Genomic DNA, 72,089 nt, shown 5'->3' with positions numbered 1-72,089 from the left:
TAATGTCCGTCTATGACTTCGATCGCTTCTCTAAACATGACGTCATCGGAGAGATTAAAACACCCATGAACACCCTTGACCTGGCAAAGCCAATTGAGGAGTGGAGAGACCTGGACAGCGCAGATCAAGAAGAGGTAAGATACGCTGCTGTTTAGGTCCACTACTTCCACTTGGAGAGATGCATGTTTTACCAGATTGTTGAAGCCCAAAATCGAAAAGCCTATCATTTATAGTTTTACAAAAAAGGGACGCTCCTTGTGATGAATCTATAGAAAGTAATCACCTGAATCTGCAGCACCCCTCTCTCTTTGCGGAGCTTTATACTGCGTTTAGGGCCTTATTTTGCTTTTTGGCCCACAACTTTGCTGTTTTGGTTCACTCTTACAGCTTTTTTTTCATTTCAGCCACACCCAGCAGCTGTTTTCAAGCTCTAAAAACACACTGTGTACACTTCCTGTTCAGCACCAGACAGACAGTGACTAGCTGGTGAACATAATCAATTATTTAACAGCTAATTGGGAGCCAGATTTTCCCCAGGAGTTGATCAAAAGAGAGCTGAAAGAGAGCTGAATATGACTTACACTCACCAGATGGCCATCAACGAGACGGCAAATAAATGATAATGTTGCCCTGCAAGGGCTAGATGTGTAACTAGTGACACTCTAATAGCAGCCGATAGAAGTCTTCGAATTCTCTTTGCAAACTGTAAAAGACGTTTTAAACACACTGAAATACATTTCTTCAGACTCTCAGCCAAAAGTGCTTTATTTTTCATATAGAGCAGCCTGAACCGCTAACTCAGCTGATGACGTAATATGAAAATAACCTCAGGCACGAGGAGGCCACTTTGTCTGTTTACCAATGAGATTCAGGGGGCTGAAGGACACACTTTTTGTTTTTCTAATCAACTGCAACGGCTTCCTCTGTGGCCACGCAGCCTGTGATGTGTTTTCACCATTACGCTGCACCAGAATATGAAAAAGGTTTTAATCAACGAAACCTCCCCAGAGCCACCTTAAGATGAAACAATCACTCAGTTGCTCGCGGTCTCGGGTACATTTATTAACTTTGAAAAAAGGCCAGCGAGATGTACTTAAGAATGCTGGTAATTTCTGCTGATAAGACAAAAAAGTAATGGCAGCGGGAATTATTTGTATTGACAATGTCTCTTTAAATAGGGATTCCAAAGATATAGTTTGTGTATTTGTGCAAAGAAAATACATCAATTCTGCGTCAAACCTCCTTTAACTGTCTCTCCCCATCCCTCCTCCTCCTCCTCCTCCTCCTCCTCCTCCTCCTCCTCACAGCCGGAGAAGCTGGGGGATATTTGCATCTCTCTGCGTTACGTCCCGACTGCTGGCAAACTCACCATCTGTATCCTGGAGGCCAAGAACCTGAAGAAAATGGACGTGGGAGGACTGTCAGGTATACGCACGGAGCCGAGCATCAGATGTTGCATTTCTTTATCGCGCTATCGCACTCGACACGGTTTCAGCGTGCACAGTGTGACAATAATGCATGAGATCAATGTGACATTTGGATGCTTGCAGCGGGACTGCAGTGAACACAGGAACGTGCCTGCGAGCGCAGCCATTAGGTCGGTCCCGCTCTGCTCACGTGCTGACGCTGCAGTGCTCGCCATGCACCAGCTCTCGCTCTCCCGCTTTGGCTTCAGCATTGGCCCCATCTGTTGGTGCACAGCAGCACTGCAACCAAGACGTGCACGCGCTATATATATATATATATATAGGCTGGTTCTTCCATCAGCTTTATCACGATTTCTATGCCTTCTTTTTTCTTTTCTTTTTTTCAGATCCCTACGTGAAAATTAACCTGCTGCAGAATGGAAAGAAGCTGAAGAAGAAGAAGACGACAGTGAAGAAGAACACTTTGAATCCGTACTACAACGAGTCCTTTAGCTTTGAGATTCCTCTTGAGCAAATGCAGGTGAGGACACGGACTATCTTGATAACATCATTTAGGAGGTAGCAGGGGCGGAAAGATTACCGCGGAGTCACACAGGGAAAAAAGTGCATCAGTATCAAGCAATGTGTCATCAGGCAATTCATTATATGGACAAGGTTATAGCCAGAAGCCAGTTTAGCTTAGCTTAGCTTAGCATAAAGTCTTGAACCAGTTTAAACTCCAGGAAGTCTCTGCTACCGTCCATCTAGCACACAACCATGCTATTTTTACACTTGGTGGTTTTTGTATACATGAAACAAACAATATTCAACGTTGATCTTCTCATCTAACGCTTAGCAAGAAACCACTAAAGCACATTTTGCTTGAACTTTATCTAATAATTGTCACTCGTTCATGTCCATGCATACAGTATATGTATGCTGTGGCACGCAGAAACAATTTAATCTTCAATATTTATGAAGATAGAAGTAAAACTGAACACTTTCAAGTCCCCACCACCCAACCAGAGCCCCTGTGCTGAAACCAGTCTCCACACTGGGATCGCTGCTTGCCCAAAACACTGGGCATGCATCAACTGAAATAAATACTTCTATAAGTATTAGAGTCAAACCTTTTCCCCGTGTATTCATTGTGGTGTTCTGAACCCTGTTGTGATGCTTTCTCTCCCAGAAAATCCTAGCTGTGATCACAGTGCTGGATTATGACAAGATTGGCAAGAACGATGCCATTGGGAAGATCTTGGTGGGAAGCAAGAGCGCGGGGGCCGGACTGAAACACTGGTCCGACATGCTGGCCAACCCCCGTCGCCCCATCGCCCAGTGGCATCCACTGCAGCCAGAGGAGGAGGTGGATGCCGCCCTCGCAGCGCTGAATGCCAAGAAGTAAACCCCCCCCCCCCGAACACATCGTCCCCACCTCCACCTTTACCCACCCATGCATTTCCCACCATGTCCCCAGGTCCCACATATCAGTGTATATTCCAGAAGAACACCCCAACTGTACATCTGCTCCCCCTCCGAAACCCCCTCCTCCTTCCTCTCCTCCCCACCCACCACCACCCTCCTCCTCCTCCTCTTCTCCTGCCGCCACCTTTCAAAAAGATCCATCGACATCACTGAACATGATGTGAAATATATAGTTTAAAAAAAAAAAAAAAGAAGCATCATGTTATATGAAATCATGTCATTGAAAAAAGAAGACAAGTTACAGGATGGACAGATACTCCGTTGATTTCCTTTAGATCTATTTTTGTATTGGGGTTGTGGTTCCATTAATAAGAATACAGAGTAGACTACGAAGACCAGTAAGAGTGCTATATGGGAATCTGGTGATAGAGGGGATAAAACATACATTCACTCATATTGTACTTCTCACCCCTTCCCTTTAGTGACACAGTTTGCTTAGAATAGTGCTTAATAATAAAATGCTTTATACTGCCATATGATAGAGAAATAACACAAGCAGGTCCATTCCTTAGGTGTATTGTGCACCGTGTTCCACACCTGCCAGTCGTCATCCTAGATGATTCTGTTAGTTTGAAGTACATTCCTAGAGTTGGGTAGCAAGTAGGGATAGGCACATGTCCAGTTACCCACAAACACACTGCCTTTTTGATTAGTTAACCTTCCGTCCATCGTCTCAGGAAAACTGAGAGGAAACTGAAACTCCATGCCTTTTTTTCTAAACGGGTTCTTATTATTCAAATACTCCACATGATGAAAAAGGAAAAAGTTGGATTTCAAAAAAAGCTTGAGCGCTTTTCTTTGTTTTTTTCCCGGTAACATAAGGCTCGCGACTGGTGTTAGTTGATCCATGAAATGGTACGTTAGGGAATGGGGGGAGGGAGGGTGGAATTTTGTTTAAAAAAAAAGAAAAAGAAGGGGGGTAATTGCGTATTTTTTTGAGAGTGCAAAAAGGCGGCGTCTGTCATTTGAACAACAAAAAGCGAGGAAATATCAGAGCGGTTACAACAGAGACTGATTCCAACCACCAATGACATGATATCTACAAGGTGTCGATTACTGCCTGCAGTCTACCACCTCCCCTCCCAACGCCTCTGATTCTGTATCTCACTTGTTGTGCTACTGCCATTAGTCATGGACTTGATACAAGGGTTTTACTCCAAAGGAATCCCTATAACCGTCTTACAGTCATAAAGGAGACAAGCCTTCAAAGTAACAAAATAAGCAATTTTCAACTACCAGGGACGCCTTCCAGTTAGCGGTGTTGTTCTCTTCATTTCTTTATTTGTTCTATCTCTCGCTCCTTTTATTTATTCAGTTGTGTTTTATTTAACTTCAAATACGTTAAATCCTCCAGCACTTTAAATCCAAAATGTTATGTTTAAGTACCCTCAGAAACCAGAGCTTTAAGTGTTTATGTTATTTATAACTGCTGGTTTTAAGAAGAAGACAAAAAAGAGCAGGGGTGTGCATTATGTAAGCATTTTTGTTGTTTTTGTTGTTGCTTTGTTTTGGCTCAGCTTCTTGTGTGTGTGTGTGTGTGTGTGTGTGTGTGTGTGTGTGTGTGTGTGTGTGTGTGTGTGTGTGTGTGTGTGTGTGTGTGTGTGTGTGCGTGTGTGTTTTGATTGTTTGAATATTACGATTCTCACTTGATTGCAAGGATATGGTCTGGAAGAAGGCGCTGATCCGTGTGTATGTTATACACAGCTTACCAAACTGTTGAATTTAATTGCACTACTGGGTATTATTCTGTTCTGTGGTGATTTGACACTGTTCTTCAATCCGTGTAGATTTCTTTTTTATTAATTATTAAATGTTGTGAGATTGAATTGTTCTGTGGCACGCCAGAAAGCTCTCCTCGTATAAACGGACTCCTAAAAGTAAAGAGACACATTACGATCTAATGCTCCCCGTCTCCTTCACAGAATGCGATTGGCTCAATGAATTGGTAAATTATGATTCTGTTGAAGAGGAATTACGAGGTCGGCCTTTGACTTCTGACAAAATGCAAACTGTTGTTGGACCCAAAGCTCATCAACCCTGAATAAATTGGCTTGGACCCAGGTTCACCTGCTTTAAATCAGCGCCGTCCGTGAGCTCCAACAGCAACAACTACCCATTGACTGTGGGCAAGAAAATGCTAAGTCAATGTAAATCACATGTAGACAGTACTACCATGTTTTGGGAATTTAATGAATGTTGGCTATTGTATCTTTCTCTGTTGGAAATTGTGAATTTTTATTTTTTTAATGACCAACATAGACCATGTTCAGATTTTTATTCTCACATAATCATTTTTTTCCTCGGTTGATGAAGCAGCACTAAAGAAAAGGCAACATGGAAGCAATCAAGCAACCCATTGGTGTGTAGTTTTGCTTATATAAATAGTTCATACACGTTGATACTGCATGTTTATACAAAATACTGTACATAGGAGCATGTTTTAGAGACAAAGCAAAAATATCTCGTGTACGTAAATGGGTGTCATTTGTCATTTTAATAACACAAACAAAGGGAAAAAAAGACGCACTGTATATTTTCTAAATGAAACAAATGTGTATTTATTTTCCATGAGGGTCATTGGAGAGAATGTCATACAAATATTAGAGTATTATTACTAATAAGAACCTTTCCACGCCTGAAAATCTTAAGCAAGTGTGTCGTCCAGTACTGTGTGTGAGTTCATGTAGGATGAAAATGTAGCCGCATGCTTGCTATATACTTCCTTGTGATCAAACTTTTTATTTGATGCCATTTATCTGCCATGTTGTTTCAGCACTTATCTGAAGGCCAATGTTCGACTTATTTCGGGAATTTTATTGCTATTGCTTTTTTTCCTTTCTTTTTTTTTAAACAGAAATTTTCTTTTTTTTTATGTTTGGGATGTGGGGGGTCTCCAAGTCTATAATATGACTTTTTTCTAACACATTTAGCACAGTGTTATTCTGGAATAATTTGTTAGAAGAAGATTGACGATTTCTGCGATCTGTAGGTGGGTTGTAGGAGTTGTTATTTGTGCCAGTAGGGAAGTCTGTTGGATCATATCATTGTATGAAATGAATTTCCAGAGGCCAAAATATGAATAATCCCATTCCAGTGGACACAAATATGACTTGGATTCCCTTCTCCTCTCTTTCTTTACTTGGAAGTTTTGATTTTTCACTTCTACAGTATTTAAATGACCTGAAACCCTTCACGGCTGTGTCTCTTTTACTGTGTTTATTATACAATACGTGTACGTGTATACAAGACAAATGAATAAGATAAAACTAAAGCCATAAAACTCAAGCACTAATGCTGAGTAGCTAGTTTATTTATGAAGAAAAAAAAAAATCTTGACATGTCTTCATTTTCCTTGGCCAGTGTTTCTCTTTTACATTCCGTTCAGAGGTATTTGTTCATCAAGAGGGCAAAATCCACTTTTCTGTATATGTGAGCTTTGAGAACAGTTGTGAGTTTAATAGAGTGAGTGTGTCTTTTTCTACTTTCAAAGCTGTTGACGTCCTTGTTTCATAGAGGTAGCTGAGTTTATAGTATTGTGATTAGTAACGTATATACCTTGTTTTGATAGTATAAATAATAAATATAAAATCACTCTAGGTTCTCAATAATACTGCTAAAGTTAAAGTATATATATATATATATATATATATAGAGAGAGAGAGAGCGAGAGAGAGAGAAAGAGTGTGTTCTTTTCTTGGGCTGAGTGCAATTTATGAACCAAACTGGGTCCCTATTCAAGTTTCTCTTCTGGTTTAACAGCAGACTGTACTAGTACATGTACAAGTACATGTACAATCAATAACACGCTGCTGGGGATCACGCTGACGGTTTTTTGTTGGTTTGTTTAGCATATTGCTCAAGCAACAAAACAATGTCGTTAGAGATCCAACAATCGTATTGCAAAAAAAGAGAGAGAAACTTTAAACAGTGGCACCCAGGTTTTAGGCCTAAATCCCTCCCATAGAACTATGCATAGATTTATGATTTTCACTAACACATGATTTTCACTAACAAATGGCAGAAAAGTATATACAAATATAGAAACACATATAATGTTATATGAACTACTCCTTTAAGTTGCTGAATCGTCTCTGAAGTAAACGTCCGCCTGCCATCTATTAATCCTGGCAACAATCTTCAATGTGATGTGCAGCGCTGCACATCGTCTAAAGCAATATTATAGTTATTCACTGTCCCATTATTCTTACTGATTGTGACCAAAATGATGCACTGAGAACAATTCAAATACAAGGTTTCAGTGTGTTTCACATAAATACTGCCAGTACCTGCTCACAGCTGCCTGCGTTCGTCAACGCTGTTTGAATCTCCAAAGCCAAAATAACAATTCCCGCGGAGGCAAACGGAACACATCAGACGACGAGGCAAACGTGATTGCAGGTCAATTTATAGCACATTTTAGATGTTTTTCCTTTTACTGCTCGGGTCACTGCAGTCACATGACATCCAAGTTCTATGGGGGACAGAGACTGGGAGCTGTGTGTGCGTGTGTTTGTGGGATAAATAGATGTATAAAGTGTAGGCCCTTTAGGAGACGTGGTGCAAATAACCCAGCACTAGAATTAATAAATACAAGATACAGTACAGGTCTGCATGCACGGGCCCATTACTCATTCCTAAATGTACATCTCTGTGTGTAAGACCGTAATACTCAAACAATCTTAGTTCTACTTCAAAAATGGGGGTTGTTCTGCTTTGTTCCTAGCTGTGTTGATGTACAATACCTTTATGCACAACTGCAGCTGAAACTGTGCAGACACAGTTTTAGAGCACCGTTCACAGAACTAGCTGTTTTTTTTTCTTCTTCTTTTTTGTTTGTCTATTTAACAAACGCTGGGATTTAAAAAGGGAAAACATCCAAAGTTCAGTAGATCATCCACCAACCTGTCGAAATGTGTTGAGACGCCACTTTGAAACATGTTGTCTTGTCTCCTCTATTACTCGCTGTATTTCTTCTTTGTATTCTTGTGCATACGTGTGATCACTCCTCCTGTCTTTCTTTGTTTCCGTGATGTATACTTCTAATGTAGAATGTAGGACTGTGTTTGAATCGACGCCAGAATCACATTTGCTTTTTTTGTTCGCGTCTTTGTCCTGTTTATGTGTAACCAGCTATGTACCATCAGCATCCTTATGCTGAATAGGAAGCAGAGGCTCGTCGATTTCTCCACTGAATCTGCTTTCGCTGAGCGTAAAGACTGCCGGCCTTCATGTTTACATGGATATACCGTATACTGCCAAACATGCAGGACCGTACCAAACTCCCCTCTTGAGCGCTTAGTCCTCCCCCTCTCATCCCTGATGCAACTGTATTCTCTAAGACTCTTTTTCTGCTTTTTTTTTGTTCCTCCTCCCCTCTTTCTCTTCTTCATCATCTTTTAAAGAGTCGGAGGACAGTCAGGTTGTGTCCTCTAGCTGTGTTTCTTCGTGTCTAGTGTCGTGGTGCGCGTGTTCATGTCAGTACTTGTGCCTACTGTGGATCGCATGCTTTAGCCCTTGACTGGACACAAACGTTGCTCACAAACTCCTCTTGACCCTTATGTGGACAAACGTTGGGGATCCTTATAAAGTTATCAAGGGAACCAAATAACTTATTACAAATTTATCATATGTGTTACCAGTTCTGTAAAAAAACAAATAGGAAATAAAGGCCTTTTAATTACCATGATTTGTTTGTGTTCAATACGCAAAGTGTTTCTTAATGATATCTCTGCCTCCGATGCACAAAACATTAATGTCACACTGAGAAACATCTCCGCTCCTTTACAGTTTATTAAGCAAAGTGAGTAAACCGACGTGCGCACATTAAGCTATCATCATCAACACATTACAAACATGTTCAATACAAGATGCTGCATACTTCAATATATCTACAGCATGTGTTGGAAATTGCTGTGCCTCATTTGGAGTTTGGAGTAAATTACTGGATGTGAAAGATAACATTGCTGTTCCCTGGTTGGACTTCTAAACCTTCACGTTGTTCAAGGAATACACCAAACACCGGGGACTCCGACCATCAACTCAAGAGAAGACAGTTGCCAACGTTGTTTAAGTCTCATTCATCCCTAGTAGCAACGCTACAGCTAAAGGAAGCTAACACAAGCGAAGTCTGGCAGTTTTATACATTAAATATGATCAATAAAACACTTTTTTTTAGAATAAAGTGAAGGTGAATCCATGAAGAACCACTATACGGCAGCAGCCTTGTTCATGGTTTTATTTGTACTTCTCATTAAGTAGACTGACTAGTTAACATTTTACATTTTTCAAACATTTGTTGGAGGAAGAATACTTTTACTAACATGCAACACGATGCAGTAATTATGGGCTCAATGAAAAGAGGACCAAAACAAAAAATGTATTGCGGGGCTGTAGTATTGGATTTCTTTAGATGTAACCAGGTATACTTGCAGTAATGAACTGCATACTCTTTGCAACTGCATTTGGGCAATAATTCATTTAATTGAATCTATCGTGATAATATCAAAAACAAAACAACTTAAAATCTATGTTATCTACACACCACAAGTAATGCAAAGTGCTGGCAACAGTTTATTCATCAGAACCTTGGATTGTGCTTGATATTTATTCATTATTAAATCACACAATATTGTGGAGGCTAAAATGTCAGCAGTGGTTTACAGCGCCTCTGCCAGTGGAAGATTTTGGCATTTGCGTTTTTTTCATCACCAAACAGAAAGATGGCCAAGAAGACGACCCCCAAAACAATGTGCTGTATTCCTTTGAAAATTTAGTAAACAAAGTATAAAGATTAGAACGAAGAAATGCATAAATAAATAAATATATCTCTATTACAGAAGAAAGGACACGTTCGGTCACATACACTCAACCAGCCCTTCTGCTGTTTTGAAGCTTATGCAAAATCCTCTACGAAGGACATCACTACTGAAACCACACAAAGAACTGATGACGTAAATTATGTTATCATGGAAACTAAAACCAGTAAAGAAAGACGTAACAGTTGGTCGGCTGACAGTATCAAATACAATAGGGACATTATCATAAAAGCTCATTTTTTTTGACTGAAATGTAAAAAAAAACAACTATCAATCCAGTTGGAAAGGGTTTGCTAGAGGGAAGTTTTGGGTCAACAGTTTACAGTTTACATTTTTGAAATTCTAATTTAAGAAGCGTTGTGAGGTGAGCAGGTGCAGGTGAGTAACAGACCTGAGAAAGTTGTCAATCAAGGCAAAAACACACCAAAATATGCATCTTATTAAGCCCTAATATCTTTAACATAGTGTAAACATGTTCTAAAAGATTCACTTTATATAACATCTTAGATAAAAATGTTATACAACATTTTTTTTTAGGCTGGTGCAAATCTTACAGCAATTCTGTTGCTGCTCAGATGCCTTGGTGGATCCATATAAATATGCAGTTTTTTGCTTCTGGGACTGGAGCACCTGTTTGATTGGGCCTCATATTACCTTTGTGCTCATCTATTCTGATTGAAATCATAACGATCATACCTCCATTAATTAATGAATTAAGACAACATTAAAATATTGTTTTGCAGTGGACGATGTGGCAACAAACGTGATGTCTCAATGTGATGTGTGGTTATAAAATTATGCAAACCTCCTGGTTTAGTTTGAACTCTGCCTTGACAGGTTATTCAAACAGTACAACTGGTCCCTATTTGGTTAATGTGAAAACAACTAATCACGCAGTAACAACTGTTGTAACTGCACCATCACATCCATTTGACTGAAACTCTTTCACACTCCCTCTTGGGAGCTTCCCAAGTCCCAAAAGAAATTTATTTCTGCAAAGCAGCCGTCGTTCGTAACTCAGAGAGAAGTCACAACTTGGGACAGCGTGGACGATTTCACTGCCGTCAGGGTCGGAGCGTCCACAGACACAGAACAGGAGCTTCAGACATCTTTTCATTTGGACAGTTTGCTGATGACTCGGATGAGAGCCCCGTTCTCATCCTTCAGCCTCTGGTTGTCTGACTTGAGCTCTGTTAAGACCTGGGGCAGCAGAAGGAAACACATTATATGAGAACATGATAGCATCACATCAATATATGTTCAATGGTGTTTGGATACAATGACATAATATATACAATCACCACAAACTGGACTAAAAGTGGTCTTTCAGTAAATAAGATTATGCTTTACGGTACTTATTCATGCAAGTGAAGAGTGACTGTGACGATGTGTTCCGCATGTGAGAAGTGAAAAAAAGACCAACGCCGAAGAGAGAGAAACAGAGAGGGTCAATTTCTAAATCTAGGTCATGTCTCTCATGAGGAGCGATAACTAAAAATACCCCCCCCCTCTTTGCCAAAGTATTTCCCCTCCACTGGAGACAAACAACAACCCTCTGCTCTCGAACTGTGACATACTACTGAAAACTGGTGAATGAGCTAACTCCCATTGCAACATGCTCAGGACCTGTTGCTAATCACATGCTTAGAGACCCTTTTCTTTTTGTAATTTAGCTGTTTTTCGTCAAACTGACTATAAATCCCATCGTGACGGTAATGCCCCGCTCTCATATTTTTGGGAAACACGAACCGAGACGCACCCAGTGGCTCAGGACTCATTTTGAATGCTAATGATCTGACGAGAATTGAGGAAAATGGCTATTTCCTTGGCAAACAACTTTGCATTGATTACACAGCACATTACACACTTGACAGTTGCAAGATCAATAGCCACTGTAAACATGTTTATTTGTCATGGTTTTGACTGTTGCTGTCGACGTTGAATTTAGAAGAGCAAAGAAATTAAAAACTCTGTTCGTGTCACGTGAAGCCCCATGCAACATGGATGTAACTAAAAACTACACTTCAAAGGAGGCTTATGTGAAATGTTTGTTTTTTTTGGGAGGGGGAGGGTCAGCAGGATTGGCCTCTGATGGCCATAACAGAGATTGGGTTAAAAGAGTGCAAAGGAAGATACATTGCAGTGAGGGGGTGAGGACCTGCCTGAGAGGAACACAGCAGAGGACGAGGCACCAGAAGGAGAGAGGAGTGTAGAAGTTATGTGTCTGAGAAGTGAAGAGGAGGAGGGAGGGGCGGGAGGAGAAAGGAGGACATGATGATGTCAGAGGATCAGAGGTCCTCTGTCTCCGGCATGGAGGCCGTCTCAGAGAGGCGGGAGAGGACACGCAGCATGGCTCTGTTCTCAGCCAGGAGACACTCGTTCACCCTCCGCAAGGTCTGGACCTGAGCCAGAGCGGGGAAAGCCTGCACAGAGGAGGACAGAGATACAGAGAGGGGCAGACAGAGAAAGCATGCAGGGAGGGGCAGGCCATGTGCAAAGAGGAGGACTCATACTGAGGCTGTGCACATATCCACTCACCCACACAGACACAGGGAAAGAACAACAGATCTGACGGACTCATCAGCTAAACTTATATAAAACGAATGTGTACACAACAGGAGAAGAAAAAGAAAAAGCTGTAACAAGCAAAGGAAGCCAGTTCTCTTTGGGCTTGAGCTCATCAAACCTGGGCTGTATGCGGAGAATGGTGAGTGGTCGAAGCGTTATAGCTTTTTAGAGGATAGGGATTAAAAATGCATAAAAAAGAAATTAAGATAATTTTAATTCCACTATTTCAAACGGAGCACCAGAGCCTTGCCAGTGTCGAGTCAAAGGGAAAGAAATGATTCATTTCCCCTTCTTCTCTTCTTGGCCTGACTTTTTGAGGTGAACCTCAATGTGGTTCAACAGAAACATCTGTGGTTTGACGCGATTCCTGAGGGCAAACCACATAAAACACACACACACACACACACACACACACACACACACACACACACACACACACACACACACGGCACTTGTAGTGTTTCAGGCTGCACAACACAAGTGTGTAAACGTGAATATGTCCAAGGTTGAGGTTTCAGGAGGACATCCAGCTGCTTCTTACAGCATCAAAACACATTCATGAAAGAAATCTGAAGCTATAACCTGTGTTTGGAACGCAACAGTTCATGCATGTAATGTTCTCTTGGTATCGGAACAAGAAGGTGCAGTTTCTGGAGAGGTGCCCTTGGCGAGAGAGAGGAGAAGGACAGAGGGAGGCGAGAACGCCTAATGTTTGAATGAGTTCATTACACTCTCTTAAAATGTAGCTGGTTAATATTAAATTAGATCTTTCCAGTTCTGCAGATAATTCAACACAGTTAATATTAATTAACTGTCAGAGGAATAATTCAGCTTTCTGTATGAAATGTGAGACCCGAGAAAGTAATCAGACACGAGTGAAGATACCATTTCAAAAGGGAAAACAAGGACACCTGAAGAGGTTTAATCCAACCTGTGCCTCTCTACTGGATATGAAGCCGCATGCCGACGTGCACCATCTATAGGGAAGGAGTGTAATAGCTTTTGCAATGTTGACACTTCTGTCACCTGCAGCAAGTGTTACAACTGCAGTCATATTAATACCTAAACAGCAGCAGTTGTAACACTCACACAAGGTGCATGTGTTAAAATCGCAGCAGCCGTTACTGGAAGACAACACTGTCGTTTCTGGATCTGCAAATGTTGGTTCTATCTCTCCTTTCCGGTAGGCGGCACAGGTTGGCACTAATCTGGCAAAGACTGAGCAGCAACTTGCTAAACGTGAACAAGTGACTTTGTGAGTGAGTGAGTGACAAACTAACGACTATAAAAAAAGCGAATGCGTGCCTGTGCCCTCCGTGTGCATCGCGTGATGTAGCTGTGCGTCCACACGTGTAAACATGCCCAGAGTCTCTGACGGAGCAGAATCATGTGAGGTGACAGGCAAAGTGTCAATCACTTCTCCGCGTTATAGCGACCACTCACCATCCCCCCCTTCCCTGAGACAACCTGCTCTCAGGGCTGGTACCCACAGCGGAACCGCAGCGGGGCGTCCTGCTGAGGGAACCACGACAACGAGGGGGTCAAACATTAGCTGTCGACAAACCACGCTGCTGTAAGTGGTCTATTTATAACGTCCCCTGTCACTGCCTGCATATTATACGCTCTCAGACCTGAACCGGGATTTTTATCTGTTGAGAAAGATAGCACTGCCATTACAATCAAATTGTTATCCCATTGTGTCATTTGTGATTGCTCGCATAAACTATACACACACTCACACGTACACACACACACACACACAGTGCAGGCCATGTCTACTCAAGTCTGAAATCTCTCTGCTGCTCGACCCATTCTTGCTTTGTGAAGCAGAATACGCACAGCGCAGTGCAGGAATGTCTCACAAAAGCAGGTCTTTTGCTCTTGGACAGGGTTTGGTATTCAGCTAGAACTAGGTCACAATGTTCACCCCAACAGTGGGATAAGTGGAGCAGGGGAGCAGCAGCACTGGCTCCTCCTTAGCCTGGCAGGAAGTGGCCCAGCAGAACACTGTGGGTAATGAGCCCAAAGCATTAACCTTCCCTCTCCTTGACTTCAAACCCACCTGGCTAACAACAACCCCGGAGTGAGAATGTGTTGGCTATATATGTGTGTTTTGCTCTGTGAAAACACTGTAGGCGTGCTTGATTTAGCATGGGTAACAGGGGCTTGGCTGGAGGTGTGTACCTTCAAGTACTGTTAGTGTTATTGCAGCGTTAGGGGTAAAAAAATATATCTGAGATAAATGACGCCCGACTTGTATAAGAGAGAAAATATGCTATTTAAACCCAGGGTGAGTATGCACGATTTATTCTTGCATGCACTGACCTTCAAATCATCCTCCATGTTTGACACTCTTTTCTCAAGAGCTTGTTTTTCCTGTAAATAGAAAAAACAAACAACTGAAATGAATATACTTCCTTGGGGGAAAAAAGACTGAAAGAGGAAACATAGAGAGGAAAATATCAAGAAAGGAGATGGACATTCAACCAAAATAAAATACCCAAATTACTAAATATTGACAAAACACTTACCCTTTTCTCAGAGTCAAGTACTGTAGATCTTTCTGATATTCTCTCGTGCCTCTAGAGAAGTTAGAATGTTGCTGTTATTGTAATATTGGGAGAATCATATTTATTTTATTTATTCTTTGGGTTTTCTGTACCTGAGTTACTTTCTCCAGCTGGGAGCGAATCTTCACCAGTTCGTATTTGCTGTCATGCAACCTGGACTTGAGCTTCTCGTTCTCATGCAAAGCTTCTGCATACATCTGAAAGTAAACATATAGTGAAAATAAAAGGAACAGCTTTATTCCAAAGATTCTGGTCTTTAAATTAATTAAATAACACATTAACCAGTGTAACGAAACAAAAGGTGAGAAAACTAAAAATAATCGAGGGAATGTTTGAAACCACATTGTTTAGTATAAAGTCAACTGAAAGTACCATATATGTAGGCCTATGTAAAAAAAAAGGATAGCTACATATATGATACTAGAAAATCTGTGAGCATGTTGCTTAATTTCATCATTCTTGTTTCCATAATAATAATGGTTTAATTGGAAATCATTTTTATTTCATTTTCGTCCTAGACTTAGTCAGTTAGTCAGTAGCTAGCTTAGAGCAAAAGCAAAGCAAGCTATTTTTATTCAAGTCAGTCGTAAAACACTGTTTTCAGCTCAAGGAGAGATATATATATATATATATACATATATATATATATATATATCTATATCTATATATATTACTTAAAACCCAACCAATGGAAGCGCCAAAACAGTGATAGCCACTCCACAGTATAGATAGCCAGCTAGCCAGCTAACTTGCTAGGCTGCATCAAAATGAAGACCCATTGTTAGCTTGCTCGTGTTGGCTAGAAACAATGTGTTATGTGTTGTTGTATGTTCAAAGAGCTGTGTGTCTTCCTCCGATGAACTTCTTCAGAATCAACACCCTGCAGAGGTAACCGTGACTTAACCTGCTAGCTTCTGCTTTTAGCAAGCGTTTGATTGACATCTTACTAAACCTATTTCATAGGTACATGCTATTTATTTACTTAATATTAAACGCTTTTCGTGCCAAATAAATACAGTAATGCAGAAATCAATCCAGTATCTAAATCTATCTTGAATATTATCCAAAACCTGCTTTCAGTTATTGGTATAACCAACCATTTACATAGACAGAGCAATGTCTAAATCCGACATAGCCTTGTTGCATGCCAGGCAGTGGCAAAGTGCCTGTGTATTTGTATTTCTCCCCTCCCTCCTGCCTTTCTTTCTCTCTCCCTCGCCTGCCTTCTCTCCAGGTGCTAACAGGATGATTGGTTTCCACCTGCGCAGGCCAGTAATGCTGCTGATTGGTTTCCACAGACTTCGAGCTAGCCAACAAAAACAACAATAAAAGGAGAAAGCCTGAGGAGATCATGTTCCTTTTTTTGTTCTCTGTCTGAGCTGCTGCAAACAAACCTGTTAAGAAGGTTTCTAGTGGGAGTTTGAGGACTGACGGAGAGTTGGGGTACCGTTTACATTTTACACACACATGGTTCACTTTTGTCTAGAGACCCTGGGATTATTGGACAATGCCCCCCCTGTATTTGTTATGGGGAAGCTAATTTTAGATAAGCAAGTTAAGCCGTTTTGTTTGTGTTTTGTCCTCAGAGGTAGGAGTTAGCCAGGCATAGTTCTGTTAGATTAATTTCTATTTGTTTGGCACGAACACTTTGTCCCCGTCCTTTCCCACATCTTTAGAACTTTTATGTTTGCAAGTACCTATGGATTGGAAATGAATCAGACTCAAAAAGGGTACATAACATTACTAGTCAGCATCATATATATGACTGGAAATATCGTGATGCTCTCTCAATAACATTAATTTAAATTATGAACACTTTTCATGTTACATATAAAGCTATTAAAGAAAAAAGAACTTCAGTGAATTTTTATTCTGTTATTTAATAAGAGGAGTTATGTTATCTTAAGTCCTCCATCTGCTTTGCCCTCGTTGGAATGTTATTAAAATAGATAAATCAGCCTGGTGATCCGCTGGCTTTCTGCACCACATGAAACATTCTGGAGGGATTGTGCTTGTTTAAACTGAGGTAAGAGTAACTTACTACCTTCTTATAGTCTTTGGGAGTGGAGTCTTGCTCCTGTCTGCTCAGAGCAGCGAGCCTCGTCTCCCTCCGAGTGTAAGAGCTGGTGCGGCCCAATGGTTTGTCTGTCGCACTCTCCCCACTGGAGTCGTATCTAAAAGTAACACATTCAGTACAGGCTGCCACTTTATTTAGGGCACTTATTGTTTGATTTTTTTCTCAGATACAGTTCTATATTACAGGAGATATAAAAACAAAAGATAAATCCTCACCTTGACAATCTGTCATGCTGCAAAACAAACAACACACCATGTTAGTTTGATCACTCAATTTCTCAGCATGGGAACAACAGTGTTTAAAAAAAAGAAGAAGTTCAGATTAGATCCAGATTTATTTGTTTGATAAAATCAACCAGAGGCTTGGCGGTGAAATATTTTCCATTTTGAGACAACGGAGGAAAAACAAAACTTCCAAGTGAATTATGTCAGCGTGTTCAGAGACCTGAAGTCCCAGGGGGAAAATAAATGCACCCAGAAGGGAGATATCATTCAGCCAAACACTGCACTAACTGAGTTCACGCAGGTCAACCCTCCCCGGTGAGCCCGGTTAATCGTACAGAACCTGCGGCTGCCACGCAAATGCCTGTAGCACAAAGATGACGACATGACATCAGAAGCGACGTATCTCCTTGTGCGGCGGGTCGACGCCTCACCTCGGACAACCGACTGATGGCATGTGGTCCTGGCAGTGGTTTGCTTTGACCTGCCCGGTTGTGCTTATTCTGCCTGTTGTGATCACATACTGAATTTGTTTCCCCTTCACCAAAGAGTCTGGGTAGTGTGCTGCACAGTAGTTGTGTGTGGTTTTCGCTAACTGTATTCACTCGGGTCTATTTTCAGAAATGCTTTCACTTTAAAGATATGCTTATGATTTATTAGCTGGTAGGTGCAGTTCATGTCTCGTGCCTCCCTGTGCTAATATACATGTCATACACTGTATGCAAGGGTACTCCACTATCAACATCTGTATCTATCCAGACCTGTTTCTGCTCCGAACCAAACTGAACAAATGGATACCTCACTGCCATCAGCTGATAATACGTGGCACATGGATGATAACTGGAGGTGTTTACCATCAGTCGGAGACTGGAAAAGAGAGACACAGATGGAGAGATGAAGAGAAAAGAGGCAACAATATGATACCAGACTGATCAATGCCGTCTTTTGATTGTAGTCTTGTAAACTTTACTCCTAAATTTAAAGATTTGGAGTTGCTGTCTTGCCAGGAAATAAGGGCTTTAAACACCTCCGTTTAGAAATAAACGGCAATAAACGTCTTGTGTGGTGCTGGTGATACAAGCTGCTTGAGAGAAGAAGCAGATGTAGAATGCATTCAAGTAATCCTCTTTATAGGAGTACAATTTGTGTCAAACCGAACAGATATTCCCGGACTTGCATTTGCAGACTGGAGGGGGGTATTTCATGCAGTGTCAAAGAAGCTGTTCCTCAGCAAGTGTTTACATAACTGAGCCAGCGCTGCCTGTCCTTATGTGGTCATGTGCTTAAGCAGAGCTACCCAGGAAAAAACAGACCTCTGTGACCTGAGAGAGAGGAAAAATGGCCAAGGATGGAGCCACGAAGCACTCCCACTCCACTCCAATCTCTTCGTGCAATGCCGAGGATATTCCTCGATCATATTTGGTGCTCATTCATTAATCAACTGTCATGATTGGCCCCGTGATTTTATGAATAAATCACCGTGATGTCTGCTTCACCAAACTCTTTCAAGATTATGAGTTCCTGACTGTACGCAAAGCTATTTCACACTACAGGATTAGCAAATTGGTGAAATTAGATTTTTTTTTTTTTTAAACCTAATTCCAGTGACATCCCAGTGGGGATTCACAGGACGTCAGTCTTAGTAAAAGAAGGCATTCTCACACTAACGCACGCTTTTACATGTATCTCCTGTACATCATGGTCCTTATTGTTTAAATTGAACTCCAGCCAGAAACTGAATCATAGCTGAAATTCTTCTTCTGATAGCGGCTGCAATGTGCTTCCCTTGTTAGGAGAGACAGAGGGAGTCAGAAGAGGCACATGTGGCTCTGCGGCAAAGTGCGTGAGGCAGAGCAGATGCAACAGAGACAATCAACTTATGTGTGTGGGGGGGCAGAAAAACAACAGGGTGTCAGACTGATGGAAACATGCATGCTTGAACCACAGGCGCTCTGTAAACACATCTGCCTCCATTTTTATGGTTTGCCAGGACCAACATCATACACACCAGGGGGGTGTTGGAGGCGAGCTTCCTGCACGAGCTCACTGCTACATTATATAAACGATAATGTTAACAGCAGCCTGCCAGAGCCAATGAAACCATCATTAAGGAGAGTCTTCACTCGCTCTGTCACAGCATCACTCCTACAGAGCAGACTGTATTTTGCTGTAGGAAAATCTGAGCTACGCACACACACACACAAGCTTTTTCTCTTCACCCCCTCCGCTGGAACCGACGCTGCACACACAACCATAAAAGACGTTTCTTCCACATTCACTCACCTTTGCTCACTTCTGTTAACTCTTTACAGAGCATCTGAGCACTGACTCAAAATGAATCACATCCAGTGATGGAAGAAGTACTCAGATGCTCTCCTTCAGTAAAAGTACCAATACCACAATGCTGCAAAAATACAATGTTACAAGAAAACATCCTTTACAGTATTTAGAATAGAAAATAAAAGTAAACAAATGTCTGTTATTGACTTGTTAATGCATCACTGTGTAAGGAGTATCTTACTGTCTTAGTTGGTCAAGGTGGATATTGTTAGTTTTGTCTAGTTTGTGCTTTTAAATAAATTAAATACTGGATTATTTTACTTCTTTGGACCTATAACAGACATTCAACTCAAACCATCTGAGAAGTTTCCTCTTTTCTTTGTTTCTTGTGATTTATTTATAATTCACTGTTTTATTTCATCATCGCCTCTTCTTTCATTCCAGATAACGTCACTTTTTGCCTTTGTGTGTTTTTCCCGCCAGTGTGGGACTCTGCCCCGCCCTGATTAGTTGCACCTGTCCCTCGTTAGCCCTGCACTCTCAAGACCTCCTTCGCACCTGTTGTCACTTCTCCAATCAGCCATTAACTACATCCTCACATGGAGTTTTGTTGAGCTGTAATCTGCTTTTTTCAGTTTTTTCCTTAGTCACAATAATATATTTTATACCTGTACTATACCTGCACTTACCCTTTATGCCTATCCTGAACAGTAGAAAGTTTCAAGCCAACGGTTTAAACTTAGTGTGTTAGATTTCAGAAACATATACAATGTTTTCTTTTATGTAAAAATAAGCTAGTGACTGTCGCTGTTAAATATAAAGTAGAAAGTAAAATATTTCACCTTGAAATGTAGTGGAATTGAAGTTTCATGTAGCATCAAATGGAAATAAATACAGGTGCTGTTTTTTTTTTGTTGCACAATACTTGAGTGAATGTACTTTGCTACTTTCCAACACTGAAGATCTGGCAAATGTGCATGTCATCCAATAAAATATGTTCCTGCTTATCCTACTTCCTTTCGCTCAAAGCTTTAACGCCCACTGCACTTTACTAAAGAGTTACAAGGTTCTCATCAAAACATTGTGACAAGTGCTAAAAATACTACATCAAGCCGATTCCACCCCCCTCTGAAATGCATTTTCTCTCTCGTGAAAAGTCAAACCAATTTAGATTGGGCTGATGTCATAGAAAATGACTGCCCTAAGTTTCCCTAAGTATGGATGTGTTTAGAAAAGGAAGCAGAAAAATTATAGCATTCACCACTAGCAACTGTGCTGTAGTGTTGCATGACGTTACATGAGTACATGTGAGGGTCTCTAAATAGACAGAATAACGCCGCTTCATATTTCTTTCTGGCCCTTTAAATGTGACTGTCATAATGCAGCTCACCCTGCTGCACTGCCATAAACACAACAGTCAAACAACGCCCATGAGAATTACCCACTTAGACAGAAAAGGAAAAAAACAGGAAATTACAGAAGAAACGTTCCAGTCCAAAAGTCTCTTCCAGAAAATGTGACAAGACTCTTTCACAGTTAATCAAATAAGCTGAGCTGATGAGTGCTTCACAAGTTCTCTCAACATTGTAATAACTCATTTGGTGACTCAGGAGTGGTGGATCGTTCATGCAGATGCACATAATCATGTACAAATTAGGGACTAACTCTTATCCTGTTAATGAAAAGTTGACATATTTTCTTGCTTGTATAAACCCTCTCACAACTGCACATGTCCAGATGAATATTTAACCATTATCAGTTAATACGCCGGTTTAGTATCAAGTTATTGCTCAGCCAAAGACATGTCAGTCGGTGTCTTTACACTTTTAAACTGTTAAAAACTAAAAACAAAGAAGCTGTTCCTCACATTTGAAAGGCTGAAATCACAGAGTATGTATTATTTCTACTGGGAAAATTACTAAAAAATATTACATTATTGGAAATAGCTGCACCTTTTTTGTAGACCAACTAACCAACTAATCAGCCAATTATATCCACTGTGCCATTTTGTTAATCTGACATTGAAGAATCGTAAACACACAAAGTCACTTGATCGTGAGTAACTAAACTAAGATGTCTAATACCAATACTTTTAACGGCTTCATGAAAATAAATTGCACTTACAGTGATATAGACATATGAAATTAGAAGAATCTATCCTGCTACATTGATGAATCTAAAATGTGTATTTTTCTTTTAAAAAAAGTTGCTGGTCTTACTCTGTAGTTTTTGTCTGTAGAGGACGGAGAGGACGGCGGTGACTCTGTCACTGACTTCCTGGTGCGAGTCAGGTCCTTGGTGCGTGGATAGTAGGTTGACATCCTCTTGTCTGGACTGGCAGATCAACTTCTACTGTAACATTCACCGAGGCCACCAGCAGATAACAGCTGCACAGATTCCCTCAAGCAACGGTGACGCAGATGCCCATGACTGCGTTCCTGGGGGAATCCTCAGCAACAACAGGTGTGTGTGTGTGTGTGAATGTATATGTGTGTGTGTGTGTGTCAGTCCAGCTTCACCCTCCCGTGAGCTGGAAAGATCTGCAGCTAAGTTTGGAGGCTTTCCTAATGTGAGGTCACGCCTTCTTCAAAGCCCAGACAGTGAAGCAATAATCAGATAAAAATGCAAAAAACAAACAACGCAAATTATCCTCTAATTACAAAAGACTTTATCTAGGAAAGCAAACAAATTACTCTCTGCCCTGTCAACGCTGACGTCTTTGATGGAGTCTGAAGAGAAAAAAAAGTCCAAAAGGTAGCAGCCGAGAGAGAAAAGTTTGCTCCGTTTGCTGCCTCTGCCTATGTTTCCCAAAGTTATACACGCACTCCCTCTCTCCTTTTCCTCTCGCTGCTTGGTCGCCCTCCCAGTCCTTCCATCCCCCCACCACCCCAACCCCCGCTTCTCCCTGCTCTCTTCAGCGTTGGCAATCTGCCAGAGGCTCTGCTATGACTGGACTCGGCACTGAGGGCTAAAATTGTCCACTGATGTGAACCGGGATAAGGGGGAGGTGGAGCACAAAGCCAGAGTTGGAGCGGGAGGGAGGGAGGGAGGAGATGCAGCAGTTTGTGTCCCGGAAGGTCAACACAGTATTTACCTGAAGAGCCATCAACAATCGTGAAGTGTCAAGTAACTGTGTTCGCCCCACAGTGTGATGGAGAGGAGAGATGCTGTTAGTAGGAGTGTCAACACCTTTTCTCTCACCGAAATGTCTTGAATTTAGTTCTCATTTAAGCCCTGTAACATGAACGAGGCGTTGGTTAAATGTTCATCCTGTGTGGCCTTATGAGATTTGTAAAAATATGAAGAGAGTTTGTTCCATCTTTCTGCAAAGTCACCCTCTTAATAAAGGAATAGTTTCCGGGAAAGGATTATTGGCTTTGCTGCCAAGAGTTAGATAAGGAAATCAATACCACTCATGTCCGTACAATAACTACTGAATCAAGCTGTTGCCGCTTAGCTTAATGTGAAAACTGGAAACAGGGAAACTGATAGTAGTTTCCCTGAACTTTTCGTTTTTTTTTACAAATTCAGCAGAGATGACGTGTTAATTAGTGAGCAGCAGAGGTGCTGGTACACATATTGTGTCACCTTTAGACAGAGCCAGGCTAGCTGTTTCCAGTCTTTATGCTAAGCTAAGCTAATCGGCATCTGGCTTTGACTTCAGATTTACCATACAGACATGAGAGAGTGGTATCAATCTTCTCATCTAATTCTCAGCAAGAAAGCAATAAGCGTTTTACCCAAAATGTTGGACTCCCCCACCCTCCCTAACTTTCTTCCCACAGTCTTCTGGACAAGCCGGCCAATGCGAGCTTCCTTTTATAGTGAGGTGCGCAGCACTTCGCTGTTCCTCAACTCCCTACTCGTTGCGAATAGATAGAAGGAAAGATAAAGACAAAAACTCAGAGGGAGGAAAAAGAGAGACTGAGAGACTATGAAAGAGAGTTTGATGTTCGTAGCTTAAACTATTGTGTATTGTATCACTGTGTGGGCTTTCGTGACAGATGGTTTGAGATGCAACCCAAAAAAAATGAAATGGGCAACAGTGGCCATCTTGTTTATAAAGTATTTGCGATACATGTTTTTCGATCTGAAGCGAACATGACTTTGTGGAGTTGATCCCAGCTGGGGTTCGTCCAGTCTGATCCTCACCCTCAGATTGAAGACTTTCCACATGTGATGCTATCCTTGTGCATTTCCTCAATAGAGACAATGAGCCACAGAGGCTGCTACGCTACCAGAGTTTACTTGATTTTTTGGGAGTGAGCGTGGAAGAGCAGGATGTGCTTCCAGCCAGGATCTAATCACTGAATCCCAAAAGTGGTACTGTAGAAACTGTCGACAAAGACACTCCCGCTCGCTCTATCTCTTGTTAATTCCCCCGATCATAATCGCCACCATCTCCAACAATCTTACAAGTAGCAGAATCCCTTTGCCGACTCGCTCTACACCTGTCTTCTTCTCTCTGTTGCTGAGAGTCACTGTGGAAAATCTGCTCAGATCATCATGGAGTCATGCAGAGGTCGGCTCTGGTGGTGGTAAGCCTCGCCGTTTGGTATTATTATCACAGACAGATATAGTCCCCTCTGTAACGCTACGAGCCTCTCATGTTACTAACCCATGGGGCACAGCTGAACGGCTGACCTGGAGTCAGCTCAAAGGGAATCTATAATCTATATCCCTATCATCTATGTGTCCCCTCTCATTCCCATCCCCTACGGCATCTATCTTCTTTATATGAACCCAGATTAATAGAATATCCTCACTGAAACTCAATCGTCAGGTTTCACCCGGTAGGGGGAATTAGTGATGAGGCTCGGGGGGTTTTTTTCACATGCAGCACTCAGGTGGAGGGAGCACAGTATCAGTTTAGAGGGAGAAAGAGAAAAGAAAGTCAATCCCTCTGAATCCGAGGCTAAGACTAAGCAGAGAGCGTCTCAGTTTGCCCAATATGGTATGGTATGCCGAGACACCTCAGCCATGTGATGCGAGAAAGCAAAGCGACTTAGAGGGAGGAGGAGAAGGAGGAAGAGGAGGAAGAGGGGGCGGGTTGGTCCTCCTGGACTGTCTTTCTATGAGATATTAACCAGCACTTCTCGTTAAAAGAATCTCTGAACACATGCTTCACGTCTGCGATTGCAGTGCGTCTCAAAACATTGCATCAGAGACCAGAGTTTGGCTGCTGCCTTTGAAGCATACTTAGCTTTCGGGTGAGAAACAGGATGAAACAATGGCGCTAATGAATATTGAAGCATAAAATGGCATGTGAGCGTAAACTGTGAAAGTATTCAATATCGGGATACCCTTTTTCATCAATAAGACATAGTTGTTGATAGCCAAAGTGTGTAAAGAGCACACTGAAACATCTTCTCAAGGGATCTCAATGTATTAGTAGTTATTTTCACATGAACTGTAAATACTCGGTTCTCCTCAGTATAACCAGGCATGAAAAGACATAAGAATTAGGACATCTTTTGGCTCCATCTAGTGGTACTGACTGGGAAACAACAGAAAATATCCCAAAGCCGTCATGCAGAGGAGCTCTCTGTGATTGTTAAAGGTGCATTAAGGTTTTCCACATACGTCTCCGTCAGAGCAGTGTCGTGGAGCTGTGGCAAAGGTCAGCGCGGCTTCTTCTTCAACAGGGTTCTGATTTTCATCTCTCCACCATCTCTCACCAGCTGCACAAACACAGGGAGTACGATTGTATATTGTTTAATCACCTCTGAGAATGAACAATAACACTTATTGAAGACCTTGAGCCCTCTTTCTTAGCTCAAAAAACATTATTGAAATTGTGTCACCTTGTCCCCTTACCTGTATTTTAATGAAAATTGTTTATAGACCTGATTTAACTGATGACACATCTCATAAGATTGACGAATATATATGATTATTGATGATTGTTTAGGCAAAAACACTGTTAATTACAAAATGATTCTCATCTCTCTGCACTTCCCCTTCCAAATTCAAATTAAGTTTATATGTCATTGGAGTTTCATCATAACAGTTTGCAGGGAGGGAAGCCGCTGGTGTCTATGTTTGTTAAAATACTGTAACATTAAATATGTATTTACCTAATGTATTAACAACCCTTAAATTCTGCATTTTGTCACTTTTATCAAATGCACAGGCCCAGTTTATGGCAAAGGGAAAGGGCTACTACTTCAATACCTCACCCACTCACTCACTCTCACACTCACACATAAGAAAGGCTTTGCTGACCTAGGAAGGAGTTGTTGCAGTGAAGCAGGCCCTGGGATGCAGCCATACACGCATATGAAAGCTCTGGTATCGGAGACTCGGCGAGGGTTTCTAACCTGGGTTCAATGTTCCCCTGCTGTACAAGCATAAGAGAAAGATACACGACTTGAAGATAAATCACACACATCCTCCAAATCAAATACAAAGCAACCAGTCTGCATAAATTCCTGTTAATAACCTCGTCCATTTTGCTCCATTTGGGGCTGATCTCCATTGTTTCTGTGGTCTCTGTCGATCCGATTTTGACTCTCCTGTCATCCGTCAAGCCTTTCCTCAGACGGCTCCTTTCAGCCAGAGAGCCTCCTTCCTCCGTCTGTCTGTCTGGAGGAGACAGGCTGTTGGTCTTCTGAGCCTCTTTCAGGTCAGTCAGAGTCACTCCCTGGAGCACATTTATACAGCTTCATATCTGTCAACAGTCAGAACCCAATCCAATAAAACCTGAACTTCTGTCAGCCATTTGATCTTTACCTGTGTTGACCTGCGGGTCTGTCTGGCATGACGGGACTTTGCTTTCCTCTGAGACTCTGCTTCCTCATCCCTGACTGGGGTCAGATATGACCTGGGTGAGAGAAAAAACAGTAAACATAAAGTTTAAGGAATTAAACTTTTTTTAAAGCACTGTGAATAATAACAGGTAACACATTACATGAATTGGAACTGAATAATAAAGGTCAACAGTGAAAACATAATCCAATAAACATAGTATACTTATACTTATGCAATATTACGTAATGCTAGTATAACAGTATTACTTAAAACTCCAACAGTCAGACTTGCTTTTCAACATACAAAATAAAATAAAGGCCATACATCTACATTTTGAAAAATATATAACATATGTTTGTGTGTATGCATATATATATATATATATATATATATATATATATATATATATATATATATATATATATATATATATATATATATATATATATCGATTCTGGGAACATAATGATGTATAGTGTAGTGTATCTTTAGTTGTAACCTCATGCTGCATCAGCAGGTGTAACATCCCACTGATTTACACTTTAAAGTAATTTCTCCCTGCATTATAACCCATTCCAACATATTATTTAAACCGGAAATCCATCGAATTAAGAAGGCACTTTCACTGCCACTTAAAGACCTGAGCTCAATTTCTGCAAGAGGCTGAACAGACACAGAGAGAGCTGAGCAAGCATCAGTGGCGAGGCTCATGTTTTACCCAGAGAGCCGCCTGCCCCGCCTCTGCTATGCTTTACTGCTATCGATCTCTCCGTTGTGGAGTCACCCTGAATCCTGACAGAGTCAACGGGCGGGTCGCCCACTCACTCTGCTCTATAATGTGCAATGCAAAGGATATTTGATTTTGTCCTCCCAAATCTGCAACCCGAAGGGCTTTACAGCAAAAATGTCCTCTTAGAAAAAGTTAATAATTAATACGTTCAAATAGTTGCTAAGAATAATATCCCTCGGCCAATAATTTCTAATGCACATACAAAAGCTTATCAAAGAGAAGGACTAATTTTCAGCCCCTAAAGTAACAAACTGCAACATCACCATACATCAGTCGGAAGAGGCCGACAGTACAGAGCACAGCCAAAACAGAGGAGCTTTGCCAAAACAGTGGCTTGTCAGGCTGACGATAAAATGGGTGGAATAAGAAGCCAGGAATAGAACAGCATGACTCAGTGTCCCTGAAACTTACCTGGGAGCAAACGCTTGCATGGTCCCTGTGGAATGTGGAAGGTCAGAGACTGAGGCACCGAGACACTGCAGCAGGGACGTGTGGGAGAGGCTGAACGAAATGACTGTGAGAGAGAGAGAGAGAGAGAGAGAGAGAGAGAGAGAGAGAGAGAGAGAGAGAGAGAGAGAGAGAGAGAGAGAGAGAGAGAGAGAGAGAGAGAGAGAGAGAGAGAGAGAGAGAGAGAGAGAGAGAGAGAGAGAGAGAGAGAGAGAGAGAGAGAGAGATCCTGTCTACCAAGGTCTTTAGACACTTCAGGTGAAAATGTGTGCAGAAAACTGATTTCTTAATTAATCTGGTAATATTTGATAAGTTGTATGAATGCATCTTTTCTTCTGGGACATTCTAAGACATTCAATTTAGTATTTATCAAGATTTGTGGCAAAATGTAAATTACAATGCTTATTGTTGAAATATCATCTCCTTCCACGTGAAACACGCAGATGTTGTAATAAAACAGCTGGGAACTGATGTTTAGTAAACAGGAGTAAACAGTGCATGAGGAAAGAACATGTCAGCCAGTGCACCCATGTGGCTCATTGGTAGTTTCTGGATAACGATTGAGCTTTATTGCACTCAGGGCTAAGTCAAGCTTTGGCTATGCAGGTATAATTGCAAGAAAAAAGCAAGATGATCAGTATGGATTGTGTTTGACAAAACAGCACAGAATCAGTATACAGAAGTGAAAGAAGCAGGGTTTATTTAAAAAATCATGACAAAGTGAGAAGTGCCATACTGACAGTAACCAATGCCTCGGCAAATACAGTGCGTTTAGTCAAAGTAAAAGGTCCAGTGGTGTCCAGGTCTTAGTAAACTACAGAGAACTGCATCACTAAGCATTCCATATCCGACTCCAAACATGACATCATTTGTTACGTCTAAAAAGAGCACATTTTATAGCGATATATTTGACATTATTAATAACTGATCTTATTCTTTGCCCTAATCGCAGCTTGCGCAATTTTTTTTGCATTATTCAAGATTTCACATGATTCCAGTTGTCTCAAGAGCATCTCAGCGATCTTTTTTTGTTTCTAATGTTCCCAGACATGTTCAGCGGGTTAATATCTGGTGACATGAACACCGGTACTCCTTGCTCCTCCTTCATCTTTCGGCTCAGTGTCCTGCTGGAGATCTCTTCTCCGTAACTTAAAGCTAAAAAGTCTGAGCATAAAGTAGTCTTTTCTGTGTATTTCAGCTCCTGTTTGACTGCAGCGGTAAAGTTAAAACTTGAAACAGTAACCGTGAATTGGTACTGTTGAGATAAAGATAAAGGATTTTGTCAATAAAGTTATGATCAATCAATATTGGTCCAATTGGTTTTGGATGAAAAGATTTTGCTGCAATAGTTTTTCACCTATCTAGAGAGTCATTTATCCCTGAGGCTCCTCTTAAATTCGAAACAACGGTTTATTTTTCACCATAAAACATTATTAGCAGTGACTTTAATGCATAGAATATGCAGCTGTTATTTGTTAAATTAGTAAATGATGTTAAGTCTGAACTAAAAAACCTTTTAAAGCAGTAGAATGATGCTGAAACAGTTCTTGGTAGAGGACTTAGCCCACTGCATTTTACAACACTACAGGTGTGTAATCGTAATCAGGTAACAAGTGTTCAATCAAAGCAAACCTCCAGTACTGGAAAAGGTAAAATAATAAAAAAATCTATCAACTACAGTTTTTCCCTTACTTTAAAAACATTCAGGAATTGTTCTCGTCTATCTTATCAAAGATGCTTTTTAGGTGGCTGTGTTGCCCGAGTAAACAACTGGGATACAATAAGTAACGTTTTTTCCTTCTAAAATATGCTCTGACGATCCATTTCAGGCAGTGAGAAGAAACATCTTAACGACAGGCATTTCTTATGGCTTCAAGTGCATTGATAAACAGTTTATGTCATTGGCTTCTGGTTTTCCAGTTTAGTACAGAACCTAGGCTTGACCATAAACAGATGTGAGTCACAAACAGTGAAAAATGCAAGTTAATTTATGGATTAAGGCTTCTGAGGTTGTTATTGGCAGGTCTACCCTGAATTAACTCATTTCCTAACTTAACAGCCGTGTCATATTTTGAGGTACGTGTTTCAGCTTTGACTCCAGCACAGTGACTGATGTATTCTGACTGAGGTCTGCGGTCCAAAGAGCAACCACATAATGAATACTGCACCTAAACGACAGCTATCAAGTACGCCTTCCTGCAGGAGTTGTCATATAATATTCAGAGAAAGTTCCCATTCCCCTTTGTGGATGTGTCCGGCATGGGAAAAACAAAATACTTTCTGGTGACAGGCTCTCTGTAAAACAAAACACAACAAGAACATATTAGCATTATGCAAAGCAGTGTTGTTAATACATGATTATTGGAAAATAAAATAGTCTGACTTACATTCATCCTCTGGAAAAGCATCATTTTCTAATGGCTCCTCTTCTTCATCAGTCTCCTCTGCCTCCTCTTCCGCTGCTACATCTTCCTCCCCTTCTGACACTTCCTCCCCTCCCAGTCCATTTTCTCCCTCAGACAACATCTCCTCTTCCTCCTCCTCCTCCTCCTCTGCTGTGTGTCTGTCCTCTTCGTCTGCTTCCTGGTTCTCCTCTTCAGGCTCTTCTTCTTCTTCTTCAATCTGCTCCGCCTCTGCTGTCTCTTCTGATAAGGCGACTGGCTCCATCTCATCCTCCTTTACTGCCTCCACCTCCTCTGTCACAGAGTCCTCCTGCTCGACAGGTGCTTCCTCCTGTGCAGCTGCCTCTTCTCCTTTATCTGCCTCTTCTTCTTCTTCTTCTGGGCTGGACGCCTCTTCTTCGACATCTACGGGAAGCGCCTCTTCTTCTGGGTTGGACGCCTCTTCTTCGACATCTGCGGGAAGCTCCTCTTCTTCGACATCTGCGGGAAGTGCCTCCTCTTCAGTTGCTGCAGCTTCCTCTTCTTCAGCTGTCTCTTCCTCCGTCTGTCCCTCGGCCTACGGCAATATAAAGCAATACAATACTTCATATTAGTTCATAGTAGACCAGATTCTGGATAGAAAATGATTCACAGGTCCGCTTTCTGGACATCCAGGTGCCTTGGCAAATGATATAAGAGCAAAATGCCAACAAGTGAGTGTAGATGTAAATCCATCAGAGACTCCATGCCTGGCAATTAGAGCCTTCAAATTAACGATATGAAAATCTCATTATGGTTCCCTTTGGGCCTAAAGTGGACGGAAATAGTAAAGAGAGCATGTGACAGTATGTGAGCTAGGGCATGTCATCCATGTCCTGCTATTATAGATGTCGTATAATCTAATGATACACAACTGCTTCTAAAAATTATGATTTTTCTTTTTTACGTCTGTGACATATTCACAGTTATATATTTGATATGATCTGATTCAGTCTGGTTACAGAATCGCCACATGCATCATGATTTGTTCAGCAGTTCACGTACTCTAGGTGTTGACCGATATTTCAGCCAGCTGCAGAATAAATGGTCCAATCTGAGCTTTCTGGGCGGGGTTAAGAATAGCTTTAACGTTAATTATGGTATGAGAAAATTGGTGACAAGCCTGGATGGCTACGAACTATGAGAACACAGTGCCAGGCTGAGTGAGTGAAGTGAAACTAAATGACAAATGGCCAAATCTGATAGGCTGGTGTGTTTCTGCAGGTTTCCCTCCCGCTGAGGTCAGAGTTCCTCCAGACTCTGACGTACCGCACTGAGCTGCTCCTCCTCCACACTGGCCTGCTGGAGCCGCTGGGACTGTTCACTCTCAAGCAACTCTCTGAAAGACAGTGAGGGAAATTATGGTTTTGTAATTGTTACATAATATTATAGAATATTATGATCTCGCCCAATGAAGCCCTTATTGGCACTAATGGCTTCATTGGGTTGCTGTCTTCTGTTCAACAATAGAACATTTACATGATGTTTACATGAGCTTCAAAGAGCGCGCTCATTTTACACTCACAGGACATTGAATGCAAAACCATTCAGCGCCAAAAAAATCATCAATGCAATAAAAATGTTTACACAGATAAGGGATATCTTACAATGTGAATATGAGGCCTACTGACTCTGGACTAGAGTAACACAGAGACAGTGACAGCGAAAGGGGCTTTGACAAAGTCAACATGAAGTTCTGGGTCAGAGGAGGTGAGCTATTTCCTCTGCTGCTCCTTTTTTTTCTTTCCCACAACCCACCTGACGGTAGCCATCTCCAGCGTGCTGGCCTGCAGCTGAGCCTGGTAGGCGTCCAGCTGCTCCTTCAGGCCGAGCACCTCGGCGGCCTGCCCGTCCAAGGCGGCGCTCAGTGCGGCGACGTGTGCCGCCCTCTCCTCCATCTCCGACTCCGCTTCCCCCACGCGCCCCGTCAAGCCCTCGACCTTCTGGGACAGCTTGGCGCTCAGCGCGGCCAGGCCGTCCACCTGAACCCGGACGCCGTCAAACTCCTCGCTCTTCCCCTTCAGCGCGGTCTGCAGCTGGCTCAGCTGCTCCAGGGACACGCTGGCCTGCTGCATCTCCGCCAGGCGGGCTCTCATCTCCGTGTGGAGCGACAGCACCTGAGTGGGGAGCTCCGACGTCTTGAGCTGCTCGGCCGTAGCCAAGGCCATGCCCACCTGTTTCTGGGCCAGTGCATAGGAATCCTCCAGGGCATTCAGGCGGGTCTCCAGGCTCTCTGACACGAGCGGCTGCAAAGAGACAGACGGGAGGGATGGTGGGTCAAGATGGCCACTTGGTGTGACTGTCACTCTGACTGAATGTTCTTTCAGCCGACGACATTTTGGGTTGAAAATAATATGTAATACACAGCGCTGTGGCATCAGTGTCTGATTTAATATAGAATATATGCAATTCCGTTTATGAACTTAAATTTATATTTTATTGAACATGTATTAAATAACTATTTTTAAAGGATTTTTGAATTGATGCTAATTATAAATATATTTATAAAAAAATCTCACGTACACCCAGGAGTACACTTTCTGATAACCACTGCTCTAAACTACACTAGTAGTGGACAATTATAAAGTAGACATTATGTTACTGAATTTCAGAAATGTAAAAGATGCTTTAAATTGAAATTTGCTTGTATTCCTCTAGTTTTCTATTAATTAAAGTCAGAAAAACAATATTTCTCCTCCCATATGAGAGCATACAAGTCCATAAAATAAATAAAGCATTTCTTTAAACCATCAGCACAGGTCTGATCATGCATATACAGCTCAGGGAAACTTCACTTCCTGGCAAGAAGTCACATGAAACAAGGAAGTGATTTTCTCAGTCAAGTATGTTCATTAGGAGCCAAACGCAGGACAGTATTGGCCAACCAGCATTGGGTTGCTAAACCTTTCCAACTAAAGTTACCACTGCTGGAACAGGAAACACGTCTGTAACAAGACTGAGCAGGCAGAGCCGCTCTCTTGCAAAGTCTTTGACACATTTATTTGCCTGAACCAAAAGGTGGAGTTGTAAGGAGTGGTCAAAAACAACATTGTTCACACACTTAACACCCCGGTAACACACACTTTTTTACTTTGTGTATGTATATGTGGATATATTCTTTTTTTAAATTCTATTTCATCACATTTTATTATTAAAAAAATGAAAAAAAGCCTCCTGTGGACAGGTGTGACAGCTGTGATCGTTTCACTACAGATGCTCAACGCAGTGCATCTGGTTTTCTTGTATATAGATGTATGTTATGAATTATAATGTCACTGTGATGTCCACATCAAATCAATAAAGTCAAAGTCTCGCTAAAGTCGCCTACAGCAACTCAAACATAGTTTGAATTCTTTGAACGGCACAGGTGGAGCCATGGACCTGTCTGCAGTGACATACTTCACACACTTCATTCATGTGGACACATCAAACTACAGGAATAAAAGTTCCTTGAAGTAGTACTTTACTACTCCTACACAGAAATACCGATGAAACAATCATCACTTTCCGATGACCTGTCAGCAGCCTCTGAACCGGTGTTCAGTATCAAAGTCACAGCCTAAATTTAGCCCTGGCTCACTACTGTCTAGTTTCTTACTATTTTGGCAGCATCCTCTGCACAGCTTTAACATTGTGTCAGAAACACAGACATTTCCCACAGAGATCTTTGATAATGGGCAGATCCACCGTGTTAGAGTCAGTGATAAGAGTCTCTGCAGTCGTAGGCCAAGAGTAATCCTCATTACAAACGTCAGCAGCTGTGTGGACGTTAGAAATAGCAGCGTTTTGTACTCACTCCAGTTGGCCTTTAGAAACCCGATAAGGCCTGCAGGTCTCAACTTTCCTTACTTGTGAGCATGTGCAGAGGCCTTTTCTCATTTAGTCAAAGTGTAAATTAGAAGTGGCAATATAGGGCGAGTGTTTTCATAATAGGACATATGAAAGGGGGCGTGACTTTTATATTCTCGCAGGAAAACACGTTTTATTTGTATTTCTTACCTCACTGTTTGACTGCCGCATCTCTTCATGGGAGGACTGCAGTTTCACTATTTTCATCCGCATGCCCATGAGATTGTCTGTTAAGTAGGTTAAAGTTTGGTGCTGCTGGAAACAGAACCAGGAGCCAGTGGCACCGCCGATCACGACCAGGAGGAAGAAAACCAGGAGGAGAGCATGGTTGTTGCCTCCAGCGGCAACTTCTGACTCCGCGGCGTCGTTTTTGAACACGCCATCCTCCTGTTTGTGGTTGCTTTTCCCTCTTCGATGCTTTGCGGTCATCTTTCCACAAAGGGACACAATGTTCTAGCCACGCAGAGAGGTGATACCCGAGACGCCCGGTGGGTCAAACGGACTGGACTGGAAGTGTGAGCGGCTGTTTTCCTTTCTTGGAGGCTCCTCGCAAACCGAGCTGGATTCAATCACCGCGCAATAAAGTACCGAGAGGCTGCAGCGGTGGAGCGGTGGAGAGCAGAGGATGAGGCAGGCAGGCTGGCAGAGAGGGGGGCGTGGACCGCAGGCTGGTAGGGAGACGGGGGCGTGGACCGCAGGAAGCGTGAGCGTCCAATCAGGAGGAGAGAGAGGGGGCGGGGCTGCCAGGGGGCGTGGCTGAGCCTGCGCCACCATGTGCGTTGCTGTCGCCTAATGGCAACACTACACGTACGGTTACTGTGCGCTATTTATTCCTCCTCAATGCTGCTGAGCCCGGAGCTGCATGTGGCCATCTGTCGTCCAGGGTTATTATGGTATAATGCTGACAAGAATGAGATTGTACAATTCACTTTATGGGAGTGTCTTCCTTTTTTTAATTATAGGAGCCGACAGCGTCCTCAAAAAAAAAAGTGTCATGTCAATACACAACTTGTGGAAAGGGCACATTTCTAATAAAGGCCACATGACACCTTCTTACATCCCATCTGACTTCATCTGAACAATGTTCAGGGTATTTTATGGTTAATTGAATGTGCACTCTGTTTAAAGCACCTTTTAATTCTTATACAATCGATTTCTCTCTCTCTCTCTCTCTCTCTCTCTCAGAGCTCTTATTTCCCTTTATTATGTTTGTATTTATGTTGTCAATTCACATGTTATTGTTGATTTGTGGAAGGGCGTCCATTGTGGTTTCTTGACTCATACCGGTTCCACCAAAAACCTTCTAAACCTCTGTGTTGTCCTCAAAACTATGATGAACTCAATTAAGGGTCAGCAAGGGTATTTGGTTTGAATCAATAATTGATTATCTGATTTGAACCGACAGAACACTCCAAAGTAAAATAATCTTCAAAAGCATCAAATGCATTGTTTTGTTTGAGCAATACTTTTATTTTTATCAGCAGTACAATGAATACAAGAGTCCATATTCTTGTTACAAATGTTACATTACATCCAAGCAGCACAACCACTTCAACTCAGACATTATGTAATAGATCTAAACTTAAAAAAATAACTACTGCTCACACTGTGGCGCCGTTAGTTTTCGTCACTCTGTATGGAAAAGGGGATGAAATGATTTAGCACAATACATCTGGTTCTTTATATTCCATTTGAATTAAAGTACAGGAGTGTTTCTCTCTCACCTCTGACACTGAGGACGGTGGAGCACTCGGCCCGCCCGAGGCTGCTCTCTGCAGAGATGCTGTACTCCCCCATGTCTCTGGGGCCCACGCGGAGAATCAACATGGAGCAAACTCCGCAGGTGTTGGAGATGTGATAGTTGGTATCGGTGTTGAGGCTGACGTGATTGCGGTACCACGTGATGCGAGGTCTGGGGTTTCCCTTCACCGCACAGCTCATATAGCATTCATAGCCTTTTGGTGCAGTGTGAAGCTTCAAAGGTACGATGAAGGTTGGAGCGCATCGCAAATCACAGTCCTTTCTGGTCGGTACGCTCACCACACATTTTTCTACGAGGAAAGAGAAACAGTAAGATTACATTTTCCCTTGAAGATGTCACAATTGAGCTCCACAAACGCACCTTTCTTCTTCTCCCTCCCACAGATTGGTGACTCTGACGGCGCAGATACGCCCATGTCGTTTTGGGCATACACCCGGAAGTGATATTCCCTCCCGTGCATGATGTTGCAGACTGTGAACTTGTTATTGAAGAGTTTCTCAGCCACTGTTGTCCATGTGCGTTTGGTCGAGTCCAGTTTGGACACCGTGTAGTTGAGGCGGTCGTCGCGCTTCTCATCAGGAGAAGGCTCCCAGATCACCGTCACTGTGCCGGGCACGTTTTCCTCCAGCTCCACCGGTCCGGGAGGCTTTGGATCATCTGTAACCACAATCATTTTTACTGGCTCATCCACAGCTTGAACGTCGATGTAGCAAAAAGAAAATGTGCATCTTAATTTCAGTTTTACCTGTGACCCTGACCTCTGTACTGAACGTCTCCTGTCCTGCTAGGTTTTTCACCAAAATGGAGTAGATGCCCGTATCGGAGCGCTCAGACGAGGGGATCAGCAGCTGGGATGTCCCGTCAGAGTTACTGACTGTGACCCGTTTGGCCACTGGTACGTTGTCCTTCAGCCACATAATATGTGGCCGAGGGGAGGCCTGTAAAAAAAGAACATTAGTAATGTCTTGTCTTGAATATTTCAGGCCCGAATGTAGCAGCCTTTTGATTTCCCTCCAAACCCCGGTTTGCCTCAGTGTGTTGCCGATAATTAAACCTAAAGTTTAAATCTCACCTCAAAGTTCACTGTGATCCTAACAGAGTTCCCTGCCCTCACCACCATGAAGCTCTTCATCTTGTGGTTTGTGAACTTTGGCCTCACTAGAATAATGAGCAAAAGCAATGACAGCAAGCGCTTTCTGAAAAATATCTAACTTGACAAGGTTCTTACATAGTGGGGGGAAAAAAAGCTCTAATAAATAGAGAATAAATACAGGTATTGATTTGTAAGAATAAGAGATGAATGGTCAGTGATGCAGTACCTTGAACATATTTCTGTTAACATACAAAACTAAACATATCATGAATAGAAGCATTAGGAAATTATGAATATTAAGAGCGTAATGGTATACTGATAAGAACCAGAATGGACTTTGGAAAGTTCCAGCAGCATATTACTTTGTTTTCTTCATTTCTTTTGACATATTGACATACCAGGTGAAGGCATTGCAAGGACATAGTTGGCCAGCTCCTCAGGGGCACTCTCTCCTCCGTCATTTGTCGCAATTACTCTCACCCAGTACATCTCCATGGACTTGAGGCCTTTCACGCTGAAGGAAGTCGTGATGATGAGCGTGGTATTGCAGCGGGACCATTCAAGACACTCTGCAGGTCGGATCTCAACAAAATATCCCTTCGCTTCATCCTGTATCTCTGGTTTATCCTCCGGTTTGGTCCAAGTCAGGACCAAGTGGGTGTAGGAAGAATCTGTCACCTTCAGGTTTGTAACTCTACCAGGAGGCTCTGGGGGTCAATTACAAATATCACAGAAAGATGAATGATTGGAATTCATATATATTCAATCATTTTATGAATATGATTTATTTAAGATTGCAACACTTACTCTTTGGATCCCGTGCAAAAACAAACTCTGAGGGGCTGCTGAATTCACCAATTCCTGAGAGGTTTATGGCAGTGACTCTGAATTCATATTCCATTCTTGCCACGACATCTTTCACTGCATACTTCTTCTCTGGAAGTAATTTCAGAGAAATAACAACATCAAAACATCAGTTCTGTGGTCTTCAATGCCATCAGATTGAAAGAGAGTGAAATAAAAAAGACAGACCTTTTATTAGTTCGTCCATGGCATTTACAACGGTCCACAGATTACTCCCCTTCTTGCGTTTCTCTAAAATATAGCCCAGGATACGGGAACCTCCTGTCTTATTCGGTGAAGCCCAGGAAACGTTGATGCAGTCGTCGTAGGCACTGACAATCTTCGGAAGTGCTGGAGGGCCAGGAAAAGCTGAAATATACGGAAAAAAAATCCTGTAAAGGTTGTAGTCAGAAATACTGGACTATCTTTTTTTAAACTTAAATTATTTCAGTAGCAGTATTGATGAACAAGAATCACCAAGATACTTTATAACATGGCATGTTACAAATGAAGAAAACTGCTCTGACATGTGTGCAGTGTTTTGTGCTGATTTACACTCCAGGTAAATCTTTTGCTTTTAGAAAAATACAGTTTATTACTCTTGTTATAGTTGTTATTATCAGCAAAGTGCTGAAATGATCAGCATGTCAATTGAGTAAATAAATTAGTCAACAAGTGTAAGACTTTGCAGCTTTTGTCTTAGTCATACATTAAATAATATTTTAGGGTTTGGGGCTGCTGATCAGAAAGAAAAACTAACTATTTGACTTGAATATAACTAATGATGATTATTATTATTATTATTATTAATTATTTACCATCTCATAGAAAGACAGACTGACTTTACTTGTGTTTCATTCCTCATAAGTCCACCATAGCCTCCATGCTGTGTAAGAGACAACAGACCAGTGGCAAACAGTGTAGTCTCAGAAGTAATGGAGCACAGCCGGCGGCAGTAATGACACTACATCAACTGAGGCTCAAATAGACACATTTTGACACGTCACAGTGGGAGAGGCACAGGTGTGAATAATCAGATTGATGATGGACGGAGGGACATTAGCAGCGTGGAAGTTCCAGCAGTGACGTCACCTTTTCCAGTCGGATTCAGTAATGCTCGACCATGTGAGAGATGTCTTCACCAGTCACTGCTGACGTTTGGCTTTGTCTTTTGCACACGGCCCTATTTGACAGAAGCCACACCTGTCTGTTTGGTTATAAAGTGGAACCGCACCCATACTCAGGGCTGGCTGGCCGTTAGAAGCACCCAGAACTTTGGAAATACTTGTATTTTACTGAGCAGAAGACCGACCATTTCGTCGCAGGTTACAATAACTGTCTTTGAGGAATCTAGAAATGTGTGGTGGGATGAACTGTCAAACAACAAACAAGTTGCTGAGCTAGCTTAGGCTAATTTATGTTAGCTCTGTAGCTAACTAGCGCTACGATCCCTTAGTTAATTAATTAACCTAGCTTAGTGCTAAAATCAAATAAAAAATAGCTTTAACACAAAGGGTAAAAACGGACTAATTCCATCATATTGTTTGTTCTCTTTGTTCATTTTTAATGTATTAGTATTAGTAGTAGTTCATGTGTAGTAATAACTACTAACATAGAATGCATTATGTTACTACAGTGGGCTAGCTAGCTTACATTTTTAGATGATGATATGTTTATATTTGGGATCATTAGTATGCTAGTGTTTAGTTGAACTAAACACGATGTTACATTTCTTAGCAAGTGTAGTAGTGTATAACTATATGAATACATTAGTTCATATAGTTATACACTACTACACTTGCTAAGAAATGTAACATTCATTACATTGGATTATAATCCGGCAATTTCCCCACTAATAAAGGATTATTTTATTTTATCTTATTTTGGGCACTTAGGATCTGTCATCGTCATAAGTAGTTATGCTAGCCACATCATTACAGTATTTACTTTAAGTAACTTACTGTAGAAAGATATGTATCGTGACCTTAGTATGTTTGTATTGCTTTGACGTGTGACAGTCAAAGCAAGTGTCAGTTTGGTATTGTGGGGGAATTTTGGATACAGGTAATTCCAAGAGAAGAATAGGCGTTGGAGGACTTTTTGTCACTTGGCAATGACAGTGTTAGATAGATAAAGTGATAAAAAAGTGAAAGCTTAGTGGGTGCAGTGTATCATCGATCTGACAGACAGATACCACAAAAGTACTAGTTTGGCTCACCGAGTGTGCCGGCTTGCATATCATCGGTCTCCATCACTTCACTTGTACCCTCGGCAGTAACTGCCCGGATACGGTAACAATATTTCCGGCCGTGGTCCACGTCTGTATCGCGGTAGCTGGGCACACCTGGGATTTCCCCTATTTTCTTCCAGGTGTTTCGTCCCACCTGTTGTCGCTCAATCGTGTAGTTAATCACTGGTGAGCCGCCATCATCCTTCGGCGGCCTCCACTTAAATTCAATACAGATAGCTGAGCTCTCCATTACCTCTGCAGGACCTAGAGGTGAAGTGGGTTTGTCTGAAACATCAAAAAAGTGACAGTTAAAACTTGAAAGTCAGAGTGAATGCTGCTATTATACCGGGGGGGAAACAACATTTTCCTTGAGAGATAATACCGGTAAAATCTGACAGTCGTGATGCTGGCAGCGATGGCAGATGTAGCAGAGGTTTCAACATAATAACTTCTGTCAAGCACTGAAATGTATAATAAAAACACATCTTTAACCTGTCACATTATCCCCAACTGGGATTCTTCTTCAAGTAGAACAAAAACGAGCTGCAGTTGGAAAATAAGTACCGAAATCTGTCCAGGCACAGATGGGCTCAGTGCCCCTCTTTTCATATGATAGAGAAAAGACTGGCCTGCTTTTTACAATTAGGCTATGTGGATGAGCTGTGAAGCGTTTAATGACACTGCTGTTGGCTGTTCTTAAGATCTTACAGCAACACACTTCTTACTACACAACTTGCTGCACAACTCATCTCTTTTGGGCATCTGGTAAGATTAGATTTTCTATTGAAGGAATTGGATGATGAGTTATTCCCTTTTAATTGACTGACCTTTTTATTGTTGAGTTATATTGAGCATAAAAAAAGAATTAAGCTCGTGATAAGATCATTTCCTGTATTGAATTTCTTCATTGTCCTTCGTTCACTCACCAAGCACAATTAACTGTGAAATTGCCTCGATGAAGCCATGTTCGTTCTTGAGCTTAATCTTGATCTCTCCCATGTCCTTTCTCTGGCACCTGCTCAGCAACAAGCGGCTGTGACTTGCAGATTTCTCTATCTTTGTGTTGTTGTCATCGAGGAGCTCTTCTCCCTCTCTGTACCACTTCATCTTTATGGGTTCATGTCCAACAAAATGCAGTTTGAAGATGGCGTTGTGCCCCACTTTAACTGTCACAGGCTCGGTGAAAGCACTGAGGTCTTCGTGGCCAAACCTTGGGGGATCTACGAAAACGGGCCAATTGGTATTTAGCTGTGATTTAATTCTGTTCGGTGGCTGTTAATATATATTGTTTTGGTTGACCAGCTATACTGGATAATATCAAATCATTATTGATATCATGACAAATTCTCAAACCTTTGACATTGATCATTGCCTCTGTTTTACGACCATCTGCCTCAAAGCGGTATTTCCCAGAGTGCTCTTCCTCGCACCTGATTATGACTAATTTATGGATCGCACCGTCTTTAGTCACACTGAAATTGTCATCTGGGGATATCTGATAGGAAAAGATGCAGACAGATGATAATAATAAGAAATGCAAGCAACAACTGTTAATTCACTATTCAAATCAGAAACATTGCATGGCCAAAAGGGCTTCCTGTCCGGCTCTGTTGTGTCAACCAAATACGCTCAAAGTATAGACACTTTTGCCAAATGTTTGCGGTATGTCCCTCATAGTTTTTGAAACCTGTGGTAATTTCCAGTTACTTCTATCAGGAAAATACTAATACATTTTTTGGGCATATTTGCCTTTATTTCTGAGTGCACAGTAAAGAGATGGACAGGAAATGTGAGGAAAGAAAGAGGGGGGTTAAATCCAACGAAAGTCCCTGGCCCGATTCGTTGCAGTTAACCAGTTAACTCAGCTGTGTTCATCCATAACAATGCTGGTGTGAAAAACATGAACTCTGCTGCAGACTAAACAACTGAACCCAGACCGCCTGATAATAAGGGTTTCGTCAACCATGGCAATTAATGTAGGCACGACATGCTGTGGGTATTTTAGTAGTTTAGCAACCACACAGTAACCATCCTTGAATTATTGCTCTTCTCTTTAAAGTACGGTCTTGAGTATTAACAATCATAATAACTAAATATGTAATTTCCTTCTTGACAGACACCTATATTGTACGCAAGAAAAATTACGAGTTTGACCTTCGTGACTAACCTTTTTGCCGTCTCTGAACCAGGCTCCCTCGCAGTCTTCACTGCTGAGCTTACATGTGAACTCAGCAGGCTCATTGATGATGGCACTGACATCAGACAAACCACAGATGAAGTGAACTCCTGGATCTAACACACACACACACACACACACACACACGCACACAGATTTATTTTTTACTTGCATTAAAAAGCAGATCTGTTTTTTTCTATGAAAAAAAACACACAATGAAATATTTAAACAAAAGCTATTTTCAAAACATACTTTTGGTTATTTAATGTGTATTGTTTTCAACTCCCTGTAGCAAAAAAAAAGAATCTATCAGGAACACTCATATCATCCAAATGAAGATGCCAAACAATCCCTGCCGTGCCAAAGTAGCAGGCTACACAGCTATATGGTTATACATAATGATTATCTTTTAAGGAGCTTTTAGTCTGCCTGCAGTTCCAAACTCTTCAGTTACAATACAATACAAACAATCTCATGAGTAGATACAGATTATATGCATATAAAGGTAAACATACTATGAATACTAATACTTCCTTTAAAATTGTCACCATGAGAAGTCATACATGTCACCAGCAGGTACAGTATGTGGGTTTTTGAATACTGGATCAACAGACTCATCCAGTTGGAGCCTCTTCCTCTGATTCTGTCATGCCACCTTTTAGGTTACTTACCAATCATCACATCTTCGATCAGTGGTCCTTGTCTTTTTTTACGCCTTGAGTGTGTAGCTCTGCCAGCCGCATCTTCAGTCTCGTCATACTCACTTTCCCCTTTTGAAAAATATCAGATTATTCAACCATGAATTTTTCAATTTTTCATTTGTTTAAAATGTAGACAATTATAAGTGAGAGTCTGAAAAAGGTGTACATATAATGTTATCAATAATGAGTTAAACAGCATGTAGGGTTACTTAAGATAAAATGAAATCATTAAAACAAACTATGCGTACATGCTAGAAATCAAACAGAAAACCAAAGTGATGAAGCTAGAACAACTACAAAAGTATAAAAGTTTATGAGGCACTAGCTTTTCTTATTCTTATAAAACAACAATTTGTGGAACAATATCAAATGCTTCTTACCATTGACAGCTTTCTTTAGCTTCTTGCTTTTCTTTGAACTGCTTGAATGCTTGTGCTGACCAGTCGAGTCCTCACTCTCTTCACTTTCACTTGCTTCATCGTCACTTGCTAGTTCATTTGGATCTTGCCCTGAAAGTAGAGCAACAATGACTACAGACTGAGTTATCGCCCAAGAACTCTATGCCAGATGTTTTTGTGTCACCATGCTACTTCATGAGTTCATTATTAAAACATAGCAACATATATAATTTTCTCCTTGACAGACACCTGTATAGTATGCAAGAAAATTATGAGTTTGACCTTCACGACTAACCTTTTTACCGTCTCTGAACCAGGCTCCCTCACAGTCTTCACTGCTGATCTTACATGTGAAGGTTTACTTTAGCTAAAATGAAATAATTTAAACACACTACTCATACATGCTAGAAAACCAGAGCGATGATGCTAGAACAACTATTGCCATTAGACAACAGGAGTATAGAAGTTTATGAGCGACTCAATCTCCTTATTCTTATAAAAGAACAATTTGTGGAACACAATCAACTTCTTCATGGAGCAAAAGATCAAAATGTTTTATTTTCTGACCATATCCCCAGACTACACCTCCATGTGGTAATGCACCACTTGTGATCTCTTACCTTTGACAGATTTCTTTAGCTTCTTGCTTTTCTTTGAACTGCTTGAATGTTTGTGCTGGCCAGCTTTCTTTTTCAGCTTCTCGCTTTTCTTTGAACTGCTTGAATGCTTGTGCTGACCAGTGGAGTCCTCACTCTCATCACTTTCACTTGCTTCATCGTCACTTGCTAGTTCATTTGGATCTTGCCCTAGAAGCAGAGCAACAATGACTACAGACTGAGTTATCGATCCAAGAATTCTGTAGCAGATGTTTTTGTGTCACCATGCTACTTCACAAGTCCATTATTAAAAAAAACACAATTTCTCCACCAGTGGGGTGAATTTCAACAACATTTAAAAGACATTACACCGAATTAAAGAGAAGATAGTCCTGTTTGCAATGTTCTAGATGCTCACTCAGTCTTGTACACTAGGGGTGAGAATCACCAGAGGTCCCACGATATGATATTATCACGATACTTAACTCACAATGCGATATTATCACGATATTGCGATATTATCACGATACTGCGATATTATCACGATACTGTGATATATTGAGTTTTGCGATATATTGAGTATTGCGATGTATTACCTTTTTCCAACCGCAAATTGCCTCGTTATCATTTCCGCCATCCGCCATGGAAATAACCATGATCAAAATGTTTTGTTTTCTGTCCATTTACAGTAGACTACATTTCCATGTCGCCACCTTCTTAAAACAGTGACTACAGACTGAGTTATCGACCAAGAACTCTGTGCCAGATGTTTTTGTGTCACCATGCTACTTCACAAGTTCATTATTAAAACAAAGCACAATTTCCCCACCAGTGGTGTGGATTTCAATAACAAAAACTATATTATACCGAATTAAAGAGAAAATAGTCCTGTTTTCAGGGTTCTATATGTTCACTCAGTCTTGTACACTTAAAAAAATTTAAGAATCTTTTATTATTGCTCTCTCTTTGAAATACGGTCTTGAGTATTAACAATCATAATAACTAAATACATAATTTCCTCCTTGACAGACACCTGGATAGTATGCAAGAAAATTACGAGTTTGACCTTTACGACTATCTTTTTTGCTGTCTCTGAACCAGGCTCCCTCACAGTCTTCACTGGTGAATATACATGTGAAGGTTTACTTTAGCTAAAATGAAATCATTAAAACACACTACACAAACATGCTAGAAAACCAGAGTGATAAAGCTAGAACAACTATTTCTGCATTTACACAGCAAAGGTATACACGTTTATGAGCAACTAAATCTCCTTATTCTTATAAAAGAACAATTTGTGGAACACTATCAACTTCTTCATGGAGCAAACGATCAAAATGTTTTATTTTCTGACCATTTACCTTGACTACACTTCCATGTGGTAATGCACCACTTGTGGCCTCTTACCGTTGACAGATTTCTTTAGCTTCTTGCTTTTCTTTGAACTGCTTGAATGCTTGTGCTGACCAGTCGAGTCCTCACTCTCTTCACTTTCACTTGCTTCATCGTCACTTGCTAGTTCATTTGGATCTTGCCCTGGAAGTAGAGCAACAATGACTACAGACTGAGTTATCGACCAAGAACTCTATGCCAGATGTTTTTGTGTCACCATGGTACTTCACAAGTTCATTATTAAAACAAAGCACAATTTCTCCACCAGTGGGGTGAATTTCAATAACATTTAAAACTACATTACACAGATTTAAAGGAAAAATTGTCCTGTTTGCAATGTTCCAGATGCTCACTCAGTCTTGTACACTAGGGGTGAGAATCACCATAGGTCCCACGATATGATATTATCACGATACTTAAGTCACGATACGATATTATGACAATATTGCGATAATATCACAATATTGCGATATTATCACGATACTGCGATATATTGAGGATTGCGATGTATTACTTTTCAACTGCAAATTGTCTCTAAAGGAAAATTTTGGCAACATATTTGATCTTATTCAATAACATTTTGAGTCTCTACATCTCACTTCAATCCTTTTTATTGCAGCAAAATGTGATTGTCAAGCAGACAAACTGACCAACACTGTAATAAACGTTGCATGCACCTGACATTATACACCTGTATTATACACCTGTATTATAGACCTGTATCATACACCTGTATTACAGTCTACATAGTCACGTCTTTTGCGTTGGAGAGGGAGCGTGGCTTATCTCCGTGCAAACAGTTATCATTTCCGCTGTCCTCCATGGAAATAACCATGATCAAAATGTTTTATTATCTGTCCATTTACCTTGACTAGACCACTAGTGGTAATGCTCCACTTGTGGCCTCTTACCGTTGACAGCTTTCTTTAGCTTCTTGCTTTTCTTTGAACTGCTTGAATGCTTGTGCTGACCAGTCGAGTCCTCACTCTCATCACTTTCACTTGCTTCATCGTCACTTGCTAGTTCATTTGGATCTTGCCCTAGAAGCAGAGCAACAATGACTACAGACTGAGTTATCGACCAAGAACTCTGTGCCAGTTGTTTTTGTGTCACCATGCTCCTTCACAAGTTCATTATTAAAACAAAGCACAATTTCCCCACCACTGGGATGGATTTCAATAACATTTAAAACTATATTATACAGAATTAAAGAGAAAATAGTCCTGTTTCTGTTTCTCTTCATGGTTCCAGATGCTCCCTCAGTCTTGTACACTTTGAAAGATTTAAGAATCTTTTATTGTTGCTCTCTTTGAAATACGGTCTTGAGTATAAACAATCATAATAACTAAATATATAATTTCCTCCTTGACAGACACCTGTATAGTATGCAAGAAAATTACGAGTTTGACCGTCACGACTAACCTTTTTACCGTCTCTGAACCAGGCTCCCTCACAGTCTTCACTGCTGAGCTTACATGTGAAGGGTTGCTTTAGCTAAAATGAAATCCTATAAACACACTACTCGTACATGCTAGAAAATCTGAGTGATAAAGCTAGAACTACTATTTCTGCCTTTACACAACAAAAGTATAGAAGTTTATGAGCGACTACCTCTCCTTATTCTCATAAAAGAACAATTTGTGGAACACTATCAACTTCTTCATGGAGCAAAAGATCAAAATGCTTTATTTTCTCACCATATCCCCAGACTACACCTCCATGTGGTAATGCACCACTTGTGATCTCTTACCTTTGACAGATTTCTTTAGCTTCTTGCTTTTCTTTGAACTGCTTGAATGTTTGTGCTGGCCAGCTTTCTTTTTCATCTTCTCGCTTTTCTTTGAACTGCTTGAATGCTTGTGCTGACCAGTCGAGTCCTCACTCTCATCACTTTCACTTGCTTCATCGTCACTTGCTAGTTCATTTGGATCTTGCCCTAGAAGCAGAGCAACAATGACTACAGACTGAGTTATCGATCCAAGAATTCTGTAGCAGATGTTTTTGTGTCACCATGCTACTTCACAAGTCCATTATTAAAAAAAGCACAATTTCTCCACCAGTGGGGTGAATTTCAATAACATTTAAAAGACATTACACCAAATTAAAGAGAAGATAGTCCTGTTTGCATTGTTTTAGATACTCACTCAGTCTTGTACATTAGGGGTGAGAATCACCAGAGGTCCCACAATATGATATTATCACGATATTTAAGTCACAATACAGTATTATCACAATATTGCGATATTATCACGATATTGTGATATAATCACGATACTGCGATATATTGAGTATTGCGATTTACTACTTTTCAACCGCAAATTGTCTCTAAAGGAAAACTTTGGCAACATATTTGATCTAATACGATAAAGTTTTCAGTGTGTACATCTCACTTCAATCCTTTTTATTGCAGCAAAATGTGATTGTCAAGCAGACAAACTGACCAACACTGTAATAAACGTTGCATGCACCTGACATTATACACCTGTATTATACACCTGTATTACAGTCTACATAGTCGCGTCATTTGCGTTGGAGAGGGAGCGTGGCTTATCTCCATGCAAACAGTTATCATTTCCGCCGTCCGCCATGGAAATAACCATGATCAAAATGTTTTATTATCTGTCCATTTACCTTGACTACACCTCCATGTGGTAATGCATCACTTGTGGCCTCTTACCATTGACAGCTTTCTTTAGCTTCTTGCTTTTCTTTGAACTGCTTGAATGCTTGTGCTGACCAGTCGAGTCCTCACTCTCTTCACTTTCACTTGCTTCATCATCACTTGCTAGTTCATTTGGATCATTCCCTAGAAGAAGAGCAACAATGACTACAGACTGAGTTAACACCCAAGAACTCTGTGCCAGATGTTTTTGTGTCACCATGCTCCTTCACAAGTTCATTATTAAAACAACCACAATTTCTCCACCAGTGGAGCAAACTATATTATACCGAATTAAAGAGCAAATAGTCCTGTTTGCAATGTTCTAGATGCTCACTCAGTCTTGTACACTTTGAATGATTGAAGAATCTTTTATTATTGCTCTCTCTTTGAAATACGGTCTTGAGGATTAACAATCATAATAACTAAATACATAATTTTCTCCTTGACAGACACCTGTATAGTATGCAAGAAAACTATGAGTTTAACCTTCACGACTAACCTTTTTGCCGTCTCTGAACCAGGCTCCCTCACAGTCTTCACTGCTGATCTTACATGTGAAGGTTTACTTTAGCAAAAATTAAATAATTTAAACACACTACTCATACATGCTAGAAAACCAGAGCGATGATGCTAGAACAACTATTTCTGCCTTTAAACAACAGGAGTATAGAAGTTTATGAGCGACTAACACTCCTTTTTCTTATAAAAGAACAATTTGTGGAACACTATCAACTTCTTCATGGAGCAAACGATCAAAATGTTTTATTTTCTGACCATATCCCCAGACTACACTTCATTGTGGTAATGCACCACTTGTGGCCTCTTACCGTTGACAGATTTCTTTAGCTTCTTGCTTTTCTTTGAAGTGCTTGAATGCTTGTGTTGGCCTGTCGAGTCCTCACTCTCATCATTTTCACTTGCTTCATCGTCACTTGCTAGTTCATTTGGATCTTGCCCTAGAAGCAGAGCAACAATGACTACAGACTGAGTTATCGACCAAGAACTCTGTGCCAGATGTTTTTGTGTCACCATGCTACTTCACAAGTTCATTATTAAAAGAAGCACAATTTCTTCACCAGCGGGGTGGATTTCAATAATATTTAAAACTACATTACACCGAATTAAAGAGAAAATAGTCCTGTTTGCAATGTTCCAGATGCTCACTCAAGTCTTGTACACTTCAAATGATTGAAGAGCTTTCAGTTAATTGCTTTTGCTTGGGTCTGTAACATCAGCCTCAAATAAAAGCCATACATGCAAATATTTATATCTCCTTAGACTCGACTACAGAGGCATCGCAGCATTAATTCAGACTATTTCTTCTGTCGGTACTTAACCTGTCAGAGTGCTGTGGATCAGGTGTGTTGTGTGGAAACTCTCTTGACTACACCACTCTCATAATATGTTTGCATTGCCTGGTCGGCCTTTTCAATTTACAGCTGTAATTTAAAAGCTATTGATTACAACTTGAAAGGCCTCAAATGAATCTTTGGTGAACAGAAAGTTAGGCCCAAAACAATGAGATGCTGATTTAGGTGGTAAACTGCTGATACAACAATATTTTAGCTGAGTACCAATTATGTTCTAAATAAATCCACTCTCTTATAATAAGATTATTATATACTACAAGAAAATTAGCCTGCAAGTCTGCATGCTTTGATCATAAACAACACGTTAACCACCAGCGTCTACTCACTGCAGCGCCGACGGTGGAAATGAATTGTTCGGCATAGATCGACTTTACCTGTTACCTTGTCAAAATCCATTTGACCAGATCTGATGCGTTTTTTGTTCTTAAGGGCGCCCGTAAGTTGCTCTCCTGCTTGTGTTACACACCCTGAAGCATCCAATTTAGTTCCTGTGCCTTTTCCTCTTGAGTTTTTGTTCTTGACTTTCTCTTTTCTCCCTGTTTGTTCATACAGGGCATCGGTTTTTGCTCTGCTTTTTTTCCCACGTCCAGTGGCTGCCTTTCTTTCACCATCTCTTCCACTTGTGGTGAAGGACTTCCCTTCCTCCACTTGTCCTTCTCTGTGTCTCGCTTTTACTGCTGCTAAAATCTTCTCCATCCCCTCTCGGTTTTTTATTTGTTGCTCTTTGGCCACCCTCTCAAGGTCGATCGTTGCTCCACTTGCCAAAGTCGTTTTACGAGTTCTCGTCAGTGCGGCAGATGCAGGGTCACTGTCAGCTTCGAGGGTATGAAATACAACATAAGTGACACATAATTCACCTTATATTTGTGGAAATCATAACTCATAACTATGGCAGCAATTAGGATCACTTCAGCACATGCTGAAAAATTGGTTATCGCCGCTTTATAGCGTTGGGTGCTACCTTGAACAACCAGCCAGGCACTGCAGGACGCAATGCCAGCTACAGCTGAATAGATGCCTTTGTCCAGCAGGTTGCAGTCTTTGATCAGCAGTCGGTGGATCAGTTTGTGTTCTGACACAGTTATGCTGTATTTCTCTCCATCTGTCAAGGCGCTGCCCTTGCCCAGCCATGTGATCTTAGGTACTGGGTGTGTTAGGACGCACGCAAAGAGGGCATCCTCTCTTTCTTCAGCTTTAAGCTCCTGAATTTTGATAACAAAGTCCACACTGGAAACTGTAAAAGCAACACAAAGAAGTCAATGAGCCATGTGTTCATTCAGTAACATACAGCTACTATAATGAATAGGAGAGATACTCGCTGTGTGTGTTTGTGTGCATCACTGCTGAACCAGACAAATCTACACATATTCATAAAACTGTCATCTTTTCCATAAATCTGAAGCTAAAGCAAGGAGTGACATTACAGATTAATCGAGGAAATAATGTACTTTCCAGGAATTTATTTTAAATATTTGTATACTGTTAAAAAATACCCTGCTGTCTCACAAACTTTCTTTAAAACAGTAATCTCTCCATCAAGAAATGGAGCTTTACAGAACCTTCTAAAATGCACTCATGACAGATTGTTTTAAACGTTCGATCCCAAACACCGCCCCGGCACTTACGTTTAAATTCAGTAGAGAGAAGGGTGGTCTCTTCATCTGTCAGGCTCAGCCCTGTGAAGAGGAGCTTGACCTCTTCATCCACCTGATCGAGCCCCGTGCATCTTTGCATCAAGCCCTTAATATTTGAATTTGTCGTCCTCCCAGCACTCGTAAGGCCGTGATTCTCTGTTCCATCTTCATCATAAGAAATTGCACCATCCTACCAAGTGCACAGAGGATACTTATAATATTTACATAAAATGACATAAGTAGTTAAAAAAAAGGACTAAACACTGATCCCTGTGGTACTCCATATAAGGGTATTGTTCTCAGAATGCAGTGTGCCATGGCACTTTTTTTCTTCTTCACTGTGTGAAGTTTTGAGGGCAATATATAATGCGTACTTTTCTCACCCAGTATTCTGAGTATGACACTCCAATGCAATGGTGGGGCGGTTAATATTCAATAAAAATTCACAACATCATGTGAAACCAGTATCTCCCCCGGCTCAAGGTCCAATTCACAAAGGTATTGCACTAATTATATTACAGTGTGCACACGTTTTGCAGCTGAGAGCTTTTTTTTCTTTTGATTTGCCTTTTTCTTGTGGATGCAGAGGGAAGAAATAATTTATTTGAAAAATAACCGTGTGATATATTCAGTCTTCGTGTATTTTAAAAATAAAATTGGACTGTTTTTTTTTTGCATACGGCTCATTTGCATATAAAGGGGAAAATTTGTGCCAAATAGATGCAAATCACATAATTCTAATGCAAATATCCCAGGAACACTGAGATGCCATTTTGCTTGGCAGCACAGTTAGGGCACATTTCACCATTTACGTGAGCCTTGAGAATTATACAGTTTTGTCTCATTTGTGCAGGTTTAGAGCGAGCAAAAGCCGTGCAATCCTTTTGTGAATTTGCTCCTCAGTGTAATACAACAAAAAAAGTACTCAACAGCTGAAGCTCAACAGCTGATCTCATCAACTTCAATTTCCAGCTCCAATAAGGCACAGCCATCTTTTTTATTATTATATAAATACCTGTTTTCTGATATTGACGAGAGATAGGAACGGCTGATTGAGATGAAATCAGAAATATCTTGGAGTGAGAGATTCAGAATGAATGAGCAGTAAAAGTAATATTTTTTTAAACGGATGTCCTCTAATATAATTTAGCTCAAGTGCATCTTCTTTGTCGCTGTACGTTGTCATACCTTACACTTATTTTGCGCTCTCTCCTTCTTCTTCTCATCCAGTTTCTGGAGAATCGAATGTAAGTCCGCGACACCAAACTCTTTACAGATGCGCTCGTAGTCTTTCTTGTCGGCATTCAGCATTGCGTCCCAGAATTTTTCATCGGTTTCCCCTTCTGCTTTTTCCTGTCCTTTACTAAAGGTATCAGGCAAATGTTGAAACATATTTTGGGCCAGATAAGAATAAATGATGACATTCTCACACATATTTTAATATCATGATATATGTTTTCTTACCTTCTCCGCAGCAATTTTCTGAAGTCTGAGGGATTTTTCGAAGCTGAAAGCAGTAAATTCAGCTCAGGTTTGTTAGTCTTTTACAGCGATACTGTTGAAGTGAGATAACGCTTTGGGGAAAACGACACTGTTTTATGCAATGATTAAAAACACACAAATAACTTTCATTTAAATGAGAAGCAGTGTTGAAGGGAATTACAATGCCAGTTAGAGACTTACGACTCCCTGACATCAAACCAATATTCTCAATCAGTTTAGAACTGTATGGCTTCACCTCTTACCCTCAATCACATTTAATGTTGTTGTGCAGACAGCTTTTCCATATTCGTTGGCAGCAAAGCATTTGTATGTATCCGTTTCCTCACCAGACACTTTGATAATCTAGAAAAACAATTAAGCAAGTTATCCGATGTACATATTGAACTCATGCATTTCTTTAACATTTTACAGATAACACTGTTTTACTGTGATAAAAAAAACTCAGCATGAGCAGAAACTAATGGTAACTTTGAGTTACTTTGGCCTTGTGTGCTCTGATGAATTTGGTATGCAGTTAACACACCAGTCATAATATAGTTTGAATGAATCCTCAACTCCTGGCATTTGCTCCCGGTGTTCTTCACCAATGTTTTGAAAGAGGGAAATAACGAGAGCAAGAAATGAACCAGCTTTTAAAAGTGACATTCAGAACAGAATTTGGTTTGCTGTGTTGATATCTTCTTTTTTTTAATGGCTAAATTAATGTAGTTTTATTGTTATACACTTTAAAAATAAATAATAAAAAAAAACATGTAAAAGAATTCTATTAAGATGTGTGCTTGAAACAAGTTGTGATATATATTGTGCTACATCCCCCACCGCTACTGGAATCATTTAGTCACTCACCTCTAATATATGCTCTCCTGTTGATTCATCATATTTACTCAGAAATTTGTTCTTGTCTGTAATCGGCCCTTTAGCTCTTCTCCATGACACTTCTGGTTTCGGATCCCCTGTCACCACAACTTTGAAAATGGCTACTTTCCCTAGGATATGTGGAAATATTGCATCTTTATTTTCAAATCATGACTGTCAGTCTGGGTTCATAATTAGAAAATAGTGCAATGAAACCCAACCAATCAACTTTTCTCTGATCAGTTAGTAATGCATTCTCACACATCTCCATTTAGGTCACAATAAAATGTATACAATCATAAATATATACATTGTAGTGCTGGTTATAATTAAACCCACCTTCCTTTATAGTTTCCGGGATCGGTTTATTCTGGATATCTGGGGCGCTTTTCCCCTCTGGTATGTTTACTACATACTGCATGATCATTACTCCAGGAGTCTTTGATCTTATCCGGATGACAGCTACACAAAGCCAGCAGAAATAATAATGAAAAGAAAGTTCATTATGAGCATAGTACTTTCCAACTTGAAATTAAAAACCAAACAAAAGTGGATTTGAAATATATTCAGATATATTCAAGGAGGCCGACGCGGACACATTTTCTTGCTACCAGCAGATGTCAGGAACGTCAAATGTATTCCCGGTGTCGCTCCGTCAACATGTGCTGACAGAAACATTGGCTTTTTTTTCTTCTTTTTCTCCTCCGATACTCAATAAAGGATGGAAATATAGTAGTTATTTGAGTTCACAGCCATTGAGCCCTGAAAAGTGTCAGCTACACCCAATTGTGCCAGCTCATTGCGCAATGGGGGACTATACATCTCAAATATATGCAGTTTGCTTTATATGTAGATTCTTGTCAACTTGGTAGCTTTATATGTTAACTGTGAATATCGGTGTATCTCTCACAGTAACTCATGTATAGATGTGCACATAATGTCTCCAAATAACCATTATTTTCATGATTTATTAATCTGCAAAGTATATTCTCTATTAATCATTTAGTCAATAAAATGCCCAAACAGTCCAAAATCCAAAAGGTATTCCACTTACAATAACAAGCAGCAAATGATTACAAGTATTGAGTGTTTATATCAAATGATAATACAAATATACTTTTATTAGTAGTTGGAGGTTATTCACTATTGACTAATTGCTTCAGCTCTTTGATGCAAAGTCAACACTCTGTGCCCGCAAAGTTAAATGAGAACACGACACAATTATTCGCTCAAGCTTTTCAAACGGCAGTGCATGACATTCCTCTGCCCACCGGCATTGCAGCTGAACATTTCCTTATCAGGCTTTGGATGCGCAAAGATAGAGGATCACACCGGAGTCAATGAAGAACAGCATTAATCCAGAGATTAAAGGTTATTATGACAAGGACTGAAATAGGTGAAACGCCACCCTGAAAAAACAAGGGCGACTGATTTGGCAAGGCAGCAAAAAGATGTTTAATGTTATCCACACAAAGGCAGGACACAGCGTTCAATAATACCTGATGTATTATTCAATATTAATTCCATTATTCATACTATGGATATAGCTCAGTGTTGCATTCAAACAGCACAGCAGTTCAAGGAGACATTCTATGTTTTTCTACCAGAAAACAAAACAACTATTTCATTTCACCTGGCTTGCTGCCAGACACCTCATTGAAACGCTGAATGTATTGATGGACGAGTGAGAAACCTGGAGGAAAAGAAATGACACAAAATTAAAGGTACATGAGCGAGTGCTATGCTATGCTATGCTATGCTATGGCTATAGGACATCGCTGCCTCTGTGAAATTACAGGCATTTTCCGTATATTTGCGGAAATGTTGATGATTATCCAAGCCAGGTGAATAATGTATTTACCCTTTTACTTCTCGGTGTATGTGATTGAAAGGTAGAGAGAGAGAGAGAGAGAGAGAGAGAGAGAGAGAGAGAGAGAGAGAGAGAGAGAGAGAGAGAGAGAGAGAGAGAGAGAGAGAGAGAGAAATAAACAGCGGGCGGAGAGGCTGGAAGTGACCCAGTCAGTCATAATGTGGAAAAGGAAAGCTCATAGAGGCCTGAATAAACTGAAGCAGCGAGAGGGTCGCAGTAAAGGGCGGCAGGCAGGCAACCTTAATCCTGGGATGTTTTCTTCTCATCCTCAGTTTATCACTGAAGCCGGACAGAGAAGACCTTCAGTTAACTGGCTTGTAAAGTGCCCATCAGTTGGGTAAACTCCAACTTCCATAATTCTTATGCATTTAATAAGTTGAAGTTCTTTTTTACATTCCATTGCGTTTTACAGATACAGTGTAAACTGTAGCTGTATTGTTTCAATGATTATCTTTTAAAATTAAAAAAAGAGTTTATGTTTATAACACAACATTGACTTTGTATCATCTTTTTTAGTTGATGTGGTCAACTTGTTAGCAAACGACTTCTTGTTTCTGCATTTAACATAAACTTTATCATTGATTTGGTGTGTGTGTGTGTGTGTGTGCGTGTGTGTGCGTGTGTGTGCGTGAGTGTGTGTGTGTGTGTCGACCTGTTGAATGTTAGCTGTTTTTTTTTAGCTGCTAAAATTGAACTGACCAGATTGAACCATGCAGTAACCATTTTTTCCCACAGTAGATGTAGAATACCTTTTTGATACCTTCATCTGAATATAAACTTAACAAAGATGGTGGTAGTAGACATTCATGGTATTAACAATATATGTACAAAATTATATATGGTAGTGTTAAAGCCTGAGCATTTCTCAATTTGATGAAACATCACCTTCATGTTTCAAAGTGTTTAAAGCCACTGTCTTGACGTATTTATCTCCAATGAATAAAACGGTGCTTTTGGACTCTTTCTCAGTTCTTCTTTGACTCCAGCAATATGCTACGTTTTGGCAGGATTAGCTCATTTTCCTGATAAATTCACTTGCACACAGTTTAGTGTTCATGAGACGCTAATTAATTGGTTTACTCACACCAAAGACTAATGTAGGCTTTCAATCCAGATATTCACTGCTAAATACTGTTATAGACAATGTTGTCAATGTGTTCTTTTTGTATTTTTTTATATTCATTGTTATATGATTCATTAATTTGTCACTGAAGGTTGTTTTTATTCGCTGAAGAAAAAACATTAAATCATTTGAACTAAATTCAATGTAAAACGTCAATCGACGACATAAATGAATCAGTGAATGATATCAATGAGTCACTGATTCTAACTCACACATTTCATGCTTAGTTGTAGTTTATCGTTATTAATATTCTTCATCCTATTCCTTATTAATTTATTTCACTTTGTTTTATTGTTTATCCATTTATTTTCTGTGTAATAGTTTAGTCAAATGAATATTTCATTCATAAACAACTTGATAATTTCATGTGTATGTATATGAAATAATAGGTCCCTGTACACCTCAAGGAAAACTCCATAGCAACCCAAAGATTTAAGTTTTCCCTATTTTTCCAAAATTGGGGGGCATCCAAAATTAAATCTGTTAAATTCTGTTAGTTAAACTACTGGTGGCCCATGATGAAGACGGAGTGCCATCAGTCCTTTATACTAATGTATGGGTTTATATGTCATAACTTTATGAGTTAGAACCGTTACATATCTTAATATTAATTAAATCTGCTAGCAGCAACAAGGCTACATGGGCAACAGATGGACTCCAGACTACTTCACTATTGCTTAAGTCGGTGCAATGGGACAGGAATAAGCATGAGAAACAGAGATGTGTAGAAGAAGGATGAATTGCAATACTCTACATCGTCTGTTGGGAGCGGAATCTGCGTTCTTCCCTCTTTTCCACATTTTGGCGAGCGTTAACTGTCAAAAGGGTGACCTGCAAATAGAAAGTAAACACAAACATTAGCACCAAAGATACGACTAGACATCACTAACTATACAGTACATGCATGCACACTAATATTCCACTATTGTTCTGATTATGACAATATTCCAAATTAGATATAGTTCATGTAAACTGTATATTCTGTTTTGATTAGGCCTTTTTCCAAATGTGGGATTTTCTGATCAAGACTTGTGTGAAATGCCAATATTATTCAGGTTTTATGATCATACTTTAGACATAAAGAGCACACGGCCATCACCATTTATTTTTATCGGGCATGTCAACAGTTGAAATATTGAATATAGTCCTTTTCTGAATATGGTCAAAAACTGGATATTTTGTGCATATAAACATAGTCATTGTTTTTTTTTCTTCTGTTAGAATATTATCATTCTGCATTTATATTCCTCTAGATTTGCCATATTTTTTCAAAAATAATATTGTTAATATTTTCCACAACATAAAAAAAAAGAATTGTAATAATTTTCACGAATAATAGAATTAGAAAGGCCGATCTTTATGTAGTTTAGTTTAGTTCATAGTTCTTCATCAGCGCAAATCCTCATTCAGCCACTTGCCAAGGTATCAAATAGTGTTTGAGTGGAGTTGCCCGGTTCTCATTTTACAGACACCACTTGCGCTGGAACAGAAACGAAATATATTCATTGACAGCCCATACGCGAGATACAGTGAGATATGTTTGTCGCCTTCAGTTTTTTTTATACACGACTGCAAGAAATACCTTGTAAACCCTCAATTACTTAAAATATTGCCACAGTCAGATATAACTACACGCTTGTGTCGGAGGTTGCATCACAATAAAACTGCTAGGCCGACTGTATCTACCCATGCTTTGAGGCTAATATGTGGAGAAAGGTCAACCTGTTATGTTTATGATGACTCGAGGCTTGCTAGTTCCTGTGGGCATTACACGCAGTGGGAAATACATACCCCATGTAAGAAAAAAGTAAGTTAATGCAGCTCAAAAGCTCTCGTGAATTTGTTTCATATGTTTTGTATACTTCTTATGTACTTAAGTAAAGATTTTTTTGACAGGACCGAGGGTTTCCAAACATGAAGAAGGTGGTCATCGAGCGGTCAAGTCATATTGAATGCACAACACTGATGGGGCTCAGCTCCCAAGCTATAGTTAGCTGTGACCCTGTAATACCTTCATATGGTTACACCAGGCATTATAGCCGTGGCTGCTCTGATAACTCAATTCTCAGAGGTTAAATTCTCAGAATGTAATGCTCTCGGTGCATCAATGTATTTAAAGTACACCAATGGTTAAATCAAACGATAACCTGACAAATGGGGACAGAAGCGGGGGGCTGAGATGCAGCGAGAGTAATTGTATCTTATTGCAGCTGAATATTTCGTTAATCTGGTTATACTTAAAGGTGCAAAGGTAATTGCGTCCAATGTCAAACTAGCTTGTGTTTTTTTAATCACAGATGGAAAATAGAAGGTAATTAAAGCATAGAAGTGTCTTTAATACACCACCACGCCAACAGGACCGAACAAACAAAGACTCTTTGATCCAGACTCCTCTAAATAGAAACCCCTGATTCCTCTCAAGAGCATCCTGTAAACTAGCGGTGAAACTAACCACTGATCCGTGATCCGTATGGATCCCCATCACGATGCGGCGCGCATGTGAACCATGTATTAATTACACAGTTTAAGGATATTCATCACAGTGTAAAATAATGTTTTACTGAGAATTGTTCAGTAAAATATGCGATCAGGACATTGGTATTCATGCTTTTCTAGTAAGAAAGTTCATAAAGAAACTATCCGTTATTAAATAGACAGATGAAGAGCTAGTAAGATTAGCAGCATCGCTAACGGCCAACAAAAAAAAGGTTCCATTGAGATACATTATGATGTGTTCAGGTTCTGTTCAGGGCAAATTAGTATTGGGCAAAGGTAAATTAGAACATTATCATGATGTGTTCACATGTAATCTCGTAAAATGTAGTATTAGTGAGAAATTTGAAGAAATCCAGTTGTTTGAAGGACGCTTTTTCACAACTAGCATCTTATTACAACTGACAAGATTTGTTTTAATTCATAAAAATACAAAATTGTATTTCGTTAAGAGAAAGAAAAAACAACCTATAGTTGACTATAACAAAGTCAACTAAATTATTTTTGGGACAGATGGAGCCTTGTAGACCAGCTCCAATAATCAAACAAAGGGATCTGTATCTGCCAATATGTATCATCAAAGATTGTCTTTTGTTATCGGCGGCAAAAAAAAACGTGATCAGGGATCTCTAACAGTTATTTTTGCTCCTTTTTTCTCTTTGGTGCCGATCCGATCCGTGACTCTGATCCGCGACACAATCCAAACCGAGTTTTCTGATCCGTTGCACTACTGTAAACCACCTGGATATCATGAAGAAATGAAGGCTGGCCCGTGGTCCGGATGCACCCTTTGGTCACACACAAACACAAACAAACAGAGGAAGAGTGGTTTACCTGTCGACAGCTTTGTCCTCACTCCCACTGAGACTGGTTTATAGATGGTATATACTTGCTGCCGTCTGGGCTTTACTGGGTAGTAAATCCTTTGGGAAGACAAGTTTGATTTAGCTGCCTGCAAGCTTGTGCCTAGACAGTGGCTGTCAGAGAGAGGCTTCTTCTGTTTAGGCAGATGGATGCTCAAAGCTGGTGGGTTATTATTAAGGGGGAGTGGGTGGTGGTGGTGTGGGCACTGCATGAGGTAAGGAGGGATGAATAGCCTGAGGCAGAGGGAAGGGCTACCAATGACAAGTTAGTGGTGAAGTGTACGTCTTACTGCACTAATTACTGATGACAGCGTGCTCATCTTTCACAGAACAGTTGCTGACAAGAAAACGATTGCTGAGTTCCTTTTGGTTTGTCTGGTATCTGAATCTTCCAGATACCACATTACAGAAACCATACACGTTTGGCCATCATGGGATTAGAGCTTTCAGTTCCTGTGAAGTTGAGTGTTACTTGGTGAAAGTAAAGGCAAATGACTTCAAAAGATAAATTAGTTACCCCAGGATGTGATGGAAACGTGCAGCATTAAGAGCTACTAAAACTATGGTAATTTATTGGCTGGTGGCGAGCAGGTAACGTGGCACAATACGGGCTTTGCTATTAATCTGGACTGTGAAGCTGATAAAAGAATGTGCATACTCTTTTAAGTCATACTCTCCATGGAATTTAAAGAAAGTGTGTTGTTGAAACACATTCACAGTTAGATCCTGAATTTCTCCCTGCACTTGCTATTGGAGATCACACTGTGAACAAGGTACTTATCCACTTGTCTGCTGTGTACTTCTTATATTACATAATCAAGGTCATGGCATTTATGTGGCATAAGCTCTTCTTGCCATGGCTTTGAGGCAGTTGTGACTTCGGGAAGGGAAGGTCAAATTAAGAACAAGGCATTAATGGTGTCAAGGTCAAGTACCAGAGTATCTCTTACAGTCATCAGATAACAAATCAAACTGAAGGTGCATTCTTCCTTTTTAAAATGTGTAATGTACACCACTTTTAATACATGAGAAAATATTGAGATAAAACAGAGGTCACTCCAGCAGGTGATAAACATCAACGGTTGACTTTTCCACAATTTGTTTTTGCAGTTGCTGATCTAATTTCCTTATGTAAGGTAATTCATTCCTGTTATGTTCTCTCCACGGAAACCTGTTTGTTTTTTTCGTCCAATTAGCAGCCTGGCAACGCGGTTCAGCCTGTCAGTGCATTGCCGTTGGCGTATCGGTCGACCGCTTTCTTCCGGAGAACTACTGAACAAACTACGGATTGCCACGACTTGTGATACTCACGCTGACTCGTTATGCCTTTGGCAATCCCTGACTTTTTATTTAGCACCGCCAATAGAACGTGTCCATTCCCTTTATCTGTCCTACAAGATTACCCACTAATGTTAACATGCTAACGTGTGAAACATAAGCATATAACACTATGCTAAGCGTAAGCATGTCACCATGCTAACATGACACCTAGCACAAACATGCTAGCATGCTAACATTAACATTCAGCTCCAAGCAAAGCCTCACTCAACAGCTGAGGCCCATGTCTGACAATGTCTAAGTTGAGTCTAAGATGTCTTAAAATGGCGATTGAACAGAGGATGAACCCTTTTTGATTTTGCTACCAGTCTGACGTCAACGTTTAAACTATTTAGTTTTCTGCCGTTTTAAATTACATGAGATTCGATGGGAAACATACTTCACCGCGCACAAAAGTACATCCTGTGTCTCAACGGGATTCTGATTTTGACCACAACCTATGTAACAGGTCCATCAGTTCAGTGATATGACACACCATGGAAACTGCCTGTGGATTGAATAATACATGGAAATACAGGCTTGTGAAACTTCAGACGGGTCTTTCTCAACAGGACATAGAATCTTCTAGCACAATGTCCGAACGGTGCCAGTGTCGTGGCATGCTTGTCCTTCCACGTGATGTACCTCTAATGCATCTGAATAGGCTTTTGAGTAGGCCTGAGCCCACATAAACCAGCTGGATTAGGAATTAAACCCACTCAGCCAACTCTCATTATATTGATGAAATGTCATGCTGCATTGCTTTCATTCCAGTCATGGGGAACCACAGAAAGCCGCCACCTAGGTGCTAACTTGACAGCCTGGCCTGCCTCTCTGTAGTGTAGATTGATCTTCTGAGGGAAACCTCAATAGTACATCAGCTGAGGCCTTGTCACTCATTCTTCAACAAGGGGGGAAGATATTCTTAATTGGGCCTCACAAGGTGCACTTGCACACAATTCTAGCCTCTAAAAAATCTGACAAATCTTATCCCAAAAAGCTATCAGGCTTTTTGAGCACCGGTTTTCCGAGTAATTAGAGAAAAATCATGTTTTGCAGTAAACATAGTAAGCAGTTGACCCTTTGCTAAGCCACACCCCCTGCTGATAATAGGTCATCCTGTCAGAGTTACCATTATGTTAAAACATTTGGGATAGCATGCCACAACATCTTGAGAGGACTACTTCTAAGTATTGTTTTGAATTTTCAATTAAGGGTTTCCCAAAAATACTCTGAATAGAAAACCGACCTATTTTTAGGCAATTTCCTCAAAAACCACTAGGGCTATTTGAATAATTTGGGTGTTATAATAAAAGGTACATGTGTGAGATTTTGTTCAGATGTGTTAATAAATGAAGATGACACATAGAAAAAAAAAGGTTTTTAAAGAAGAAAACAATAAAGTATATAGCTCCATATAAGAATGGACATGGTTTCTAGACCTGCGTGTGTTTTGGGAGCAGTTGCCTTCCCCTTAATGTAAATGTAAATGTGATTATTTCAGAGTTAGCAGTAACAACCCTTCTGTTTTGAGTTGAGAGGGATTTGTATTGCTGAGCAACCTGATTTCAACAATACATAATATTTGAAGAAAACCTTTGGGTTTTTTCACTTTTTTACTGGTGTTATATTATGGGGATAGTCTCTGGAGTTTAGCTGCATGTGGCTCATCCAGCAATTAAGCATGTGTTGCCTATTCTTTCAAAATAGACAGTACAAATGATGTATTCAGGTCTGGCTGCAGCAAAGCTGTCTGTGTGGACACCACATGTGTACAAGCCACACCAGTTCAGTTGTTTGGCTTTTCTAATCTGTTAACTTGGGCGCCGAAATATAAAGCAAGAGGTTCCGCTATGAAACGGAAGCCTGTGTGTAACCATAGATAGTCTAAACTGTGTGGGAGTGACGTAGTTCATACGGTGTTGTATCTCCCTCGTCCTTGAGTGTGTGTGTGCCAAAATCAACACTTGTTTGTGTTTATGATGGTAAAGACGGTTTTGCAAAAACAATGTTGTGGCCGAACGAGACGCCGGTGATGGTGATTAAACGGGTACACCGCACACACCCACAGTGAGCTCAGTTTTTAATCGCGGTTACAATCATTGAAAAGCAAAAGCACCATGTGTATACTTGCAGTATTTCTTCAGTATCTTGTGTAGCATGGCTAATATTTATCAAAACAATAACTAACATTTCTGAGGAAGAACTTGGGTTGATAATAATGAGAATCATTATGAAACAAAATATAAATCATACCCTCAAAACAAAAAGAAATGTAGTTTGAATTGAAATCAAACACTATTGCTAGTTTACAAGATCTTTAGCCATTTTTTATTTAACGCCCGTTGTGCTAAGCTACTCTGCTTCTGTTAGCTCCACAGATTTTGTTGTGGAAAAGTAGCAAAGTAACATACATATTTAAACTCTCAAGCTCTTAAAACTTGAGACAATTGATTTTCTGTAAAACCCTGAGGCTTTAATGCTGACTTACTCCATTTGAGTTTATACCCTGGGAACATGCTGCATGTAGTAAAAACGTTATAATACACCCGGGACAGATTCAGTGAGATGCCAAAAGTTTGTCCATTACCTTTATGCTGCTCTTCAATAGACTTAAGCTATACGTTTCTGTTGCTGGAGTATTTGACAGGTGATTCTTCTTCAAGATTTAATTAAATGAAGTTGATTTCGGAATTGAGCCTTTCTCATGCAATCATATCAGACAGGTTTTATGGATTTCTAGCCATGGTTAAACATTTAGCCTGGGGCAAGTGTTACAGTGATACTCATTACCCGGTAGGTTGGGAAGAAATATATGTTTCTAAAACAATGCTTACATGTACAAAACACGGAGCAAACATTAGCAGACTACTTTAGCACATGATTAACTAGCGTTATAACTTCTTTGCTACGCAAGCTACTGAATGTATCCACATACGTAGGTCTTCGTTCACTGTAATGCAGTGAATAAAGACCTATCCTGCATTACAGAAACAGTGTTGTTTTCTAATTGCATCATCGTCTCTCTCGATTGCCAGTTTATTTAGTGGTTTACTGTGATCTGTAGGCTTAAGCTTCTATCTTTATCTCTTTATTGATTTTGCTTTTGATGCGGAATCAGTTTGATATCCTGGACACATCATCGTTCAACCACATATTGTAAACCCTTCTGTCTGCTTTGCGCTGAAATCACTTTTTTTTGTTTATCCAAACATTAGATAAGGTAGTGACAGTGTGGGCTCCATGGTAGGTCCATCACAGCTTGCGGGACTTAGCAATGGGTTAACTGGATCAAAAAAAGGCTTCCTCAAAATATTTTGACAGCATAATAGTAAGTAACCTAATTGTGGCCAGAAAACAATATGTCTGCTGGAATTCCACCCAAACAAGAGATTTTCATTTTCATACATAAAAGCCGTATGAAGCTCAAGTTATGAGTGTCTTCAAAAGCGCTTGTATTTCTGTGTTATACTATCAGTAAAGTTTTTTTTGTAGAATTACTTTCAGCTAATTCTTTATCTGTAATGCCATTTTGGCCAAACCTTTATATTCCCCAATGTGGGCTGACTGTTTGAGGATGTGATTAGATGGCTTTGAGGTTTCGATGTTTGCTTACCGATTGTTTGATTTAATCTTGAAGGCACGCTGATGGCCTGGGCGGGTGCTATTCAAATAACAATCAAAGTCCCTCAACAGAATCAGTGGGATCTGACTTCTTCTTCTTCTTGCTCTTGACAAATTCATAATGTTTATGTTTTAGTGATGGTGTATTATCTCTTACGTTGTCTCCTAGCTGTAAAATCAGACTTCCTCCCCATTGTTTCAGTTAACAGACCGTAATACAGCTGCCTGCCGCTCCATCATATATTATACTATATGCTGTCACCCTTTCATCATTGCTATAGAGCATGTCTACTCAAAGAGCTATTACGTATACATCAGGTGCCCCTCACATGCCCACTGCAATGCTGATGCACCACTGATGGCTATAAATCACAGCGATTTCACGGCAGAATGTGGAGAAGAAAGCAATGAAGGTGCTGTGTTCTTGACACTCATATATATTATATTGCCATCTCCCTATAAGAGGATTTGCCATTATGGAAGGTGTATATTGCCTTGTTTAGGCCTTTGCTAAGAAAGGCAGTCGGGGAAATGTGTACCATATATTCTTGGTTTATGAATTCTGGGCTTCAGACCAGAGCAGCCCAGACATCTTTGGTCAGTAATGAAAAGCTATTTTTGATGAGATTTGATTTAATGAGATGAGACCAGAGGTGATCTGGTGTCCACAACAGAACCAAACAAATGCGCCTTTGATTTGAAGGGCTTATGGAGTTGAAAATGGGATACTCAGCAAGGACTTGAGGAATAAAGCATCTCTCATGAGACTCACACATGTGATTCTAGTTTGAATTTGTAACGCGCTAGACTAGTGTTTATTTCTATATTGGCTCTGTTAAATTGTCAAAATAAACCTCTATCATCATCTAATGTTGCACAGCTAATCGAAATGTTGTCAAAATTGCTATATGGCCGAAGGCAATTTACATATTGAAGGCATAATATTTGTTAAAGGCAAAATGTGTATCAAATTACCATTTTAAATTAAAAATGATCTCGCTGTAGAGATGTCCTGGGCTACACATAATACTATACAGACTTAAAGAAACATCTTGGTTTGGTACAGATACCTGCAAAAATCGCACCATCATCAGTGAAAATGTGGTGATGATGTAAAAATGATCTCATGAATATGGGAATTTCAATATTGGTCATTAGATAGGGCTGGAACAATATCCTTATCTGATCCTCTTTTAACCCTTTATTTTGAAAACCAGATGTAGTCACGTTTGTTTCCTTCTTCCTCTTAACCTTTGTAGTCATGCCTTTCAAACAACGGCATATAATACTGTAAAAGTAGGTGCCAGGCCATTTTTAGTCGCCTTATATATGAGTTTAAAGGAATACTTCAATCCATTCAAAAACCCTTTTAACACTTTATGCAATTATAAAGTTGGTAAATTCATCATTTTAGATAATCTGATGGTATTTATTATACATCAAGCAGAGATAAAATTCCTCTTTTGACTCTGAAGACACATTGTATCAAAAATGTAACGCCAAATATGTATGCTATTCCAGAAACAGTCGTGTTAAAGATTTCTTATCAACCACCTATGATATGAGGTGTATATGGACGCGTACTTCTATGTAGTACAGGACATAGTATACTGCATAAGTACTGCACACTATTACAGCCAAAGTCCTCTATTGTTGCAGCGTCTTTCAGTCTAGACATCGTTACACTTTTGCAGTCAACATCTGCTTCTATTAGTTAATTATTAGTAAAGATCACATGCATTTGTTCTTATGTAATGTTACACATAGCTGTAGATGAATGCTGAAAAGATGAATATGAACACAGAACAGGAAACCCACAGTCTGCCGTCATGTAATGTATTCAACACATTCAAAGAGATCGTAAGATAACTCATTGTTGCCAGACCCTCTGCATAAAATAGACAGGAAAGGGATATGACTGTCCACTGGCATGAAAGAAGAGGAATAAAGAAAGGCCTCCGCCTCAGTGAGACAGGGTACTTCCCTGCTGTGAATTGCATTCTAAATCCTCATCACATCTTCCTGGTGGCCCATCTCCATCCTCATTACTCGCAGCTCCAAAGGCTCCAACGGCTCCAAAGGCTCCAAAGGCTCCAAGCTTGATTAATTCTCCTCACCGACAAATAATCTGTGTGCTATAAACACTCGCACTCTGGCGCTCTGATTGTTGCCTGTAAGCTCCCTCGGTGCAGCTACATTTGAATCATGCACTTTAGAGTTTAGCTGACCAATCACAACAAAGCTGCAAATCCCTGAGCGCGCTTATACGTAGGCACAGTGGCATTCAATGCAATTCCCCTTTACAGAAGTATGAGGATTCTTGAGGGTGTTTCTTAGAGGTAGTCTTCCTCCTCATCTATCTAGGAACAACACACTGCCACTGTGACAGCAAAGAGCAGGATTGATGTGAGCATGGTCCTGTCTGCAACATTAAATAATGAGCTTGTAGTCTCACCACACAGTTCAGTTTTGATTGTGGCACTCTGCTTTTTTTAATTTATTTTGTTTTAATGTCTGCAGGTATTTTTGCACAAACTACATTCTGCAAATAGAACATGAAGCAACAATAACTTCTGGTTCACCATCCACAATGTGTGTTATGAGTCTGACACAGCTCCAACTGAATCTGTCACTATAGCGACTAATTTGGATGGCAGAAGTATTTGTTTTGACCATTTAAGGATACGTTTTGTTCTCATACCGAACAAAATAAAATACTGTGTTGCTGCTGGTTCATTCTGTATCTCATATTCCTGAATTAAACTCCTAGCAGCAGATTTTTCTTTGGTTCCTGGCAACGCTTTTGCCCTAAACTGTTCATCATTTGACTACTGAAATCGAGGTTGGTCTTTTGTCCCTTTAGATATCCAGAAGATGGCAGTATATTTCCTTCATTTGCAATCCCTGTGAAATTTAAACTAGTGTCCTGTAAAGACGACATGTAAATGAACCCCCTCTGTTACCTTTAACAACACGAAGAACCTTCTCATTCATAAATGTTTTATTGTGTAGTTGTCAAGCAGCGTCGTGCAGTTCCATATATTTGTGACATAAGGCCTTTTGATCAATGTGTTGTGGTAAAATCTATTTTCTTCCTCGAGTGTGTTCAGTGCATTTTACTTCACCAGGTGAAACAGAACATAATTTCATCTGGACTGCGACAAAAAAAGGTGGTTATAAGGGAGAACACATATAATTGCATTATATTCAATCCAGATTTAATTCAGTAATTTTCCTTATTGAATTTCAGGCTATTTTCCATCCATTGACAGGCTTTTTTCATTTTGCTGGATATGAGAAAGGCACTATATGATGGCAAGGCTATCTCAGTGAGATAAATGAAAAAGGCTCTGGGGAGAAATCAGAAATGTGAGGCTGTCATTGTTCGATTGTGACCCAGCAACTGTTCGTAGCCGGCCAGAAACTCTGACTGGCAGGATTACCACACGTAATAATGTATGAGCCACCCCATACTATTAATCGCTGAGTTTTATCAGCGCTCACTTCTGTTACAATTCTGTTGTCCCAAAATGATCAAATGATAAATGTTTTTTTTAAACAGTTACACGGTTTATTATCTTTTCTGCCCATTCAATCTTTAGAGTTTCGCGCTAACTGATTGTGACAAATTTCGTAACTGATTCCTTTTGTACATGCTGAACCAGTTTTTAACTATTAAGTTGACTATAATGTAAAAGCCGAATGTGAGAGTCAGCCAACACAACAGTTGAACTATAATGTCACCAAACAAGAAGAAAACATTGAGAAAATAGTACTGCACATGGGAACACCTGCAATAATGTCTGATTTATCAAATTTTAACATTTGAGTCTAACGTGTAATGAGGCTCCAGAGACAATTGGCTCTCCCAAATCTTTATGGTCACGGTTGTAAAAAAAAAAAAAACTGGCACAGCAGGGCTCCTGATGAACAGGCAGTGTCTTTCTGCCACGTTTTCTCCAAACGTGGCATCTAAAATCCAATCGACTTTCTCTCCTATTCCCAGCAGTCGGCCACTGCAGCCACGGAGAGCTGCTTGCCACTTGCTAGTTTTCAAGCTCCGTCTGCCTTCTGTCCCTGCTGTTGTATGTGACATCTGCACGCCGTTTATGACCACCAACATTAACCCGCAGTGGTCAACAGAATTAGCATAATGCAAATCTAAACTGATGTTCATTTTCTTTCGCTGTGTGAACAGCTTGACAAATGGGAGTTCTAACAACGATCAAATTACAGTGTTACAGAGACCTTAAAACTATAATCAAAATGTGTTTGTGTTGACCGATAAATGACAAATAATCGACAAGCATTTGGGAAACAAATTTTAACATTAAAGGACATAAATGAATCATGAATCATTCAAGCCAAAACATCCCTGGTTCCAGCTTCTCAGATGGCAATATCAGGTTGTTTCTTCAGCCATTGATGACGGTAAACTTAATTATTTTTTTATTTTTTTGACTGTTGGTCAGACAAATCAAGACAATTTACAATGCCACATGTGATGGATTCTTTTGTTTGACCATACTTTTATAGACCAAACAACACATTGATAAAAAAAAACAACATTGACATCCACTAGCCAAATGCAGGTCAAATAAGCCAAAGTAGCTTGTTAATGTGCTTTACTTACCGTCTAAACAAACTGTGGTAGCGGCTGGTCAAATTTAAATATTTACTAGCCGGTGGATAAAAAATAAAAAATGTTGCACCATGGTTGCAACCGTCGTTCCCATCATCGCAACATCTCTTCGAGACTCAATGTCAATAGACACACCTTCTTTTCCCCCACTCATTCTGAATGCTTGTGCAGAGTAATAAAGAATGCATGTACAGATATTGCATTGGATGCAGTCAATGTGTCATGGTTTTCAGATATAAAACAATAAAGATGATAACAGTGACAGCGACATGTGAACACATCATGAAGTCTGTGGCTGATGATCCAGCTGATACCAGCCAGAGGGACAGGTTATTACAGGTAATCCACTCAGATGAATAGTCAGCTATCTCCAGTATGTTGTTCAAAGGCAATCTGTATGTCTGCGCAACCCACTTATTTCTTGTTGTCAATCTTGAAAGGAAGTCAAGCAAAATTATTTTAAGAAGACGAACGCCACAGACTTTTTTCTCTCTACCCGCTGCGTTGCTGTGAGACCTGTGCCTTTAGTCTAGAGGGTGTTTTCAAGTTAATGAAGGCTATTAAGGTGCATTATCTATTCATCACAAACTAATCAAGCAGAGAGGCTATGAACTTTAAATGATGATAAAATGCAACCATTTAAATAGCAGATTAATACACTAGCAACAGAAAAGTCATTCATATGCCTCTAGTGATTATATAACTTTTGCTAAACCTTTTTCTGGAAATATCCTTTTCTTGAACTCGAAGACTTGGCTGGTTTCACCACAACAAAAGAAGAGATGACAGCAGAGTTAAATCTTTATTTTTATGTTTTAAATGGCTCTGAGTAAAGACTCGGGAGGCAGTTTGTGTTGTGATCAAACTGAGAGAGATTGTTGCTGATAATATCTGGTGTCTGAGGCTCTGTATCTCTCAGCTAATCCTGTTCCATCAACCAACAGAACACGCTTCAGAGAGACCATGATACTTAACCATCCACTTAACAAGATGGCACAGCAGCAGCAATTTAGAAAGAAAAAGAAGAAAAAAGGGCTGAGAGTGCCTATCAGTCTTTGAACTATACTGCTAACTGCATTGCAGCAGAAGACTCGCTTAATACAGAAGATGGCAGATAAGCCATTTGAAATTCTGAGGCCATACATTGAACATCTAAAATCTCTGGTATTAGCGTCTTTATATTGCAGCTAGAGCCATGTCCATTCATTTTTTTTTACATCAGAATTATAACATTTCTTTAACCGGTCCGTTATGTTGGATCTTTTATAAATGCAATGGGACGAGGCTATGAAACATATAATCACACGTTGTTTTCAATGTCAAATTCACGTTTTTTATGGATTTTAAATAAAAAAGAAAATTAGAGTGGGGAGCCTGCACTAACCCACCCCTCACATGCTTTAGAGACCACATTTGAAATGTCCAAGTAAAAGGTCATAATATAGTAATGAAGGTGATTGCAAATTGATTTTTCCTTTCAAATCAATTTCTTCACCTATCACCCAGAAGAGCTACAGGCAACCTCTCGTTATATTCCTCTCTCTTCCTTTTCCTCTCGCAATTTCTTTTCTTTCCCCTCTGAATCCTTTAACTTGACAATGACTTGAGAAGTATGACACCCAATTCAGCACCTCTCTTATAACGTCATAACAAATGTAGGTTTGATTTAAAAAAATAAAAAATCAACAACAATAAAGCTGACACAGGAACACCTCTTAAGACGACCCGGCAGCCATATCCTCTTTACTCATCTTTTTTCTTGTCTGCAAAAAAAAAAAAACCTGAACCTGTCAAGAAAAAAACAGTTTCAGGAACGATGTCGACGCCTTCCCCCCTGCTCATCTGTTCCTGACGCGGGTCACTAGGACCGGACCAATCTAACACTTTCTAATCAAGCGGTCACCCTTTATCATCTCCAACTGACAGCTTTAAGTAGCCATAAATACACGTGGGCCAAGCTCCTCATCTGTCACGTGAAGCCCTGCTTGCTGTAGATCTCCCCCTTTGGAGACCATTTCTCTTGTTTTACAGCCCCGGCCTTAAGTAGGCGATGCTGGGGAATGATGGCAATGGCAACAAATAATCCTGTGATAATAATGGGCCTTTGCTCCTCAATGATGATGAAAGAAACATCCTCATAAAAATACCTTTTTAAGGTTTCATTTTATTAAACAACAGAGCCTCTATTAGCATCACAGAATTGATATGGTGGTGGACCGCTGTGGGAAATTTCCAGCCTGCCAGGATAAAAGATGTAATTACATTTAATGTATCGCCACTGGGGAAACTTCTTCGCAGTACACATTTTTATTCTCATTATTTTTCTGGTTTCAAGGTTTCAAACTCAGGAGAAATACTGCAGGTAAATACTGTATAATTATCACACAAACCAACTCCCGCAACTCCAAACATCGAGCAGCTTTTGAGTTAGAGATGACTTTAGATGTATTTTCTCAACAATAACGGAGGGAATAATATACCTCACTTCGTAGGAATTGAAGTAATTAACATGTGATATATGGACATGTTAAATTCAGTCACTGTACCATAGTTTTTGACACTATATGTTGCATTATTATTTGTTGTTTGTGTGACATGTATTAGGCATGTTACCAGCACAGTGAGGCAGTATGTCTCATTCATCTTAAAAATGACGTCATACATTGTCTTTGTCACGACCGGGTGTGGCCAAGTGTTACTGTCTTGTAATTAGTTTCGTGGAACTTTGCCCATTCTTACATGTTGTGTGACAAAATGACGGATGAGAATGATATTTACTATTCAGCACCACTCTCATTCGTCGTCCGACTTAAGGTATGCAGACTGGTGGGTTACTGGTGTTTGGTAATTGTAAGCTTTATATGCAAACGGGTCCTGACTATTCTTGTGCACAGAATGCACATTAGAGTGAGTGGTATAACAAGTAGCTACACGGTGAGATTGTAAAATCTTCATTTGGTATCTCGCTCACGCTGACTCACTCATGGGTCGACCACATGGCTCGGGGTAGAGCAGGTCGTCCTCGTCCTCAGTTTGAACCTCGGCGCCTCCGGCCCACATGTCGAAGTGCTGTTGAGCTGAACTCCAAACTGCTGGCGGTGGTTTACACCTGAGCCTTCCACGGTAGCTCACTGCCATCACACCGATGGCGAGTATGTGTTGAATGTATTTAAGGGCTGGAAACATTTTGCCCTGGACACAAATTGTCCATGTCCCTTCCATCTGGCAGGAGGCTCAGTCCATCAGGACCGAGACCTCACGCCA

General features: G+C 40.3%; 3 protein-coding genes across 3 annotated transcripts in view; 1 reads left to right on the top strand and 2 right to left on the bottom strand.

The window, feature by feature from the left end:
- LOC306743247 (synaptotagmin-2-like) overlaps window positions 1–2,811 on the top strand; it is a gene marked incomplete at both ends in the record, with an annotated part of 8,493 nt that extends 5,682 nt beyond the window's left edge. Inside the window, 4 exons of the mRNA XM_079225750.1 lie at window positions 1–134; window positions 1,308–1,425; window positions 1,814–1,947; window positions 2,596–2,811. The exon at window positions 1–134 is cut by the window's left edge and continues 34 nt beyond it. Coding sequence (XP_079081876.1) covers window positions 1–134; window positions 1,308–1,425; window positions 1,814–1,947; window positions 2,596–2,811 — 602 coding nt within the window. The remainder of the gene's footprint in view (window positions 135–1,307; window positions 1,426–1,813; window positions 1,948–2,595) is intronic.
- A 25,279-nt stretch (window positions 2,812–28,090) lies between these two features.
- LOC306743921 (uncharacterized protein) lies at window positions 28,091–34,107 on the bottom strand (the record flags this gene model as incomplete). The annotated part of the gene is made up of 5 exons (XM_079226484.1): window positions 28,091–29,704; window positions 29,797–30,367; window positions 31,099–31,168; window positions 31,588–32,075; window positions 33,829–34,107. Coding segments are annotated over 5 exons (1,410 nt in total). The 3' UTR covers window positions 28,091–29,702.
- A 24-nt stretch (window positions 34,108–34,131) lies between these two features.
- Window positions 34,132–71,885, bottom strand: LOC306743919 (immunoglobulin-like and fibronectin type III domain-containing protein 1; the record flags this gene model as incomplete). Its single annotated transcript, XM_079226482.1, has 26 exons — window positions 34,132–34,346; window positions 35,403–35,729; window positions 35,801–36,097; window positions 36,186–36,378; window positions 36,513–36,598; window positions 36,932–37,240; window positions 37,341–37,469; window positions 37,566–37,745; window positions 39,595–39,891; window positions 40,533–40,826; window positions 40,960–41,101; window positions 41,774–41,898; window positions 42,454–42,552; window positions 42,864–42,992; window positions 43,502–43,687; window positions 44,885–45,013; window positions 45,781–45,909; window positions 46,620–46,805; window positions 47,547–47,675; window positions 48,359–48,487; window positions 49,510–49,716; window positions 49,863–50,135; window positions 51,729–51,898; window positions 52,274–52,380; window positions 52,885–53,024; window positions 71,807–71,885. 26 exons carry the CDS (start codon window positions 71,883–71,885, stop codon window positions 34,132–34,134), a joined length of 4,686 nt encoding a protein of 1,561 aa, XP_079082608.1.
- Window positions 71,886–72,089: the final 204 nt, after the last annotated feature.

The sequence above is a fragment of the Taurulus bubalis genome (genome assembly GCF_910589615.1).
Source record: "Taurulus bubalis genome assembly, chromosome: 11".
NCBI lineage: Eukaryota > Metazoa > Chordata > Actinopteri > Perciformes > Cottidae > Taurulus > Taurulus bubalis.
The sequence above is the reverse complement of the archived record's forward strand: the minus strand, read 5'-3'. Positions and strand labels throughout refer to the sequence as shown.